Source organism: Triplophysa rosa, linkage group LG10 (assembly GCF_024868665.1).
Source record: "Triplophysa rosa linkage group LG10, Trosa_1v2, whole genome shotgun sequence".
NCBI classification, from domain to species: domain Eukaryota; kingdom Metazoa; phylum Chordata; class Actinopteri; order Cypriniformes; family Nemacheilidae; genus Triplophysa; species Triplophysa rosa.
This window is the reverse complement of record NC_079899.1, coordinates 14020942-14093030: the sequence shown is the minus strand read 5'-3', so window position 1 is coordinate 14093030 and position 72089 is coordinate 14020942. Positions and strand designations below refer to the sequence as shown.

The 72089-nt window shown below is 37.9% G+C and overlaps 2 protein-coding genes across 6 annotated transcripts in view; both read left to right on the top strand.

Moving 5' to 3' along the window:
- Positions 1 to 31180: 31180 nt before the first annotated feature.
- Positions 31181 to 58678, top strand: greb1 (growth regulating estrogen receptor binding 1). Of its 4 annotated transcripts, none has more exons than XM_057344859.1 (32): positions 31181 to 31287; positions 38874 to 39033; positions 39167 to 39271; positions 40597 to 40773; positions 41152 to 41334; positions 42597 to 42719; positions 42842 to 42970; positions 43967 to 44089; positions 45355 to 45477; positions 46697 to 46882; positions 47031 to 47381; positions 47910 to 48038; positions 48128 to 48223; positions 48315 to 48512; positions 48610 to 48790; positions 48868 to 49051; positions 49325 to 49461; positions 50081 to 50429; positions 50529 to 50644; positions 51872 to 52077; positions 52839 to 53305; positions 53396 to 53498; positions 54100 to 54255; positions 54395 to 54534; positions 54798 to 54959; positions 55187 to 55391; positions 55501 to 55663; positions 56681 to 56902; positions 56987 to 57122; positions 57222 to 57422; positions 57666 to 57804; positions 57935 to 58678. In XM_057344859.1, the coding sequence occupies exons 2-32, from the start codon at positions 38877 to 38879 to the stop codon at positions 58096 to 58098; spliced, it is 5511 nt and encodes a 1836-aa protein (XP_057200842.1). In that variant the 5' UTR covers positions 31181 to 31287; positions 38874 to 38876; the 3' UTR covers positions 58099 to 58678. The 4 variants fall into 4 exon arrangements, with proteins under 4 accessions (XP_057200842.1, XP_057200839.1, XP_057200841.1 ...); XM_057344856.1 differs by having other exon boundaries at positions 50505 to 50644; XM_057344858.1 differs by having other exon boundaries at positions 39164 to 39271.
- Positions 58679 to 66221: 7543 nt separating this feature from the next.
- The window catches only part of lpin1a (lipin 1a), a 13821-nt gene continuing 7953 nt past the window's right edge, over positions 66222 to 72089 (top strand). For both annotated transcript variants that reach the window (XM_057343134.1, XM_057343133.1), the window contains exons 1-4: positions 66222 to 66353; positions 68528 to 68728; positions 69036 to 69131; positions 70309 to 70613. In XM_057343134.1, the coding sequence (XP_057199117.1) occupies positions 68537 to 68728; positions 69036 to 69131; positions 70309 to 70613 (593 nt within the window). In that variant the 5' untranslated portion in view covers positions 66222 to 66353; positions 68528 to 68536. The remainder of the gene's footprint in view (positions 66354 to 68527; positions 68729 to 69035; positions 69132 to 70308; positions 70614 to 72089) is intronic.

The following is a 72089-nucleotide window of genomic DNA, read 5'->3' as shown; positions in this document are numbered from 1 at the left end:
CTTTGACACATCACATTGAGAGCAAACTTTTATAGAAAGGGAGAGTAAGAAAGAAAGATTTAATGTATTAAAACTTTGGCATTTTTGCAATGCATAACGGTTGTGGCCTTGACTTGAAAACAGGATCTTCATTTTCAATAAAAACAACACAGGATGAGCAGTACCCTAATGTCAAGTCTCGTAAAAAAAATATATAGTAAAATTGTAACTAAAGCTGTTTTATGTTAAGAAAATAGAAAAACAACCGGTTCTCAGTATCAGGGGTTCTTGTTTTTTTTTAATAAAATTTATATATAACTTTTTATATTAAATAAACAATTAACTTTTTAATATTCACAGAACTTTAATATCATCTAATAATAAAAATAATAATGTTTTTTAGGAAAAGAGAATTTCTACCAATTCTTTTGCTATAGACTATTTTGCAAGATGTAAAAAACACTGGCCCAGAAACACTTCCTAGTTCAGTTTTTTATTTATTCCTTTATTTTTTATTTCACATTTATAATTATGGACTGAAAATGTTTAACATTTCGATTCAGTTCTAAATGTTCTATTGGTTGTACTTTGTTCTGATGTTTGCACAGTATTTAAAAACTGACCTAAAATGGCATATAAAATGTAATTTTTCTTTGTAATAATTAGAAAAGGTTTCTTGAAATCAGAGAATTTAGAAAATGATTTTAAATCGTTTATAACTTTTTAAAAACAGCAGATTTCAATACAGTATAAGCAATAAATGATAACATTCCATTCTACATCAATCAGTTATGACATCCTGCTGTGCGTCTTATCAAATTCACTTGACTTGTGAAGCGCAAACATAGTCTATGCAATATAGCTGCCAATTCCAGTGTGTCAAACGATCTTTTAATTAGTCCTTTTCACTTGTTGAGAGCAATTAAAATGAGGAAGACATCCCGCCAGTCATTCTCTGAATCCCTCACCAAACACAGCGCTGCTCTGGGGGAAGTCATGGCACAGTTGGACAATGCAGATGTCTGTGTCACACCCCAATTAAAGCGTTCTCACACGCTTCAAGTATGACAGTCTTACCAAAACTGCGTGCCTATCGCTTTGTGTCATTTCTATGACATCACTGTGCAATCTACATCGTAGCGCATGCCAAGTCATCCGCTGAAGCCTCATTTGCACAGAGTCAGCATACTGCTGAACAGCTCATAAATAAACTGTGTTGAGTTTTATTGCCAGTCAATTGCTTGTGTTGTTCGTACCAATCCATCTCATTTGAGCTTTAATCCCTATAAAGAGAATATTAGAGGTTTCTGACATGTCTGGTGAGATCTCATACCCCAAGGACTATCAGACAGGCTCTAAGGGTGGTCCAGGAGGTCAAGGTCAAGGACCCTGCCACTAACAAAGTTCACGCCTTGAGCATAGATGGGCGATGGGTGTTTCAAAATAGGCCCACATGTAACAAGTCACTAGTTTGCTCACCAAATGATGTCATCGTTATATGTTCAGGACAAGATTAAATACCTTTTGACTACCATCAAATTTGATCACAACACCTCTACCTCGGTTTTCCCACGGGACTGCTTTGTTTGATGAAAGCGCTGAGCTCTATGTAAAAATACCCCTTAGTCTCGTCGTGCGGCAAGGCGCTTTGGGAGCTGCTAAAATTAAGCGATGTCACTTCTCAATGACACCGGAGCTCAATGAAAGAGTTGGGATGCTTCGGAGCATCTGCTGGAGATATTCAAACACACACACACATATGCACACACATCCAACTGACAGAAACTTCCATTGTCCCTGCTGCCGTGAGACCGTGGGGGACGAGGCCGGTCTAATTAAGTCAATCCGTTGGGAGAGCCGGTGTCATTTCTACTTGGCATCAGCGCCGTGGCGCTGGCAGGATGGTTGGCATTGAGGATCTCGGAGGAGAGATGGAGAGACAGATTTGAGGAGAGAGATAAGTAGGAGACATGTAACTGATTTGGCACGCGCCGAGCGCCTTGGCATGTCTCTGGTTCGACGGCTCCTGTAACTCTCCATCTCCCCGGGCTCCTCAGTGTGTTTGAGTAAGCACTTTGTGTTTCTGCAGCCCATGCCAGCGGAGCAGGTACAACATGTCTTAATTGAGTCAACAGTTTGGCCAACGGGAAGCCTGATGATCCATCAAAGAAGACCATCTATTAAAATGTCAATGATTTAAAAGCAATGGACTTTATTTATGAAACAGTAGAAGAACGAATTGATTTTACAACCTTCGTTGTAAAAGAAACATTGTTTAGTGGAATTAAATTGGTGTTTTATGAAGAGCAAATGAAAATATACTTAAGAACAGAAGCATCCACTTAATGATATTTAAATGGGTTTGCTCACATTGTAAGTTGTGCCAGTGGCTTTTAAAGTGGAAACAAATTCACACTAGCTAAAAAAGAATATGTTCTCAATTTAACCGAGCTATAAGTCATTAACTAGTTAATTCACCTAAAAGGTGTTAAAAATGTGGTTCTATGGTACAGCCATTGCCGAGAGCTCTTGAAGTCTTAAACAGGTGCATGCAGTTATTAAGTTTTGTTTTTAAGTAAAAAGTTATTATAAAAAGGTTAGTTTAACCAAGAAGAAAGAAAATGACGTTCCAAACCCTTAACTTGCTTGTGAAATCAAATATGAAGTTAGAAACAGGCAACCTCAGTCACCATTCACTTTCATTGTATGGAAAAAAATGGAAATAAATGGAAAATGAATTCAATTAGTCCCTGCCTTTTAAAAGAAAGTCATGCGTGTTTAAAACAACACAGGGACGAGTAAAATAAAGACTTTTTATTTGATTTAATTTAATTTATTTATTATATAATGAATATTATATATTATCGCTGTCCTACTGAGACTTCGGATATCCAAATTCGCTGTTTTTCAGAAAATGGAAGAAACACTGTATTTTTTAAATGATTAAATACTGTGTTGTCAAACTTTTTAATTATTTTTATTGGTTAGATATTTGCAAAACCTAGTGACAAACATAAAGGGTGACTGAGAATGATGATTTATGGCAATTTATGGTTGCCATAAAGGACAGCAGTAAAATATATTTGAATTTTTGGTGAAATATCCCTGAAATAACATTCTACAAAGATCTGGTTTGTGACTTCTTTTCTGTTGGACGTGACACATTTGGTTTTTCAAAGTCTAAAAACAAACTTTAATATCCAGTGCCACAATGTGCATGATATCCAACAAGAAGTCAAAGTGATGTATATTCCCCCTGAAAGAGTATTAATAAGGGTGTAAGTAGGCTTGACCCCAGAGTGCACTCATATGGTACCCGATGCGTGGTGAATGAAATGGGAAAGGGAGGGAAGGCTCCTGCCAGCCTGATAACATGAGGGTGTTGGGCAGGGTGAGCAGGGCGCAGGGCCCAGGGGCTAAAGCAGGCCAGCAGCCTGGTGGATCGCACTAGCCCGGGGAAAGAGGGTGGCACGGCCGAGGTGCTGTCCAGCAGGAGATGACAGGACTGGACAGAATGTCACAGCCAGAATGCCTGCCTTCATAGCAGCGATTCTCCTCAATCTGGCAGCTGGCCCGCACAGACACAATGTAAAGAGACAAGCCAGAGATGTTCTCTTTTTCTAAATGTCACATGAACTCGCGGACAGAGAAAGCCGTGGCCTCCGAGTCCTCGTGTCACATTTCGTGAGTTTACGCATACACAAACACTTTTCTGCGTTTTGGGGCTTGTCGTCTCCTTTTTCACGTCCGTGCTGCTATTGTGATGGCAGCGCTACAGGTAGAATATTGCCTTTTCAAGGCTGCTTGCACCGTGGAAGTGGATGATAGCTTAAACTGTTTGTAAACTTGAGAGTTCAGATTAGATAAGGGCAAGGCTGAACTGAGCTAAGAAGACAGGTAGGGCTCAGGGAGCAATGTTTGGAATCAAAGACACAGCTTCATTCTCCAAAACACAGCCAACGATGATTGAAAAATGTGCTTAAATTACACAACAAACAGAAATTATAGAGAGTAAAATGTAGAAGATGTGCCACTTGTAACCTCAAAGGAGTATTTTTAACCTTGCCAGTGCACCAAAATGTACCGTATTTATATTTTTATACACCGATACATTTGCTTTAACATTAAATCCATTTTACTTAAAGTATTAAAAACATGTTTTTTATCTGTCAATCACAAGCAGAATACAGATAAAGAGTGTGGCACAGTTTACACAGATTTTTTGAGGGGGTGGGCACAATTACTTATTTAAGCTGCGGTTGCATGGGCACACAAGTACAGTATACTCGCATCACGCGAACACTGTCGTGACAATGGCGCCTACAGGTTTACATGCTCTCATAAAGCATGTGAAATTTTTTCAAGATCCCAAAGGCTTTCCCTGCCAGTGGCATGAGGTTACACATTTTAATGGAAATGTTTTCCTTGGGTACCACTCTATCCTCATTTCTATTGCAAAGAAATTTGTCTTTGCATCCCAGTGCGTATAAAGTAGTCAATCACTGAGGGAAGGAATGATTAATTTATGGCCCTTTCCTGCCTTTGAATCCAGGGGAGCTATACGAGACTTCCTGGCAGGACGTACTGCTGACCTGGATCTGTTACCGGTATAAGAAAGCTCAACAGGTCTAAGACAAAACGTAATGTAACAGTGTGCTAAACAAGTCATATTTTATTTCTTATTTATTATAATTGCTATGAACAATAATTATTTAGGAGTTTTATGCTGATTATTACAATGGCAAACTAAGTACATTTGCATTAACAGTAGCTGCACATTTAATGGCTCTACACAGAGAGATTTCTAGATGAATATGTACAACATATATATATGCATTTTTTGTGAAAAAATTACAAAAAAAAGTAATTAAAATCTGGAATATATGAAAGTATACATTTAAGCTTAAAATACACCATAGACAAATCTCTATGTTTAATTTTTTTCAATTACAAATACATCTACTTTTGACTAGGGCTGTGCAAAAATATTGATACAGCAAACTATATAAATATTTTTTATGACAGTGTATCACTATACTATCGCAATTTTTTTTTAAATCACATTTTAACTTCATGTACAGTACACACGGCCATTGTCTCAAGCATGTGCGTGCATACTGCTCGAGCTTCCAGAGCCGACACGTAGGTTACAATGGGAATTGTATTGGTTTTAATTGAAACTATAATTGTGTCTACTGGTGATGGATTCTATTGCTGGGATGTAAAAAAAATACCCCAGGTGGTCCACAGCAAGTTGTATTTTCAGCTTTATTTTTACATTTTTATTTTAAAAAGTATTGCAATATTGCAATATGTATTATCAAAATATATTGCAATATATTGTATCATGACATTTCTATTGTGATATGTATCGTATCACAAGGCCCTTGCCAATACACAGCCCTACTTTTGACAGTGCAAGCAAGCAGTACTGTAACATGACTAAAAAGTGTTCGATTGACACTCTCAACCTTGATGTCTTCCTAATTTACAGTGGGAGAAGGTGATTGGAGGGGAAGAAGGTTTAATGAAACACACTTCACAGGACAAGCTAAAAATAGCATTGAGTTTCTGTCATGTTCAGAGGTCAGTGCCAACGTTATAAATATATTATTAATTATGTTGCCTATGGAAATATTGGCACCCTTCTGCAGTCGAGGAAGGAAACAGGCTGATCAATTTACAGTAAAATACAATCAGATACAAAACTCACCTTGAAAGGAGTTTGACGTGTTTCTATGAGGCATTATAAATGTAAAGACACTTAATAATGTACCGCTGTTACAACTACAATTGCTTGAATTTTGCTGTTAGAAACTATGTAAATATATGAAGTAAATGTAGCACAAAATTGTGAATTTCAGTTTAACAAGTCAAATCCTTCACACATGTGTACGAAAAAAACCCTACTATAATAAGTCTCTATTTTCATCAGAATTTAAATTGTCAAATAGTTTAAATATGTCAAGCGCATACTAACGCTACAAGAAATGAAATGAACTGTGATGTTTTTGAACACGCACGTGTCTGCAGTCTTTGTGTTGCACAAGATAAGTTTCAGGGGTATTTTGGGGCATTTGACTGTGTTAGTCACAAGTGTTCTTTTGAGACTAGAGTTTGAGTGACAGAGTAAAGGACTGTTTATTAAAACATTGTGATCGCTCTGGTTGCTACAATCCCAACGCTTCATCTTTACCTGAAGCCTTCAAGGACACAGCAGTGACACAAAAACTCAGCACAAGTTACATGGCTTTAGGCCAGATATCTGCTGTGCTCGGTTTCTCTGTTTGTGTAGATTAAATATGACGTCTCACTCTATTTTCACTCTATTCTCTTTCTCTCTCTGCTCTTTGCACTCTGCTAGATTTTAAAGTTTCCAGTTGTCAAGAAGTGGCCACAGAAAAAAAGCAGAATTTTGTATTTATTCTCCCTGATGGTATTATATGGAGAAACTTCTGTTCTTCTTGAACATAGAAGAAGATTTCTGAGGTCACATATGGTATAAAAATATCTTGATTCAAGCGATTTTGTTATTTTTCTTGATATAATATTCAAAAACACAATCAAACTTTTTTAAAAATGTTTTTATTGGATGCTCTCACATGTAGGTATATCTGTGAAAAACTACCATGTATCAAATGTATATGAAGCGTTTTGGTTCCAATTTTTTTTTTTTGTGCATTCCAATTACTATCAATCAAACTGCACTTGGTATGTTTTGATTCAAGCCATAATAACTCAAAAAATACACCTAACTAACACAATAAAACACAATGAAAACATGATAACATAATAAATAACATGATTTTTGAATTTGTTTAAAAATGGAGTTCTCATTTTGGAACCCAACTCTTCATCTGATTTACAGCAACATTATGCATGAAATGCATTTTTTTATTTTCTTATTTTTTGTTGTATTATTTAGGTCACAGAAATGTAAAATATCTATGAAGGTAAATATCCATCCTACCCTAGGTAGTCACTAATTATTGGTATATGAGTTTCTAATGATGTTAAGAAAAAAAAACTTTCACAATTGTTAACGTTTATATGAACAAAGTTAAGAAGAATTAGAAAACTGACATAGATTCACAGACCTGACATTTCTCTAGGCTCACCAAAGCATTTAGCGCAGAGGTTGCAACACGTTGCATTTCAGAACCTTTAAAATCTAACAATTTCCATTCTTTCCAGGTCTCTCATCTCTTGCACTTCTCTCCCCGTCTCCCTGAAACTTGCTCTACACTCCACACAAGGACGGCTGAAAGTCAGCGAGTCCAGTGTCACATGAAGTCTGTGTTGTGGCAGTTACGCGCAGCGGCCTGTGGCTGTGGCTGCAAGTACAGGCAAAAATAGATTGAATGTGCCGGTGCTGCGTTTGTTCCGTTGCTTTGTGTTTGGTACTTTTTTCCTGCGGTGTTAGACCGGGCTGGGACAAAAGGAGAGACGGAGTGGAAAAAGGTGCGATTTTGACGGATGAATCGTGCTGGCTGAAGGGGAGCCCAAAAGAGAGACTAAATCAACACGGGAGGGAAACGCAGGCGAGTGATTGCTTGCATTATGTTGTAGCTCTGAGCAGAGCAGAGCAGAGGAGACTCATCTCATACCTGAAGTCATCAGGGAGTCTATATGTGCGAAGCTTTTTGTGGTCACATCAGGGGTGCGTTTTATCTCATCTGTGTTTTGTGATAACCTTGCACCGTCTACGCAGAACGCCCTTCATAAGCATGCCTTTATTTGACAAACAAACTTTCTTCTGTGATATATATTGTCACTTTCTGATGAAAATACTTGAAACAATAGTTTGAAAAACATGGCTGGGGCAATGTTATGTCAGGCAACCTAAAAGATTATTTCATGTAGTAGCATCTAAAAAATTGGTTTAATTCATGTAAAAATATTATACATGGCAAAGTCAACCAGACTAGGTAACACTTTACTTTAGGGTTATTAAAGGGTATGATGCATTATAATTGTTCATAATGTGTGTTGTAATACATTAAATGCTGTTATAAAGAATTAAAACCAAATTAAAAATGCTAAGTGTAACAACAAATTGATTTATTCATAAGACATTACAATACATCACAAGGCATAATTGACACTTGGATGTGCAAATAATAATGACTTATAACCAAAAACACACTCTTAAGCAAGAAATAAAGATACTTTAAATCATGTCCTAATAACCTCACTGGAAAGTGGAGCGCTCCGATTTAAATCAACCCTGTTTCTGAAACAGCCCATCAGGTCTAATTCTACATTTTACCAATTTTACCAAATTGTTGTGCTGTCTTCAATATTAAAATAAAACAGGTAATGTAAGGTTCAATACAATGTATGTTTATATTTATTATTTCTATAAGAATATAGAATATAACAAACTACAAAGTATATATTTGTGACCCTGGATCTTATGTAGCACGGGAACATTTTTAGCAAAAGCCAAAAAAACATTGTATGGGTCAAAATTATCGATTTTTCTTTTACGCCAAAAATCATTAGGATATTAAGTATCCTAATGTTGCATGAGGATATTTTGTAAATTTCAAACCGTAAATATATAAAAACTTTATTTTGGGGAATGGATGGCCTGCTACAGTGCCTCTGATTAACAACTTCAAAGGCAATTTTCTCAATTATTTAATTTTTTGCACCCTCAGATTCCAGAGTTTTAAATGGTTGTATCTTCGCCAGATATTGTCCTATCCTAACAACCCATACATCAATAGAAAGCTTAATTATTCAGATTTCAGATGATGTAAAAATCTCAATTTCGAAAAATTGACCCATAAGACTGGTTTTGTTGTCCAGGGTCACATTTATGTTTATGATTTATATTTTGAATATATTATGATTCATATTTGTGTTTTATTTATAATTTTTTCAAAGATACTCAATAAGAAGTAGAGTTCAAATTTGAGCTGAGTTTAATTTTATAATTTCAAGTACATTCATTATTCTTTATTGGGTTTATATTATTTATTGCACATACTTTAAAATTTTAATGAAACATAGTTTACAGTGTAAATAAAGCAACAAGAAAATTTACCTCAAGCATGGCTAGTTTGAAAGCACGGGGATCTTTGACTGCTTTTTATTAGTAGCAGCAGAAATAAAAATGACATTATTCTATAAATTACTTTTTTGAATCCTCAACTTTAAAAAGATGTTGGTCCATTAAACCATGGCAATTAAGTTGCTCAAAACTCCCCCCACATGCCATTAACTGCAATATCTAATTAAAACTAAAAAAGGGAGTCGTCTTTGATTGATTGGATCTCTTTTTACTATTCTGCATTTTAATGTTCATTAATAAACTTTTATTGTTTCGCTAATTATAATACCCCCTTTTAGATAATGACTTTTTGCCTTTTGTTGTAAAGTGCACTCAGCTACATATGGGGATCCTGAAGTAGTCAGAAAAATAAAAATCAACTTTACTACAAAGCATACAAAGTAATTAACGACTTGTTTTTAGTCTATGTTTTCTCTAGATGTAAGAATGATATAAGTCTCATATTTCACATTTAGTTTGATTTGCAAATGAAAAAAATCTTTCTCATGCTTAATCATTCACAGTACAGAAATCTAAGAGCTAGCCAATCACTTTTGCAACTAAATATCAATAATAATCAACTAAGAAGCACTCAAAGTTTATTTATTTTTTTGCCTAGCATGAGCTTTACAGACACCAATATTAGCACATTGTTTGGATTTGACCATCTCTGTTAATAAGACAAACATATTCAGCGGTAAAAATAACCTATTAAAGACGTTTTACAAGAGCAAAGCAGTTGTTCTTTCTGTGTTCATGTACCGCCAATTGATACATTTTTAACTCTCTTAAAACAGCCAATAACCTGTAGGTTATATCACAGTCATGAACCAAAATTATTATAATGTGCTATTATCAATCGGAGATGGACGGAATTAGGGTAAGGGACATTTTTATCCTAGAGCTTTTTACTGGACAAACATGTATTAGTAAGTGCAAGATGAGTCATTAATATTTCTGCTCCATTTCGTCATCAAGCAAAAATCATTTAAAATGTGTCTCTTATGCAGGAAAGGTACTGGAACAAACTAGGAAACTATTAAACTTCTTTAACAGTATAAAAGAGAACCAAAACAATAGAGCCGAGGGCCCAGTGGAAGAGTAGATTGATCAGGGTTTGTAAGGGGGCAGTGATAACCTTGTGTAATGATATGTTGGTGTGCTTGTGATTCCTGTGCTGGCTGTGGCCGCTGTGCATGATGGATCACAACGGCGAGCTGATAGTGCCATTACTCACTGACACGCGCACCTGCCTGACACCCATCCCCTCTGGACACAACAGCCCCCCAGAACCCGGTCCACAGAGACCCTTCACTGCAAATTCTGCACTCCAGCAAATCCCACAAAGTTCCCCTGCTACTTCCATGTACCTCTTTTGTAGGACATTTCCTTTTTCTCTGACGAAATAATGTTTTCTCCTGTTAGTCTTTGCCTTTTTTGACCATCTCTTGTGAGAGAGAGACCTGTGGTAATTATTTAAGGACTTTTTTGTTATTTCTTAAAACAACTTACTATAAATAAAACGCGAGCAGTGATCATTTTTATTATGGGATTTTATAAATATATATTTGGTGGTTACGGTATAGAAAGTGCAAGAGACAATCCAGCTGCTGCAGTGATGGAGAAATTTGCAATAGAAATGTCCCCGTGTGAAGCTGGCGTCTCCAGAAGCTGCCGGCTCTTCTTGAATTCTCCGATTGAATTTTGCTGCTCTCTAAGGGGAGCTCTGATACAGATGCACATCTGCACAACTGTATTACAAAAGCCATCGCTCGCTACCACGGCAACCAAGCCCTCCAGCATGGACCTTCACGGTTCAAATTACACATGGGACAAAACGGAACTACAATTCATAGAATAAACGTTAATATTACAAAAACATTTTTTTAAAGCTGCTTTGTACTGAACCAGTGAGTTTTATGTCATATTTGTATACGAGTAATTTGAATGCATTTTGAAGTGAGTCAGGTTTGTTGTGTTTTTGTCAGTGCCCTGCTCACATGAATTAACCAATTTTATTATAAATTCCTAAAATTCGAAACAAGTTATATATTTAACACAGCGCTTCTGTTTTAGTAATATCTAAATTACTGAAAATTGCTCACAGGTAAATGTGGAGGTATGATGCCCATGACTCTGTGACCCTTTATCAAGAAGTGTCCTTATGACATAATCCCAGCAAGGGGTTCTTACTTCCCTAATGGGGCACCCCACCATGTGCCTTAAGCTTGCAAACGTGTCAACCCTCCAGATAACTGCACCCTTCTATAGCCACCCAAACCGCAGCTGCCCCTAGCCTATCAATCATGATGGGCCAGCATAGAGAACTTGCCTCCCCTGCCAGTAAATGATGGAGGAGGAGAGAACCGGATCTCCATGCATATCGTCTGCTGCATTTGTACCCCTCCAAGAAAAGTGAAGAGCTGAGAGAAGTATAGGAAGAGTGCTGAAAAACATGCTTATGCTTTATCCTCTAATAAAGATGTTTTTGCTTTTTCTAAATCTTATTTTATTTTCTCTTATATCAGCAAACATTTGTATGCAACATAATGTCAATTTTGCAGCAATTTGATCCAACACAGAAACCACAGATTTATGTAGCCAAGTTTCCCTGAAATTATTCATTCTGAGACAGAATCGTTTATCAGGTTTTTTATAAAGCAAATTCTTTTTTCCAGTCAAAAAAATATATACATATTTGTATAATAAAAAAATGAAATATAAAAAGTCTTAGTCAAAACCAGGATTGCCTGTTTCATAGAGGACGATAAATGTATCTTGTGTCAAAAATGAGTTTACAGCATATTTGTTTAAAAAAAATTTAAAGTTGGCACTGACTGCTCTGATCATTTAAAAAAATCATTTGTGAAATATGGCTAATATAATATAAACAAATAACTTAAAAGCTGTAGCGTGAAGAAGTTGATAAAAAACTGTGCTACACTATAAAACTTTGCTGTAGTTTTGCAGCAGGTTTGCCAGTAACTTACTGTAGATTTAATTTACAATTTTGTTTTAAACATAAACTTACCTATTTCTAAAACAAGACTTAATATCTTAGGTCACTTTTCTTGCTATATAAATGTATAGTAATTTAAGAAATGTCTAATATTTTTACCAAAAAACACGACAAAAATGCTTAGGAAGAATGTCTTTTTGCAGTGTTGCTGTGCTGCTGTGCTAATGCCAGTCTCTTCTTGCTCATTTTGAATCTCAAAAGTCAAAGTGTCGAAGTTTAACTCAAATTGAAAACAGTACTAATAGGAAAGTAATTAAGTATACAGTAGGTTACTGGCAAACCTGCTGCAAAACTACAGCAAAGTTTTACAGTGTAGGTAAGGTTGCCCACTTTTGTTTTTATCTTATTTGTAATTTTTTTTTAAACTCTTTAATTATTGCTTTTCAACACAAATTGTGTTCCAACTTTAGGTAAGGGTAACTGTGCAGGCAGCAGGTTGTTATGTAAGGAATAATTGACGACGGGCCGTTCAATTATCGAAAGTTAATGCACACCCCGTGGTGGTAATGCGGCCACGACGCGAAGCAGAGTGGCCGTTACACCTCGGGTGTGCATTAACTTTCGATAATTAAACGGACCGGAGTCAATTATTCCGCTTATACCACGGTTACCACATTACAAGTAATTTTTCAGGTGTTTTATTTCAAGAGATTTGTTATGTTTGCCGCGCTTATAATGCTACTGTGAGTGGGGGACTATTTTCTCATCCGAAGCTGCCGGTAATTCCAAGACGTTATTTTAAAGGCTTGAGAGAGAGCGCGCATGCACATGTGTTTGCAGTAATGACAAAACCCTGTGAAGAAGTAGGCTTGTCAAAATGTATCAATTACTTTGTTGGTTTTTTTTATAGTTATAAGCATGATGTAAAAAAAAACGGAACAAGTATTCAATCTATGTTTATTTATTAATTTAGTATTTCTTTGCATGAGGTGAAAAAAGCAGAACATGTAGGCAATCAATGTTTATTTAGGCTACAAATAAATTCATGTGGTATTTAATTGTTCTGTTTTCTTTTCAATTGTTTATTTATTCTTTTCAGTTTGTTTATTTATTTCTGTTTTATTTGTTAAGGTTAAACTGCACGTTTCCATTAATTGTGAAGTTGGACATAGAAAACGGCAGATCAAACGCAGTGTGCTGATCAGTGATGTTTGTTGCTTCTGATCTGTGATCTGTGGCTTTGTTTTTGGTGTCATCTGAAACGTTATTCCGACAGGATCAAGCTCCATTTCTTTCGTTCCTTTGCTGAAGGTGCCCAGTAGCTTTTTAGGCTTGTTTCGCACTTGTGTCCTGTGACAGACATGATCTGCCTGCTCTCCAGCCCTGCCTCTGACAGCATTTGAACTGTGGTGCTTCTTAGGGGATGGTTTGTGTACCTTTTGGGTAAGCCGACTAACTCGCTAATGCGTGGCAGCATGTTCCCGAGATAGTTCACACCCATCTGTTCATGGGAGTACCAGCACTCTCTCCCGTCAAGCTCTTCCTGTGGGACTCTCAGTGGGTGAAGGTAGAAGGACGTGGCGTCAGGTGGGCACTTTGTGATGTACTTTTTAAAACTTTTAACGGGGCAAAGTGGATTTCTGGGGTTGGAAAACATGAATCCTCTGAAGCAGTCCTTGTTAGGATCAGTGGGATTTTTGTGGTTTTTTTGTTTCTGCGTTATGAGACAAGCAAACATATTCAATGCCATCTTCATCTTTTTTTATGACGAATGAATGCGTTGTTAAGTCTCGATTTCCTTCACGACCTCTCCTTGCCAGGTTCAGTTGTATGTCGAACCAGACTTTTCGAACTAGCCCGGCTGCTGTGTCTGGTGACAGATGCGGAGAGTTGAAAATGAGCTCTATTTCGGCAGTGGTGATGGGAGGATGATGAGAGCTCGAGTCTTTCCCAGCCTTGCGAAACTTTTTGAGGATGGCCTTGAATACGTCGTTGGATGATTTGAATTCCGGTTGTCCAATGATGTTGTATGTGGAAATATCACGGTTCAGACCACCCCTTAAAGCAAGAAAACTTGATACAGAGTATTCCGTGCCAGCCGCAGTTCTCACAGTTGCATAGAAAGCTCGCAGGTGGTTGTTTAAAGCGTTTGCCCCCTCTCTTTCTACCTCTTCAGCAGACATATTTTTTGTTTTAAGCCAATCGTTGAACACATTTACTGCCCAAGCTGTTGTCTTTTTGGTGTTTTCTTCGTGTTTTTCACCTTCAATCTCGTCTAGTTGTTCTTCAGTGACCGTTTTATGACGTTTACTAATGCTGGCTTCCTTTGATGTTCGCTTTCTTTTTTTTCATCTTCTGTACTGTCAAGTTCAGCTTTCGCCCAATTGTCGAAATTTTTGTACTTTCCATAAATATTAAAAGTTATTTCTGGAAAATTTACACTGGAACAATCTTCCATGTTGTTTGTGGTGGACTAAGCTACAGTATAAATCCGTTATAACAGTTAAAACTTGGGGCAGTGATATCGAACTGTAATTCGGTCGACAGATCTGGAACTACTTCATGGGTGTGCGTTTGACTGAAAAATAATGCACACCTGTAGATCCTTCGTCAGCCAATCAGAATCAAGCATTTCACAGCCCCGTGGTATAACGCAAGAATAAACCCCGACAGTGTGGTCAGGACCCAACGCGAATCGTGTAATATTAAACTGTGCCTATCTAAATGAATTTCGGCACTGGGCGTTATTAGTTTTGAGCGGTTTTTATCTGGGAATATCAAACCTTGGAATGTGACGATTGGCCAATCAGAATGAAGTATTCCAGGGTTCCGTGTAATAATATTCAACATAAAAAAAACATAATTCAATAAAACTTTTTGATCATTAGATGGTTCAGAAGAAACCTACATGAAACAACAGTTGGACCAACCGGGCACCTTTTGTTATTTATTTATTTATTTTTGTCTTTTTAGTGTAGTTAGCACAGGTGTCATTATCTTTACATAAATCCACATTTAAAGGTAAAGTCGATTAAGTTTATCAATCCATTACTTACAACTGTCAAGTCAAACGCTCGCTTCAAATCCTGCATACTTTTAAGATAACTACAATAGCCACTGCACATTATTTAACAACCAGAAGTTCTCACTTAACCGAATGTCACTTCTCAGATTCTAAATGTCAAAATATTGTGCACATTTCCTCTTGTTTTCTCACTGGCAGTGTTAAGCCAGCAGCGAGCCAGACAAGAGCAGGATTACGTTTTATTGGGTGAAAGCTGGGAAAATTACTCCGTGAAAAAACGAAAACTGTTGGCAAGCCATCAAAAACTCCTCCAGAAGAATTACCATATTACTCTTCAGCGCCGACTGCCAAGTGAAAAAAGCTCCAGCCGAATACCGTAGGAGTGTTTCGCATGTCTAAAGGCACATGCTACAACTGCTCGTCTCCATCAAACACTTGAATAAGCATGCATTAGTATGCTTGTTTTAATCTTGGATGGCTCCGCGCGATTCCCAGCACCTATTGTGAAAATCTCAAGTGGTGAAATTGAACCGGGTTGCACATATCTGCGGCTGTCACAAATCTGTCTAAGCAGGTTCTGAGATTCTGGAGAGACCCGTTTACCATATTGGCTATTGACTGCTTAAATTACATCTGTCAGTTTAACTAAAATAATACTTGACTTTTTTGATGACTTTGAAAGTACATGTCGGGGGTTGACACTTGCTGTTAATATGAAAATGATATTTATTTTATAAGAAGCTAAAAGGAAGTGACAATTGTCGAGGTGAGAATGATACCCAAAGACTCCGGCTGGAGAATGAAAGTGTGCTTTGATATAAAGACTGTCTGCATTCCCTAGACGTCTTTCATATATTTAGATCAGTCTTTACTCTGCTAGTCTCAGTGTTTGATGCTCTTGGGAAGTGAAATGTTTGTGAATATCTCGCAACAGATGTCTGTTGATGGTATGTTTCGCTGTAACCAGGGCAGGATTAACATAAAGGCTAGGTGGGGCTGAAGCCCCAGGGCCCGCGGAAGGAGGGGGCCCTTGATTGGCTGGAGGAAATGGGAGCTGTACTTACATCATTGATTGACAATTCATATAGGCGGTTGATTATAAAATAACAAGAAACTATTGGAAAATGTTCCTGACTGATATAATTCACCGTCCAATCAAAATCATTTTACAGTTTAAGCCATTATGTCAGGAAACGCCTCTTTGCGTTTGCGAGAATATGAAGTATTCGCTTGGCTCGCTGGTGTTCAAAAAAGTGATAGTGGTGTCCAAAAAGGAGAAATAAAGTTGAAAGGGGAAAACGTGAGGCTAATCTTACAGCTAAAACTCCAAAACTAACTAAGTTCGCTACTTTAGTTCCCTTTTGGACAAAACCCAAGGAAATTCCCAGGTGCAGCGGCAATAAACATTTAGAATAAAACCCACCGTCGCAGATCAATGTGCTTTACATGTTGAAGGTGAGTTAGCAGCAGCAGTAAGTTATTGCTCTTATAACCAACCAGTTAGAAAGCAAGGGTTTTATGAATGTTTACTTTGCCCCTTTAGATGAAAACGACAGTAATAGTCCGGTGAACGGTGAAATATTGGTGCCGGCTCTTACATCAGACAGCACATCTGATCGGTAACAAATGCGAGGGAGAGGAGAACGCTCCTTCTCAAAGTTATATTGTATTAAGTCTCATTTGTGGACATGAAAGACTGAGCCATTTAACACGGAATTCCTGGAATACGACATGTCACGTGGTTAAAAGCATGGATTTTAACGATATCATTAGGGTTTTTTGCTCAGCTAAAGTTATAAAGAATACTTTTTATCGGTAAGTAGATGATAGTTTTTTTCTGTGCTCAGCGCTGGTGCTATGCGTTTTTCCCACGATCAGCGCCGGCGTTCGACCGGGCGCCCAGAGTTGAAAAATGCTCAACTTTGGGCAGAACGCTGCGCCTGCAGCGGGCGTTTTCAGCCGAGCTCCTGCCGTTTTAAGCTGCGTAAATGCGCCTCGGTGGACACAGCCCCTAACGTGTTAACCCATGCGATATATATATTTTTTTTTTAATATTTAACGCAATTAAAGCAGCATCCGTTTGTTTTGTCATCCTTTGTCTAGCGTTACATTATATAATCACGCTCTTATTCATGTAGGCTTTTAAACCACTTAAGCGCGATTTGAAACAGTTGCTTTGACACGTTCAGTGTAGATAGACAGCTTCTAGCTGTGGGACGTGGCAAAACGCAACGGGAAAGCTCTTAAAGGGGCCGCATTCTTAAATCTGCTGCTGTCACTAATGTTAAAGTCCCCGTGAACCGGAAGTTGCGATCGTTTTTACTTCCGTATTTTGACGCATTTCCGAGTAAAAGGGAATTTCATGGCTTTTGTCTTTCTCTGCAATTTGATTGGATGTATAAAAACAGCCGTTGCATTTTGAAATGGAACTCGCAGCCGACTGACAGTTGAAGGGGAGGAGTTAACAGATGCTCCGCCCAAGCCGTCTAACGTACGTCATTTAAGATGGAAAGTCATTACAGGAAGGAAGTGCATTTTCAAATGTTAGCAAAAGATTATGAGGGCACACGAATTTTAAAAAGAGAATGGCTCACATTGATAAACTATTTACAATAAACGCTGCAATATTTCATGAAAAAATAGGCATTGTAATTTTTTATTTCACTGGGATTTTAAAGGAACAATACAGCGTTTTTAGGAGGATCTATTGACGGAAATGCAATATAATATACAAAACTATTTCTTCAGAGGTGTATAAAGACCTTACGTAATGAACCATTATGTTTGTAATACCTTAGAATAAGCTGTTTATATCTACATACAGAGCGGGCCTACATAGATTGAATTCGCCGCCATGTTTTGTACAGCAGCCCTAAACGGACTCTACAACGCGCGTTTCCCTCTTCCTCTCCGCTGCAGTATCGTGGTGAAACGGATCTTGGGAAGATCCGTGATCCGTATGGATCGTGCTCTATGGAACGCATGTGACCCGCGGATTAACTGAAAGTTTATTCATCATTGAGTAAAAGAGTAAAACGCGCTCTCGCTCGCTCTCCAGTTTCAGCTCCAACGCGCTCTCTCTCTCTCTCTCTCTCCAGTATCTGGACGAGTACAATATTAAAGCGGTTCCAGATAAACAATGACGCTCAAAACTGCTCCGTCACACAGCTAATATTACAACAACAACATATCTTGGTATGTTAGTATGTGACTCACATACTGATACGAATCAAAGCAACCTCCTCGCGGGTGATTTTTAGACGATCTTTCTCTCCAACGTCTCTCTCTGCTGGAAAATATCTCCATAGATATCTGTGAGTATATCTGCTAAAAGCCTCAGTACCGCGGGTCTTAACGTGTCTCTGCTGGAAAGTCTTTATAATATTAACACAGGTCCTAGCTCCTGCCTGACTTTTATCCTTCTTTTTAAACTTAAAATTCACAAACTTTTTATTTTATGTAATACATAAATCATAGCTCTTTCTACAGTCTTTCTAATGCCCACAAAATCTCTTCCCTGCGTCAACATGAGAACAACATCTTTTTGTACTGTGGTGGCCACCGTCCTGTTTGGACTGAGCGATTCGTGGCATATCTATAATACAACGCTAGTGGCCGCTGTTAATCAAGAACTGCGCCTTTAATGAAAGAACAAAAGAAAAAATGAATTCAATGTGTTTTGTAGCTTTAATGAGAATTCTTCTATATTTCATTTAGAATTTAGCATTAAAGACTGTAAAGTGTTTGAGAACTTCATTCAATTTCTGTATATTTCCTACCTGTTAGACATGATAGCTCTCAGTTATACTGTTGAATGGCTATAATTAATGTAATTAGATCAAATAATTAGAAAAGTAAATATAAGAAATAAACATTGAGTTAATATTAATGTTTTTAATAGCATTGAAAGTTTAGTAGGTGAACTTGTGCTTATATAAAATAGAAATTAAAAATAAGAATTAACTATAAAATTTAATTACTATAACAGAAAATTTGATAAAATAATTAGAAAAGTAAATATCATAATAATAAAAGCAATAAAATGTAATAAACACTGTAGAAGACACTGTGGCATGGCAATAAAATGTAGGGGGCCCTTGGGTTTGCTATAGCCCTATAGGGCCCAATGTGTTCTTAATCCGGCCCTGGCTGTAACTAATGTATGACGGCAGAGAACGTTCAAAAAGAGTGAATAACGTGACACAAATTGAAGTTTAGTGGCTAATTAGCTTTAAATGGGCCACTTAATTGGTCTCGAACACAATGAGAAAAACATCCACATTTCACTTTGTCTTCATTAACACAGTGGAAAGTGCTCATTTGATTTATAATAATGAAGTTAAATAGCAGATATTTATTTCTTGGCTTTAAACATTTACCGAAGCATTTAACAAGATAAACCGAGGAAACAAACATGTAAATACTGAAATGAAACTGTGCCATGTTGAGCACACACTACTGTGATGAGACTCTATATTCTCATTAAGCAATTAAAAGCCTTACAGAATACACAGCATTCAATCACTCCAAACCTGTCATATGTCTGTTGCCAGATGACAACTCTGGATGTACAAGTACATCCAAAAACAGCACTGGGAGAGGTTTGAGAACAGCGTTGAGAGTGGATCATATAATGGCCTTCTTAAAGATTACACCAGGGGGATTTTGGCCATATGTTTAAGCCTTGTCTTGTCCTACAAAGTTAGTCCGCCCTTCATCATGCTTCATCAAATAGATGTTCGCTATAACATGAAGAATATGGGCTACCACCAGTGAGTGAGAAAACCGAAAGATTACTTCTGGCTGCTTTTAAAGAGGGCCAAATGCTGAACCTATTATGGCACAATTAAAGCTGTAAAGCCGTGAGATTTTCCACCTGGTTATGGGTTCAAGACTCTTCACTAATAGGGCAAATGAGAAGCTCCAGCTTGCGGGCTCGAGCCAGACCCACAGCCGATTAATGTGGTTTATTGAGATCTGTTAAAAGCATTATGTAAAGACAGGAGCAGTAATTCGTCATGTTTAAGAGCAGCAAAATTAAATCATAGCAGAGGGAAATGAGCATAGATAAAGCAAAAATGCTCTTTTAGAGGTTACCTGTTTGCAAGCCGAGTACTTTTGCGTGTCGCGCCCCTCCCCTCCGCGAGCTCCTGGTGGACCACTTTCATTCTCCTTTAAGTGGGTAAATTGGAAATAATTGCCTCAACCGTAAACAGAATTTGATTAAAGGACAAAAGATACCTGGGAGAGCATATGAGAGGGAATAAAATTGGATTTGCGTAACTGCTAAGTGTGGCAGAAGCCGCAAAGCTCACATTCTCATTTCCCCTCACTGGCAGGAGCTCTCAACACTGCTGGATATACAGCAACATTTTCATAGGACACGCTATACACTGTCTATTTACATGTTTTTATTTACCTCATTAATAATATTATTATTATTATTATTGAACTTGAACATATTTGCCCTTCAAAAATGTTCCTTGTGCTGTATTTTATTTGTGCAGTGTAGACAATGCTTTTTAATATGGACACTTCCGATGACAAAAACAACGCTGGCCCAGAAGAACTTCCTGTTTCAACACTGCACAAACGTTTAAACACAATACAACCAACAGAACCATTGCTCCTGTATGACATCGCTTATTGCGCCCTGATCTCTCTGTAAGTCGCTTTGGATAAAAGCGTCTGCTAAATGACTAAATGTAAATGTATAACCGAATCAAATTGTTAAACAAATACAGTATCTTTAAGATTATTATGTACGATTTAAAAATATATATATAAAATAAAAATGAAACCAGAAGTGCTTCTGGATCAGTTTACATCTCGCAAAGTGGTCTTTAATACCATGGAAGATATTTCTAACAAGTATATTCCTAATTTCCCTTTCTGACTACACATTGTTACATCTCTGCATTCAAGATTCTAATGAATTAAGCACAAGCAAATGAAGAGTTTGGTTCCAAAATGAGATAAGATGTTTTCTTATTGTGCATTCCAATTACTATCAATCAAACTGCAGTTGGTTTGTTTTCATTTAAGCCATAATAACTCAAAACATACCGCTAACTAACACAATAAAACACAATAAAACATGATAACATAATAAAAAACATGATTTTTGACTAATTTAAAGAACTCTTCAAATATTAAATGTTATAAAGAATAATATTAGCAAAAAGCACTCAAAAGAATTCGAAAAGTTACCAACCCTACTACAATTCAAAGAAGAAAGTAGTTTGATAATACGGAGTAAAACTGATTCTGTAGTCAGCATAACTGGTTAAAAGTGTTCTGATTAGTAGAAGGACAAAACTAAGGCACATGTGGTGTGTCGTTTTGAAAGCTTGCATATTTTCACAATTTAATTTTACAAGGACAAAAGACAGGAGTTTTGCTACACTCCATAAATTATTACAAAAGACATGATATTAGCAACATGCTCTTAAACAACAGTTTTGTTTTTTCTGAATTGCTTCTGTATTAGAGGTGCTTTGGGAAAAACTACCATTTCATGGTAGATGGGGCCATCTGCTGGTCATATTACACAACAGATTTTCACAGTTCATCTTGATCCAAGTATACCTTTGGTTAAATAGTTTTGTAACATTTAATATAGGCTAGGTAGATTCTGTGCCATGCATATTAAATGTATATTATTAGAGAATTTAGAAAGTAAACTTTCCGTCATGTCACCAAATGATTCAGAAGTAACTTAAGAATGATGCTAATAGTCTTGCTCTACAAAAAGATCCATACAGTAGCTCATTTCACGACTAAGCTTGTATAGCTGTATGTGCTGTTTGTGTGTTCAAACACAACAGCTTTTGTTTGTGAACTAAAAACAAAGAGGAGGTAACTTGGAGGAAAGTGATGAATAGGTGGGCTGGCGCCATCACTCGTACAATGGAAGTGCCAGGGCCGGGTGAAGAAATGTTCAAAGTCATTGTTCCCCTGGAGATGGGTCAGCGTATTGGTCAAAGCCTGATGCGACTCTGTACTTTATCCTCATGTGCACCCAACCACCTCAATCCAGAACCAAGCACTGAGAATTCTTGCATTTATTTAAAGTAAATTCTCTCTCAACTGCAGCGTTTGCACAATGTTTCTAATGCGTCCTCTGATGTTCCCCTGCATAAATAATGCCTTTGGTGTGCCTTTGCCGGAGTGATCATGTGTAAAATATTATTCCGAATCTGATAAATCAGTAGTAGGGTAGAAGTTGGCATTATGCACCCTGTCTGATTGTCCCATTAAGTCATTTACTGTATTTGATAAAGCTATACGTTTGCTTTGGGGACGGAAGTCTGATTTTACATCATTAACAGTGGGAAAAGTAAGTGAGCGATTTTTATTAGAAGGATTTATTGGTCTACCCATTATTCCATGAAGCCTGTTTTGTTACAAAATAAAATGTTACAAATGTTTGGTCAAGTATTTAAAAAAAAGCTGTAACACTGAATTTTTTTTTTCATGTCAAAATAATCTTTAAAAATACCCTCATACATTTTTTATCTTGGATCAAGTACGGATCCTTAAGAAACAAATGCATTTGAGAACCACTCATCCAAAGACACGTTAAAGGCCATGTAATGCATCCTGCTGTTATTATAAAGAATTGAATATACATGTTTAAACAAAATGGTAAATTGTAATACAAAACGTAAACATTTCTGGTCAAAGTCACTTAATTGGTATCCAATCTGAATCTCTTGAACCTACAAGTTAAGAAGTCCAGTTATCGATGACATTTTTCATATGGTTCGACTAACCTTTATAAATGTAGTCTCCCTTTAAAACTTAAACGCGAGGAACAGAAAGAAGCGGGTGTGCGCTTGTGCGAAACTGTCAAAGACACGGCAAGTGCTCCGCGAATCCCAACGCAAGGCACACCTTATTAAACACTGCCTGATAGGGTCAATAGCCCGCTCTCCCAACATCACCCTAGAACAATTTCAATTTTAATAGCTTTTACTATGTATTTCACAGGCAAGCCCTCATTGAAATAGAGCCATCAAAAAGTCCCGCCGACAGATTCAAGCCCGGGAGCTTCGCGTAATTATCCCAGCGGACGCGCGCCTGTATAAGGTAGTTCAACCTCGTTCATCATCTCCAGCAGGCCCTGGACCCTGCCTGCTAATTTCATCCCTAGGATTAGCTTTGCTCACTTGTCTATCTTGCTATATTTCTTGGGGGTGAAATATCGCCTTCCACTTTTAATAAGGCTGAGCGGGGCCACGCACCGTTGCCTGCGCGTGCCGTACGCGCGGAAAAAGGGGCAGAAGGGGAGAAAAACTTTGCTGCGCGCTCTTCTGGGGAGTGACCGGAGAGAAAGAGTGAAGGTGAAAGCGTATGCCTGCGATACCTGCAGGGCAATGCAAGCTGTTTTCTCTCTGAATAGAAAAGAAAAGAGGTGCGCGAGAGCTCCGGGCCGTGCGCGCTGATACACCTCCAGAGAATGCCCGCGTGCGCCGAAATTAGCAGACGCTCGCGAGGCGGAGAATGAGCGTGACATCTTATTAAACTTGTGGATCAAATCCGCGTATCCCTCAGATCATTTCCCATCCGCTCGTCACCTTCACCCTCCACCCCGCGCGCCCTATGCTTAATTACAATGTATTGTGTTTAAAGGGGCAATTAAAGCCATCACACCAATGGCGTGTTGGACTTTAATTACCCATTGACAATAAAGGCAGACTGCTGTGTAGTGTGGCTACAAAGTGCATTTTGAATCAGTTAAAGTGATAGTTCACCCAAAAATGAAAATTCTATCATTTGCTCATGTCATTTCATACCTGTATAAATTACTTTGTTCTGATGAACACAGAGAAAGATATTTGGAAGAATGTGACATCATTGACTGCCATCATGGCCGTACCTACCATTGAGGTCCCCGAGGTCCAAACCTTGGTAGTTTTGTGGTGAAAAACATTGCCTAATAGGACAAACTGTACTATTTAGTACTGCCAATATTGTAGAAAACGCCTAGATAACTGATCTCAGATCTGATCTACCTCAGCTGTCTAATAGCGCTCTTAAGTGTCAATCTGATTGAGTTGGCCAATCAAATGAAAGAAGGCGGGATTTACTATTGACAGAAGTAGAGCTCGAGTTCAGTTTCAACAGCGCAATGTAAGTAGCTAAATGTTTAGTGCTTTATCATAGAATCGTTAGGAGCGTCTAAAAAAAACACGTCTGAAAACACGTGCAAAACGGCGAGTTTGCGCTCTTGACGCACATCAACATTTAAACAACAACCCTGAGTAAATGACAATCTCCAGTAACGTTAATCCAAACTACAAAACGCCGAAAACATATAATTTACGTGTTTAATGTCAATTTGACAAGACAAAAACATTACCAGACCTTCACTAGTTCATGCAAAACTGCGTGGCTTTGACTCAGGTGTGTTTACAAGTTGTGGTTAGCCTATATTAAAACAACTATAAATGATTTGCAAATAATTCAAATGCATCACTTTTAAATGAATCTCGTTCTTTAATTCTTTTTCTATATTATTTTAAGTTGACCTATTTTTTATAAAAACCCAAGTGTCTGCAACTTTGTAATTTGATGTCTTATGTATGTAACTTCACAAAAAGTTAAAGGGATAGTTCATTCAAAAAACTTCACTTTCACTCAAAAGGTCACTCTGGAATTCTGTCATCACTCTCTTACCTTTATGTCATTCCGAACCCAAATGCTCCTTATGAAAGATTGTACGTCAATCTGGTAGTATTTGTATAAAACATATTTAGCAATGACCATAATGACTTGTGTCTTTAGACGAACCAAAACTGACTTTTTAAATTTAACCCTAAAATAGCTGGAACATATTTGCAGACGTTGTGTGCCTGGCAGTCCAAGCCAAAAGCTAGAAAAAAAACTATACCTAATTACATTCCCATCACACTGACATGAGGTATTTCAAAACACTGCTAGCTATTATTCTGTTCCTGCTCACCTTGAAATATTCAAGAGCTAACATATCACTCATTCATCGAGCAGAAAAATTGAAAAGAGAGACTGCGAAATATAATTAACCTTGTTACAGCCAGGTCAAACAACCAATTGTTATTCCTTTCATACGACAGCGCTTTGAGGCAATATTTTCCCAGGGAGACTCATGCCATACTACGTAAATTGAGAAAAAAATGAAAACAAGAAACCTGAATTAATACTACTGTACTGTATCAAATGAAAAGCTTCTTGGCACCTGTGAGATACCCTTAAGCAGTTTAGAGGTAAATCACTATTGAACCAGATCCCTTTAGCTACCCAAGCTTATTGCTTTAGACTTTCATCACAGAAGCCGGCTAACATTTGATACTTCATCATCTACCCGTGGCCTCACCGGAGCCACTGAGTGAACCTTGAACACACTGCTTACAGATACAATATCTCAATTCTAAAATAAAAGCAAGTTAGCAGTTTCTTTTACAATATTGCTCAGATATTTAGATGGTTGAACCACATATTCATTTTCTCTGACAGCGCACTAATTTGGGATCTTAAATGGACCTAGTACACTATATAAAATGTTTTGTCAGCTAACCTGAAAAGAAATTGCTTAATGTGGAAGAATCCAAATGAACGGGTGTTATTTAAGTCAAATTTTGTGTTTAATATGACAATCATCCTGACCATATTAAGCTGAATGCAAAGATATCCTTGAGTAACAAGTGCATGTTATAACTTTTAACATCGTTTTTGACACGCCAGAGAAAATATTGTTATTTTGTTAACTAATATTCTATTCGATTCTTATTTTTATGCATTATAATACAACTATGTCCAATCGATATGTTCTACATGTACAATATTAACAAACCTGGGTAGAGATGAGTGAAAAGAAACAAAAGTCATGAAAATGTATCACGTATATTCATAACGTATGCTTTGCTTTTGTTGCAGCAATATGTCAATGCTATTATTTTAAATGAAGGGATGAATATGCATGTATGAGTTTAAAGATGGTCGGATGCGTGATTACACGGTGTTATTGAACTGTTCCTCTGGTCTTGGTGGCTCCTACTTAATTAAGACTCAGCTGTCATATTGTTCATTATATTTGCAACCCTCTTGTGAGTGAATTGCCTTCGTCCATTAATATTTACAGCCTAATATCTTCAACTCATTTCAGCCAGAGAAGCCACAGCAATCAAATTATATGTCAGATAATTAAAAGAATAGTTATGAATGGTCAGCAAGGTATGGGTCATATTTCATAGATGATTGTGTATTTATTTTACATTTTTCACGGTTTAAACATAGTTTTATGCAAATAAGGCCAGGGCACTTTTAAATTCACAGCGAGGGGCATTATGAGCAACCTGTTTGTAATAAAACATTTTTGCATTCATCATGCATCCACTCAACAACACACAGAAGTACAGGTTAAAAAAAAATATGCATCATTATCCTAGACATAGTATTACCTTCATTTAAATTCAATTCATTAGCTTTTATAAGTAACAATAATGACAAACCTTTTGTTTTAACTCTCTAATTGACGTTAGTGTCATTCAGATTTCTGATAAATACTCTTGATGAAACAAGTGCTGGCATACAAGTTCATCATCATAGATTCTTTCAATTATACAAACGCAATATAACAGCGAGTTTATTTGCACCATTAACAATGTATCTCCCCTGCTATCCCATACAATCTGCCACGCCTTACCTTACATGTTCATTAATTGAATCACGTTTTCCTCCCTGCCTACCACAAAAGGACATTTGCAACTTCAGATTTGCCGAATAATGGGGGGTGATATTTCTATCCAACAATGCCAAGGGCAGACTTTGATAATTGTCTCTTCTGAAGGTTAAAGTTAGATAACCTGCCTTTGGCATTTAATCAGCTACTTGTTAAATACTCTTTGGGTAATAAAATAATGTACATTTTATTGCCTCTCAAATAAGTCTCTTTTAAATTAATTTAATGACTTTTTTAAGGCTTTGCCGACTGCATCTCTACTTAGAACCAGTGTGTATAAGCAATAACGATATGCTTTACAGCTTGCAAAAACTCTACGCTATTCATTAAAATGACTTTGGTAATCGCTGTGTATATTAGATATACCTGTCAAATCAGTAGGCAATTAAACTGATGGTATTCTACTACATGTCTTTTAAGAACTAAAGGATTTTTTATTTCTAAATAAAGAATAGAAATAGAAATTAGTGGTTTCAAATGGATTCCAAAATAAATGTTTGTACGGCCGAAGAGAACATTCAAAATTTTCATTTAATCCGAATTTCTAAATGTATTGGCCATTCCAGTCCAGTGTCTGTTGAATTTCAACACAACCAAACCTCAGGAGTGACAAAGTCATCTAACAGCAATGTGAAAGACTGACAGCATGACAAGACATGAAAACTGTGATAAAAATCGAGGTTATGGCATGACATAACTTTGAACTTTTTGTTTTTACAGCACTACAGCACTAATAGAAATACATAAAGGCTTATGATGGAGATCAGTGTTTAAGGATTTAACAGATTCTGTTTTCATCCCTTTATGTGCATGAAAGGGAAACAATCCTTCCAAGTATTGTACAGGAATTAGATTTTAAAATACTTTTGACTTTAGTTTATCTAAAATATATATTTTTTTGTTATGTATGTCATTACATTTTATTAAAATGATATACTGTTGATGCCTGTATACCATTATGCATTTGCATTATCTGCAGGACGAGTGTACTAGAAGATAAACAATGGCATATTGCAAAATCGGTACAGTATCAAACCGTATAATTAGGGCTGCACAATTAATCGAATTTTAATCATGGTAACGATTTCTGCCTCCCACGATTAATTGAGCATAATCGTGGTGATATTAATGCATTAATAACAAGCACAAAACATTATTATGATAAGATCAGAAATTGCTCATTTTTGGAGCTGAGCGTATGATAGAGCGCTTTAAAATTGAGCGTATAGATGACAGAGCGCTTTGAGGGCTGCACAATTAATCGTAAAACTAATCGGGATTACAATTACGGGTAAAACAATTACATAATCAGCAAAAGCCTCAATTACAGCTGTCCATTTGTCTTAATTTCTGTACGTTTCTGACCATTTGCCTTCATTTCTGTGCGTTTCGGCAGTGTGTTTGGGCACAGCTACAGTGGCGAAACATGAGACCTTAAAATGAAGTGTCTTTTCTTTTTTACCAACAACATAACTCCCGTAATTATTTGTTTTTTACATTATATTATTTAGTTTTGGATGTTTATAGAAAGAATATGGAATGCAGCAGCTTCACAGAAAGTTATAAGACATTTCAAATCTTCAATATGAAATCATACAATAAAAACAATAAAAACTGCAATTACAATATCGAGGTGAATAATTGACAATTATGATTTTTGTCATAATCGTGCAGCCCTAGCAGAAGTTTAGCAGCAGCAGATTATATCATGCATTAACTAGCTTTAAAGTGTCAAGAATATGTGGAACCAAAATTAAAAACTGACAGAATAATCGTAATTATTAATCGTGATTAAAATTTGGAGCTTTATTGTGCGGCCCTATGTCTATGTGTCTATGTCCAAAAAAAAATTTCAACTTCCACAATTTATTTTCTCAAGATTTGTATGGCCTGCCCTTCAGAGTCCAGACATGGTCATGCTTCCTGTCCGTTGACGCCCATATAAATGGCCTTATTATCTCCCCTTGGAGTTGGGAAACCTATGGCCTGGCCCAATGAATCACTAGCAAGCCCTCCTTTGCTGGGCCAGCTCCAGCTCTTGTTTTCTCATTAGGAGCCGGTGCCTGTTAATGCCAAAGTAACAATAACTCAACTAGATTAAAATCCTAAACCTCCAGTTGAGTGACAACATGACCAGCTAATGAGGTGCATTTGGGTACATTGTTGACCGTGCTCTTCATAAAAAAGGGGGTATCTTAAATGCCATGACAACAACGGAATGAGCAAAGTCAAGCAGATGAAGATGAATTCACAGGTTCGGTCCCCGGAAACTTCCGCATTAGTGCGTGACAACCTAAAATGCTCTTGTCATCAATGAGCGTCAGATTCGCCTGCAGGCACTTAGTGGGGGAATAAGAAGCCGTCAGGATGACAGATTGCTAAAGAGTGGGACTTGTGGGAAAAATGAGAATTGAACTTTTGGTGGCAGCAGCAGCACCACCATGATGGGCGACAGTTAGGTGATACGCTCATGTCAATTTAATAATTCTGTCACCAAACGAGTGGAAATAAGGGAATGTATCAGAAGTCATTAACGTTACAGGCCTCAATATTTTTTGAATGCTTATGTTAGATCAACAACATTGTAATAAAACAACTTAAAAACTTGAGGTAAACGGCTTCAATAAATTATTAAGTTAAATCAAATTACCTTTTTGAGGCAATTAAACTTAAACTGACTTAATAAATCGAGTTGTAAAATACAACTAGATTTTTTTTAAATCCGTTCAATATAATTAAGTTAAATCGACTTATAAAGCCAATTTTATTTCACTTAAAAAATTTAACGCAGCAGAAATTAGTGATTTTTTTACAGCGAAAACACAGTTTAGCTAGTTAATTTAACTAGTTTGGCAACCTAAATTGTTAAAATCAAGCAATTTACTTGTACAGACAACATAAAAGCATTCCTAATACTTAGCCCAAAGATTTTTCATTTACTCTGTTATTTTTGGAAAAGTTTGGGGGGGAAAGAATAATCGTTAATAAGCTGGTGAATTTCATTGTGATATTGGGATTATTAACTAATGTGGTTCAGTAAAAATAATAAAAATACTAGAAAAGTGAAGTTAAATCTTCCAACATCTGTAGGACAGCAGCTGACTGTTGATCAGGGGTATTTCATAACAGCAACTTTAATTTGTCAAAGCACTAAATGCTTTTATTTTCTGACATCAGTCCTGATACTTATCTTGGCCATTAATAAATACAGTAAATGCACACAGGCTACCACAAGTACCAGAGGACAAAGCATTTTTTTCTTTATTTGATTTTCGTTTCTACCTCGGTAAAACTACAGTTTATGGCAGCCCCCGCTTATATTGCAATCTTTTAGATGACGCCAACTCTAAATCATCATATTACGATGCCAGATTTCCCATACATTGTGACTGTTATGATTACAACATGTAATCGTTGCTCTAACATGCTCATTGTTTCTGCTTAAATGAATACATCATGTTAGATAACAGCATGACATGTATTATTTTATGGATGATACTTTGACATATTCACCTCAAATTAGTCACAACCGATTACTATTCATTGTAACAAAGCATGTACTTTCTGTAAAGCTGCTTTCAAACGATACAAATAAATGTGAACAGAATTGAACAGGATCAGATCTAAACTAATATGATGTAAACTGATATATCTATAAAAAATAATACATTCATGTAATATAATATATGTTGTGTGGCTCTGTGCTGCGAAAATAATTACATATTTGTTGTTTTAATGATATTTGCAAACCTGTTATCCAAAAACTGTGTTGGAACTCTCAGTGTCCAGCAGATGGCAAACTTGGTGAAGTCACGTTGAACAGCACAAGCAGGAGTTTCAGTTGTACGCCTATACAGTATATGAAAAGACAGTCATGATTTTTCCCATTTCGTCCACAAACTGTTGCAATTCTCTTTATCCAGCAGATGGCGATAAAGATTTGATAGCGACACAAAAATCTTGAGCAGGCGTGCTACTGTTTATAACTGTTGTGTATGTACTTGTGTATTTGTAGCAAACGTGTATAGTTCAAGAGGAACCGCTCAAGTGGGTCACTGTATGCACAATGAATCATTTAACCGTCCAAAGTACTGGCAAACTTACATAACACATTATCATTTTGTTGGAATTTGGGTTGAATATTCACCAGGGACAATTTTAGAATATATCTTAAAAGCATATTGTGAATACAGTATTTATTTAAAAGTAGCTACTTACCTCTTTATACATATATTAAAGACATTTATGAAGACTTAAGAACACGTTTCTACGAACTCAAACTGTTTTTTTCGCAAACACGCTTCTGTGAAATTGGGCGATACCACCTTTAGAAAGGGTGGAGGGGAGGGACCATAAGATCTGTTCCGAGGCTGAGGGGTGTTCGGTTTCTTAAAACAAATCTCACATGCTGCCAGTTTTTCACAACAGGGTCTAACCGCACGCATTCAACCCAGGAGGCGGAATCGCGCATTTTGGAGATATGTAGATATACTGATGCCATAAAATCTCCCCTGGATTATCTGAATTTTTTCACTACATTGAAGGTAAGTTCTTACTCGTCTTTAATGTATTTCTATATATTGCGTTTATGGTTCTTATTGTAATGCAGCTCGATGCATAGTAAACATAGATTGTTGTGACTATATAGGCTACATACCTTGATCTCAGCATGTATACTTTTAAAGTAAAAAAATTATGGATCTATTTCTAAATACATTTTCTTTATATTGAGCCTTAAAAGACTTTTCAATTTAAAGTTTATTAACAGCATTGGTATAATATCCAATCCAACTTTTGTCACAATCTAACTTTTGTCACCGAAAGAAAACAACTTTAAGTCAAAATCTTGCTATCAATGTAAATCTTTTATTTGTAATTTGTAAAGAAAAAAATGACTACTCAAATTACATTTAATTATTTCGATAGCTGGGGCAAATATACAGTATACACGTTTTGGAGATATATTTTTCAGGTAACTTATGCAGTTGACTTGATTCTACTGTTTTAGTTTATACATTAAGGCGATTTATATTACAATACTTACTTAACCTGTTGGCAACAGACTGTTGGTCTTAGCCCAAGAGTGGAGTTTCCCTGTAATGCTTCATTCTGGTCCTAGACTGGTCCTGGTCCTTTATTCCTGACAGCAAACAATCAGTGATTATTTACATTTGATCAAAGATTATATACATTTACTCTAATACAAACTTTTTGCATTGCATCTTTTTGTATTTTAAACAGTGTCCAATACAAGTGCAAGTTATGACTATTAGCTATATATTATATAATATATAATACATTATACTATATTGTAAGAGAGAGAAAGATAAAATGTACACTCTGATTTGGTTTTCCCTCCAATTCCCACAGCAGACAACACGAACAGACACTTTATCTCTTTATTTCCCTCAAGGACAAACATTGGCTGACAGCAGTGCCATTTGCAACGAAATGAATTATAGTCGAAAGTATAGTCTGCATCTTCCAAAGCCTTTTTGCAGGCACCATTTATTGTTCTTGACTTGTTACATATAAATAAGCTAAGTGTATAACTTATACATAATATAAGTGACAGATTTTTCCCTAGTAACTAAAAGTGTAAAATAATCACAGACAGAGCAGTTTTGTGTGAAAGCTGAATTTTAATGAGAATATTTTGTCTGTTAAGACATGTTTTTGTTACTAATTATTACTACTAATTTGTGTATATAATTTGTATCCAATGTAACAGTATATCATAGCAAACATGGCGATACCTAATACATGTATAACACTTAGCTATATCATGATAAGAGTTTAATACAGAATTTATGGTTTTGTCAATGTTTTACATTTTTATTACATAGTTGTTTTCGTGCAGTAATTATCTCTATGAAAGCTGATTGATTGATTGATTGATTGATTGATTGATTGATTGATTGATAAAGTATCATGTTGATCCTGAGTCTTGTTTTTCACAAAAGGACAAACTGTCCTAATTATTAGAAATACGTAACAAGAGCATCAGGTGTTGAACAGAACAAAGGGCATCTTGAATCGCAGGACTGACCACTTACTTCAGCTGTCAAATATGACAGAGATGGCCATGTATCTTGTAAGAAACCATCATAAGAGAGGACAATTTTAGTAAAAACAGCTCGTGCAATCTGACTGTTCACAATGTTCAAGACTAGCGGGTATTTTCACACTTTACGATAGACAAATGTTGATTATGTAAGACTGATGGCATTAGTTGAACTGTATGTGGAGTTATTTACGACGGGTGCCCAGTGTACAGACTAAAGGGGTATTAAACAGGGCTTGGGGGAACAGAAAGTGAAAATAATGCTTCAGATATTTACAACATTGTGGCAAAAAAAAACCCAGTCATGTATGTATCTGTTGTCTAACATTTTATATATTTTATAATATCCACATATTTCGAGACCATAGCAGTATTGTATTAGTAAATTGATTTATCTCAAGCATGTGACATAAACGGACAGCATGGGTTTGTTATTTGCACTGATAAGCTTAATTTCTGGTATACTGACTCCACAGGCCAAAAAGATCTGTGAATGACACCCAGTTGACTGCTATGTGATAGGCTATGCATTACTGTATACTTGAAATGTATATCGTTTCATTCTGTACTTCACTAAAAAGCTTTAATCATGCACGTTTCTAATAAAATCAAGCGAAATATTCCCATCACGTCTTAAGACTGAACAAAAAGAAACCTGTCTGAATGCAACTGGCCGTCCTTGAAATGTGATCTCTCGTAGGGGTGCAGGGGTCAAAGGCTAGAGGTGATGGGAAGAATGGAGCGTTGCTATCTCACTGGCCTTCTCAGCCTCTTTGTGTGCATTCAGCCTCTGGCTGGACCATGCCTGAGCACATCAAAGCACTGCCCAAACATTGTTTGCCAGCCCTGACCTTTGGCCTGTTGCTATGTGCCGAGCTTTACGGAGGAGCGTGTTTGTGTGTGCGCTGGTCGATTGACAGTGGGCAGAGACTCAGCGGAAACCTGCTGTGTCACCCACTCGCTGCTCAATAAGTTTCCTCTCTCTTTTTGGGGGGGGGTCTTCTGCTGCTCGTCTGCTAGGTTTTATTGTATGTGTGAAGCAAGGAATGACAGAAGGCCCAGCCCCCACTTATACACACAGCTCCCAAGGCCGAAATCTTAAAAGCTGACCACCTCCTCTTCATTCCTCTTTAGAGAAAAGTAGTGAAAGTTTCATTCTGGCTTCAGAGGGTCATTTTACAGACAGCGGGAATGACTTTACTGCCAGGCTGTACTGAAAGAACAGAAAATTCAAATAACTTACCCAAACGCCTGCCTGGGATGTGGTTTGGGGCACTGTCATTCTTTGTTTGGCCTCTTACCGGGTTAATCTGCACTCATGTTTTAAAGAAAATGATAGAGCTGCACAATATAATGATTTTTTTTTTAAGTTATGTTTATCAAAGTTTCAAGTTGATGCAGAGCAGTCTGATGTGTGAAAGATGATCAATCAGTAAGAATATGAAAAATGTTTTTAAATATATTTTAATATATAATGTATCGCATATCGTACATCACATTAGTTAGCAAGTTATTGTACATCACATTTTTCTTAGCCCTAGTAAATGATTATAATATTTTTTTAACGTAATGTTGTGGTGGATGTAGGGTTGGGAATCGTTTCAATTTTATCGATTCCGATTCCAATTCTGATTCTGCTTATAGATTTCGATTCTTATCGATTCCCAGTTTCGATTCCACAGTTGAAGTAAAACATTTAGATATCAACCTGTATGGTCATTTAGCCTGCTTATTGAGCACCGTTTTGTGTATATTTACACATAGAAACACACCTTTTCTGATTTATTACAATTTGTATTATCATAGTTGAACTACATCATGGTTAAACTGCAGTTACTATAATGCAACTGGTTAATTTGTGATTCCTGTGCTTTCATGCAAATTCTATAGCTAAACTATGCTTACTATAGTAAAAAATATCGATAATTTTCATAAGGGCTTTTATTGAGATATCAGCAGCAGATCATGCAACGCATGTATTTTTCTGAAAATATGCACACAGGAATTGATAAGAGGAATTCAAATTTTAATCTCAAGTATCCGATTCCTATTCCTTTCGATTCCGATCCGATTCCTAGCCTTTCGATTCCGATTCCAAATTGGAATTGATTTTCGATTCCCAACCCTAGGATTGTTACCACTGTAAAATAATTATTAATTTATCCTGAAGTCTCTTTCAAACACTGTAGCTTTTAGAATTTGTTTTTATATTTAAAGGGACAGTTCACCCAAAAATAAAAATTCAGTCATCATTTACATACCCTCAGATTGTTCCAGAACTGTATAAAATTCTTTGTTCTGTTGAACACGAAAAAAAAACTATTTAGAAGAATGTGGGTAACTAAACAGTTCTGGGTCACCATTCACCATGGTAGTTTTTTCCTACTATGGTAGCCAGTAGTTCCCCAGAACTGTTTGGTTACAAACATTCTTCCAAATATCTTTCTTTGTGTTCAGCAGAACACAGAAATGTATCAGTGTTGCCAACTTGGCGACTTTGACGCTATATTTAGCGACTTTTCAGACCTCTTTAGCGATTTATTTTTCAAAAAGTGACTAGCGACAAATCTAGCTACTTTCTGAATAAGCCTTGGCGACTAAGCGAAACGTTCTGCTTCACTTCTACTGCCCCGCCAGAGGGAGTTTTTGCCTTCCCAGCGCAGCACCGCCTCTCTGTCTACTCTGTACAGTGTGAGCGCCCACCAGAGAGAAGCAGCTGAAGACCGCACTGACGCGTGAATGAGATTTTCAGTTTGCATGTATAAACAGTGTTTCCAAGAACTAATCACTTATTGACCTTGTTTGAGCATTTATGATTACGAAACGTGATGAAACGCCATGACTATGGATGTGTAAACATGAACACAGACGGATTTTAGCTGTTCAATGAAAATTACTGCTGGTGTGTAGTTTTAAGGGGTCGAGTTCACTCACTATTTCATAGTTTTTGTTGTCTGCCAACAGAAACACAAAAATAATTTAGTATAAAAAATAATAGAACTTAAGAACCAATTTATTGTGTATTTGGGTGAATTGTTTTAATATAATACTATATATGACAGCTCAGGGAGTAGAGATATTAAGCAGACCTGAAGCGCTTAGCCTGTCAGATGCTACGTGATGATGTCGCTGATATGCAAATTAGTGCGTAACGTCATGTGGCGACATTTAGCGAATTTTCGGGCAGGGTTGAGCTACTTTCCATTGAAAAGAGTTGGCAACACTGAAATGTATACAGATTTGGAACAACTCGAGGGTGAGTAAATTATGACAGAATGTTCATTTTTGGGTGAACTGTCTCTTTAATTCCACAATACCACAGTTACTGTAGTAACTTCACTGCGTTTTTAGCTAAATAAGGGTTACCGTGACGTTTTTAGAAGGGGGCGCTGACTTTCTATTATCTAAATGTGTATTTTTCATACTTAGCATGAAACCTATGGGACAAATGTGTCTAAGCAATGATATTCTCTAGACATGATTGATTCCTTGAATTGTAGTGTACAGAGATGTAGGTAAGAGAAGAGGGAACATAGTCTTTAAAAAAGAAGGCCATAAACAGACAATAGCCGGGTGATGTTCTCCCGGGAGGAGATCAGGAAAGATGAAAGCCCTCATCACCTCCTGTGGAAGCTCTGTTCAGGAGGAACGTCCTCCCTGCTATCACGTCTTGAGCTTTTATCTCCTCAACTGTCTGCAGAGCATGCCTGCATTAGCATTTGTTTATTTAACTGCCATTTTCTCCTATTCAGAACAAAATGCTAATATGCTATTTATGGTAGTGCCTTTGACTAGCTACAAATGTGCAAAAAGCCAAACAAGTTAAAAAAAACTGGCTGACAGTATTGCAATAAATGCTTTCAGATGGGAGTTTTTGAATTTTGTTTGTTGGCCGAAAGCTTTTTTGGTTGGTCTGGTTGATATGTTTGTGCCGGTTGCTGCTGGTTCTTCTCGGTGTTTTCGGGTGTAAACGTGTCGTGAATTTGCAGCGTGTGGGATGTGAGTTGTTGCTGAGAGAAGGAACATATGGCAGAGAGCATTTAAATGAGAGGAGATTATGTCCAAAAGGGGCTTTGTGACCCAGGTTTGTTCTGCCAGAGAGCGGATCAGTTTGTTGCCTTTCACACATTGTGCACATTACATTTACCAGTGTGCAAAAGCTACAGAGTATTTTATTTATTTATTTATTTACCTAACCAGTGCCTTTGACTTTGCTTTTAAAGGAATAGTTCACCCAAAAATGTTGTCATCATTTAGTCACCCATGCCATTTCAAACCTGTATAATTAACTTTCTTCTGCGGAACACAAAAGAAGATATTTTGAAAAATGTTGGTAACTGAACAACAACGGTACCTATTGACTTCTATTGTATGGACAAAAAAACAATGCAAGTCAATGGGTTTTTGTAAGATTGATTACTTTTTACCACAAATGTCATGGTTAAATGCATCATATACGTATACAAATAGACCATGGTTAATTTGTTGTTACTTTCGATTTACTACAAATAAATTATCGCTACTGTATTTTTGTACGGGTTATTATGATTTGGTTATATTATGATATGATTACAACTACATTACATCCTGCTTCTAAAATACACTAAATTTACATATTTACAGTTAAAAGTCATATTGTTTCTGTCCTTCTACCTCGGACATCCAAATTCATTGTTTTTCAGGAAATGGAAAAAAACACCTCTAAATGATCAAATAATGTGTTGTCAAAGTTGTCACGCACTTTTTAATACTTTTTATTGGTTCGATATTTGCAAAACCCAGTAACAAACATTAAGGGGGATTTATGGTAAAAAAAATCAGCATTATGTTTACATAATGGTTTAGTAAAAAATACCATTTTGTTTAAATGTCATATCCTGATGAATAGAGCGAATCAAAAACACATTATTCATCTTTCATAACTGTTTCATTTTTTCCTGTGAGCTCAGTCTTTCCCTGTTTCCAGCTTTTTGTTTATTGTCAGAGGGAAGTCATTCTCTCGCTCGCTCTCAGTCTGGGTCAGGATGCCCTGACATTTATGAGGTTGCAAATTGGACACCGTGCAAAAATCCACGATTTCTATGAACTTCCTCTGGGGAAGCTGGCTCTCTGCAGATCCTGTTATACAATCACACTAATCACAGAACCATTCGTTTTACACAGCAGATGATTTCAGTCTAGTTCCGTGAAAATCACATTTACTGATCAGAAAGAGCTTGACTGTCAGCTGAGTCACTGACTCGAATCAGATTAAATGAGGCTCTATAGACATATGTGTATAGTGGTCCCATTATTCAAACTGATTATTAAACATAATAAATCATGCTGTTATGATTTCAAAATTTAAAAAGTGTTAAGTGTAGGGGGTAAATTATACAGTTTGTTCAGTATTAGAATCATTATGTCTATAGAAATTATTTTTATACAGATATTTGTCTTCGCACAGTTTGCAAATCCAACTATATTTTGTTGCATCCAGATGCGATACTTATCATAATAAAGTAAAGTGAACTTAAATGAATGTTTAGCCTGGATTCAGTTGCTTGTGGTTTGTTTATTAAGTTGTCATTTTACATTATTTAAAATAAGCAAGTTTCAAAGATCAAATTCCCATGAAAATTTGATATTGTTTTGTATATGGGTAGTTGACAAATATACAGTAGGCTACATGTGTCCTATGGTGTGACTGCAAAAATGTAGGAAACAAACGGTTATTCATATATTATTTTATGTTATTAATATGTATATTTATAATATAAAATAGCATAAGAGAGATTTATCTTCATTGTGAGTTTTTTTTTTTTGCCAAATTTTTGCTGTCACACCACAGGACACATTTATGATTTATTTGTCAACTACCCATATTGCATTTTTAGGACTTGTTTAATATTCTGCCAAACTGTGATTTTTAAAAGTCTAATAATAGTAAAGGACTTGAACAATTATGCATTAAGCAGAATCATTAAGGTCAGAATTCATAAAAAAAGTGTGAACCCTGTATGACAAGGCCTTCACACTGGAATCTGTGCTTATGAATCCTAACACATCCTCCCTTTTATATTAAAGGTCATGGGGAATTCACACACGGGCCACCTTCAGAGCACTCGGTTTGAGGAAATGCTGCATAACTCCATAGAGGCGTCACTGCGCTCCAACACAGTAGTGCCTAGACCTGTGTTCTCTCGGCTGTACCTGGAAGCAGAACAAAGGCCTTATTCCAATGATGGTGAGCGTCTATGTATACTTCTGTGGTAATACATCAGGTGTTATGTAATATGTTTACTAAAAATCACCCGGTGAAAAATTCAGGATGTTGCTACACATTAGTTCCCTAGCATGAAAGTGAATTTTCTCAGCAGGTCGATTAGATGAGGAAGATGATGAAGAGGATGGTTCCGATTCAAACAGCCCTCCAATACCATATCAAATGAAGCCACCGCCAGAGGGATCTTGTACCACTGATGGTGAGATGATGTAAATCTGATAGAGATTCACCAATGTGACATTTCTAGCCTGATGATAGCTTATGGTGGCGAAGGCAAATATAATTATATACTTATTATAGAAACCAATATGTCATTATAATTTATGAAATTGAGAATAATAATCTAATTTATTATGTTTTGCAAATAATATATCACCACATCTAGTGACAGAACAGCATTTAATACCGTTTCAGATCAATAGTTGTAAACATAGCAGTAAGTCAGTAAATTGAGTCATCGATAAATGATCAGAACATTTATAGGGCTCTATCGTACACTCGGCGCAATTAAACTCTGAGTTTTTTGCTAATCTCAGCCCGACGCAGTTTTCATTTTCACGTCCTGTGCCACGTTGTTTAAATAGCAAATGTATTTGCACACCCATTTTTGCGCCCATGGGCGTGCTGGTCTGAAAACGAGGTGTGTTCAGGCGCATTGTTGGCACGTTGCTATTTTGAGGTGAAATAGACTGCGCCACTGACCAACTGAAACCTGGTCTAAAGTAAATGACGCAATATGTTTTTGGTTATTTAGGGGCTGTGTCCACCGAGGCGCTTTTACCCGGCTGAAAACGCCAGGTTCTGCCCCAAGTTGAGCATTTTTCAGCTCAGGGCATCCGGTCGAACGCCGGCGCTGAGCGTGGCTTAAAACGTCAACTGATGGCTTTTTTTAAAAGCGCTACGTTTCCGTTGAAAACAATTGAAAAAACACGTCGGCCGCAGGCGTAAACGCCTCGGTGGACACAGCCCCATAGGCGGGTGCACAGCGCTCGTACATTTTTCTTAATACACACAGAGGGACACGCAGCAGCACACAAACATGCCAAATATGAAAAATAAATGGATTACAATGTAAAAGATTATTATTGTGTACATAAAGATAACAAATTCGGCTTGTCCTGTAGATGGTCTGCTCGCGGACCTTAACCTCAGCACGAGCAGATGCGTTTCCTCTCTGGCGAAGCGTCCAGTCTTTGCTCTTGCAAATTCCGCCGTCTAAATAGCAAATCCACCATGGCGTGAAAGCAACTGGCTTTTAAAGGGAATGAGAGATGAGACTTTGATTGGTTTACTGCACGTTTTGCCCAAAATACACCCATGACTCATTAAGAGAATAGGGAGAACCCTTTTAGACCATGCGCCTGGCGCGCTGACCGTTTTTCCCATCCTTAAACTAGCAGAAGTGGATTCGGACATGAACTAAGTGCACTTGCGCCCTGCGCTTTAGACCATGTGCTTAGATCGTTAAAATAGAGCCCATAGAGTCACTGTATAGACAAACTTGACCAGATCTCTGCCATTCAGGATTCTGTCAGGCAGGAAAAGACTTGCGGTTGTCATCCATGGCCACTGAGTCCTTAGAAGTCCCTCCTGGGTTCCTGTTCGTCGGAGCGAAATCTCCCAGTGTTCCCGATCACATTCTGGTGTGTGCAGTGGACCTGCGTTTCCTTCCAGATGAATGCGGACGTAATGCACTTTTAGGTAAGACGCTCTGAACCTCACGCTCCTGCATTTAAATACCCTGCATTACAAGAAATGGGAAAGCCCTGAGCACGTAGCCAGTACCTGGGTCAGGGTACCCCAACCTCGCGGGACCACATTTTCATTTGTCAGAGAGACCTTCTTAGATCTTTAATTTTGGTTGCTATGGCCCCCACATCGAATCACCACCCTCATCCCCGGTAATGGTTGGTGGCTATGGAAACTGAGCGCTCAGCTGGGTACGGTCTAAAATGTGTGTTCATTTCAGATAACAGATCACGGTTTACAAGGCACGTAGACAGCATCTGTGTACTCAAAGACTTCGACGAAAGAAAGCAGATGTTCATGTGATGTCTGGCCTGCTTTTTCTTTTCATAGGTTTCTCTGGAAACTGCATTGGCTGTGGCGAGAAGGGTTTCCGATACTTCACCGAATTCGCCAACCACATCAACCTGAAGCTTACTACCCAGCCCAAAAAGCAGAAGTACTTGAAGTACCACCTGCTCCGGAACGCACAGGGCTTATTGGTCAAGGGACCGGCAATCTGCTGGAAAGGGATAGGTAGGATCTTCATGAATGGTCATGTTCTGTTCAACTTATAGTATTTGGGATCCTTTTGTAGTTGATTAGTGACTTAGATGGGTGGTTATTGGCCTGACACAGGCGGTGACAGGCACTAGGTTGACTTGACCCTATTTATCCTCCTCATGCACTGGGCCAGTCTGATCCATTCATTGGACAGACCAGGCCTTGCCTTCCCAAGGTCCAGATGGCCAGCACACCTAGTTTAGTTCACTGCTGCCATGGTGAAATGTCAACATTGTGTTCAAGAGCATGTGTGCATATTTAATTGACGTTCCAGCTGGATGTTTTAAACAAAAGCATTTTTAAATCGAACCTAAATGACTATTATCTGTGACCCTGAGATGAAGTTTAGTCAGCTAAATAATGGAAAATAATAGATATACAGCTGTAGAAAAACTTTCACAGACAACTCCAAAGTTATTTTCAGTTTCTTTGAATTTACGATTTATAGGCAAAGATATTAATATTAACAAGATGCATCACGCAACGCTCAAATAGCCACCCTAGCGAAGCTTTGCGCATGCATAGTATCTAAAGCAACATGGAAATAATTTTTTTAAGCGCAATTTGATTATAGAAAAGAAACGTTATGGTACAGTTTACATCATTTTTAAATGTTGTTTTTCAATATGTCGTGTAATTGGGATTTTAGCTGGCGATTGTAGAAATATCAGTATTCCCCATTCACGTCTTGTTTGAATTACCTAACAACTGCCCGGAGGCGCGTTGCAAACATGGCCGCCGAGTGGCACGACTTCCCTAAACGAACTTCGTTATAGGTACGTGTTTAAGTAAAATCATTTTTTGTTTAATAATGCGAACTGGTGACAGCATTTCTCCCAAATTGCGAATGAACATGTTGTTTTTATTTGCAGAAAATTAAAACAGGACAAACTGGACAAAATAACAAAAAATTTGTTGGCAGATCTTAAATACTGCAAAGAAAACAATAATAATTTTTTTCACGGCTGTAAGTAAAGAACAATAATAATTCAACCTAAAAAAGAGTTATCAGAGACACAACTACTATTATTATTGGACCGGAAATGTGAGTTAAACTTTTTTATTTTATTATGCAGATGAGCAGTGATTAAACCCATAGAACGTATTTGATTGACCAATCAGAATCAAGAATTTCAGAGAGGCATGTCATAAATTTATTCAATATGTCATCCTGTACTATGCTTCATGTTAGAACAAGATTTTCTTAAAATGGCTGTTACTCATGTTTTTTGCAGATGGCAGAATGAGACATTCTGTGTCTAACATAGCTGCTGGACCAGATGAGCAATCGGGCAATGGACCAACTGACCTGCTTCCTAATTCAAGTCACACAACCTTAAGCACAATTAATCACACAGGTACTACTCAAACACAAGTGTTCGGACATATGTGATGTTCAGATATGTGTTACATATTTACCCTTTCAGTCAAGGTGTATATTTTAAACATTTTAAACTTTGGTTCTGTCATTGCCACGCAGATCTGAATACTCATCTCCACATATCTGAGGGTTCACCTCCCTTAACCAATGGCAGTCATGTTCCTGGACCACAGCAGCACGTGTCACAAACTGGAGTAGTGGCCAATGGGCCTGGAAGGCCAGCAATAGGTATCTCGAAATACATTCATGATGGCGGATTAGGAGAGATAAATGTCAATAATATATAACAGTCCATTTAAGTGTATACTGTTTTATCCAATTGTGTTTATGTATTTTTAAGCTTTTTAGAGTATCACACACCGTTAGGAACATGCTAATATCATACTCATTTAATATGCCTGCCGTGTGGATTATAGGATCGTAAATCAATAATCGATCATTTTGTGGGTTTTGCCTTAGGAGGTTGCTACCTTTAAAGTAAGTAGAAAGTAAGGCAGTCGCCAAGTTTTGGAACAGAACTAGTGTTTATATTTGAGTCAAAAAAGGGAAACTTTTATTTTAAAAGGCAGTCCCACAACTAATCCCTCTTGTAGACTTCACACCTTCAATAAAAGACAGCCCCCCCCCCTGAAATGTTTAGATGCTTTTAAGAGCCATCTGTATTGTCTAAGCCCTTTCCTATTCTTTTGTTGTTGGAGTCTGTCATTATTCAGCACGTGGGGTTGTAAAAGATCCCGTCTTTTATTTCAGCACTCTCTGACTATCACCTCTATAAAGTGCTGCTGTAAAGTCTCTCTCTCTCACTGTTTTTTTTTGTATCTCGTCCCTGCTCTCTCTCTCTCAGTCTCTCTCTCTCTGTCTGTCTGTGTTGTAAAACGTGAGACTTCCTTCCTGATGCTTTGGTTTTCATTAGGATTTAACACATCCCTTCTCTTCTGCTTCTCGGTGCATATAAAGTGACACGTGTGCTCGCATTTACAATCTGGTTAATGCGCAACATCACAGTTACTTCCTGTGACACCAAAAGCTTCTTGAAAGCAAGTGAATTAGAAAAGAATAACTGGAGACATTTGTTAAGAAAAAACTGTGATCTTTGCTTAGATTGTTTTTAGAGCTTTAATGGTTTGATAGAAAATAAACAGAGAGCTAGGTGGTTGCTAGGGTGTTCTGCTTGGTTGCTAGGGCGTTGAAAGATGGTTATTGACCATGTCATTTTTATTTGAGGCTCCATGTCAAATTCTGGGCCCCCCAAAAAGAGACATAAGGGATGGTCCCCAGAATCTTCAGCTCCAACAGACGTCACCCCCAGACCTGTTCCCAACAGCACGACCAACGGAACTAAATCAGGTATACATAATCACATCTCTATGATTGTAACATCACATTAATAAAAATACTAAATTGTCCCTTTTCAGTACAAAAATGGATGTTTATTTTTCATCAGATCAGAACAGAGTGTTCTTAGGAGAGCAATGAGAGTAAACATTTTTAAATAAAGCAATATTACATAAATAAAAGATCGACACAAGTTGTATTTTGGTCTTGTGCCTTAGTGATGATATTGAGGATTGTTTATGTACCTGGGGCCTCATTTATCAACAGAGCGTAGAAAAGGTTCTATATTTGGTTCTACGAATGAAATTTAGAATGTGTCTTAAGTGCAAAAAAATCTATATTTATCAAACGTGCGTACACGGTTCTAACGCACACCAGTGAGTAATCATTGTTGATAAATCCCACATGTTCTTAAGCGCCATGCTCGTTCACGTTCATGGTCATTGCATTCGGAAACCCCCCCAATGAACCATATATGGTCCCTTTATAAATCACGTGAATGGACTCTGTGCTCTCACTAAACAGATCACAGCAGTCTTTGAAAACGCATTCTTTGCGCAATGCATGTTTTACTCAATTCGTTTTTTATTGTTAATTACATAATTATTTATAGGAGATTTATTTTGCATAAATTAAAATGTTCAGAAAAGAAATTTGCATTTCTTTTTTTGGTGAAATTGCAATGTCATTATGATTTGGTAAAGCGATGTAGTAATAGAAAAGCAATAACATTAAAAAATATATATATAATTTTTGTAATAATGATTAATATGCAAACCTGTTTTTGTTCTTTTTCAGTTTGTTTGAATGTTTTTTCTTTTATTTATTTTTTCATATGTTGTTCTGTTAAGGGTGTCTTTTACACTGTGTGTTCAAAAAAAGGTTCCAAATCATCCAGCAATGTGAGATCAGCCATGACACTGTAACTACATTTCAAATGATTTCCCATCTGTCTTTTGTAGCTTCTCACACCAATTATACAAATGTCTAGCTTGAATTATGAATTGAGTATTTACAAATAAAGGACACAGGAAACACACGGTGGCACTTTCTTTTTGCAGTATCACTGTTCTACCACTACATTTTATGCATAAGCATGCTCAGAGGTGTGCTTATATTTACACACAATTCTACGTATAAGGACAAGTTGGTAGATCCCACACTTTGCGTGAAACTATTCTTACGCACTATGCATTGCACACTGTTGATAAATGAGGCCCCTGGACCTTTTGAATGAGTGTTTATCAAGTGATGGATGTACCGTTGTTTGTCTTTAGCTGACAGCGGTGCATCAGGGTGTTTGTCTCTGGGGTCCTCGCCACCCCTCGCACCTGGAGAACATGTTACAGTGCCTGATCACCTGCTTCAGACCTGTGGACTGCGGCCTGTCATTTTTAAAGGTGAAAACCTGATTACAATGAGGCTAGTTTGGAGTGCTAGGTCAAATCCATGGCCAATGAATGCATTCCTTGTATGTTATTTATATTACTTCAATATTAAAGAATAAGGTCGTTTTTTTTATTCACAAAAAAATGAAAGCAGCCTGTGCCACGTCTCACTCAGAACTCCAAACAATGTCTAAATATTTAGTGTTAGTTTATTATAAATAGCTTATCAGTGTTGGTCATTTTCTTTTTCAAATTCATGTGCCCTCATAATCTTGAAGCAAAATCTAAAAAATGCACTTCCGCCCTCTAGTGGCTATCCACCTCTAATGACCTCAGTTAGACGGTTTGGGCAAAACATCTGTTAACTCCTCCCTTCCAAGTGAGCCAGTGAGAGAGAGAGTCGTGACAACGGAAGTTCATAAATTTCCTGGAGCCTTCAGATAGTTCTAGGAAGTTGTGCTTTTTCTTTTCTTTTCGTTCTTTATTTCTTTCATTTCTTTTATTCTTTAAAAGACTTGCGTCTTTAAATGTGTTAAAAGTTCATTCATTCATTTAAGTTCAGCTACTTCCGGGAACTATTGAAAAGCTCCTTGAACCGCCATTGCTGTGAAAAAACTGTTCCACTGGAGTCAGCGGAGTTGAAGCGACTATCTATCTTAACGGCTCTGAGTCTGCTGCCAGTTCCATTTCGTAATACAACGGCTGTTTTTATACATCCAATTTGCAATGGAAAACAAGCCAAGCCCACTGTTTTTCGCATTCGACGTTCCATTTCACTCGAAAATGCGTCAGAATCCGGAAGTCAAAACGATCGCAACTTCCGGTTTACAGGGACTTTATTTAAGAATAAAGCTTGTGCTCAAATAAAAAAAGGGTAATTTACACGCCCCAAAGTGCAAACAAATCATAGTGGAAACAAGAACACTATGTATTACTGTAAATCTTTTTTGTTATGCATAAAATTGAAAAGTGACCAGAATTGCATTCATTTATATTGGATTGATCATAGCTCGACCATTTTAGTTTTAAAAATGTAAAATCTAACAGACATCCAAATTAGCTTCATTTTTATATATGGCAGTTTCTCTTCACGCAATCTTGATGCCAATCTCAAAATGTCACAGTTTTCTGTGTTTTTACGGGCATCACGTGACACACTATCTAACAGCAGTTCCCACCACTTTATCCTGTGCCAGCTGTTCACATGAACTGTGGGTGTGTTTGTCTGCAGGGCACGGGACACTGCCACAGTTAAGTGGGAATCTCGGGGATGTGCTGGTGAGCGGACTGCTGCAGAAATGCTACCGCAGTTCCCAGAACCTCCCACGCATCTACGAGCAGTACGGCACCGCTCCCATTCAGCCCATCTCCACTGAGATGCAGATACTGTTGACTGTCTACTATCTGGTTCAGCTCGGTGAGAAGAGCAGTGCATCTATAAACCATCATCAGAGCAAGGCTGTTGAACTGTTTATCCTGAAGTGCCATCAATTCAGACTTGTGAATAAATTCACAATATAAAGTTTGTCCTGTATGTGTAACTTTATTGCGATAACTTACCACAGCTCCTGACCAGGCTCCTCAAATGGAAGACCTGGAGCAGATCTTCATGCGCTCCTGGCGCGAGTCACACCTGACAGAGATCCGGCAGTACCAGCAGACCCATCCACAGTTCCCTCCTCCTCTTCCCTGCTTAGCTCAGCCACTCACCCCCTCTCAGCTCCCCTGGCTGGCCAAACTAGCCACCAGCTCATGCGGGGAAGGAGTCCTGGTGCTGGACACAGCGCCCTCTCTGGTGGAAGCGTTGGAGGACACCTTTCACAGACTGGTGGAGGGCAGACTGAATCGGACCCATTATGTGGTGATCATCTGCATGAACAGGAGCCAGGAGATAGAGTCATGTGTGGTGGTCACAGGTATGTGGGTCACTTTATTTCCAGAGGTATTTATTAAGATAATATAGATTTGTGTTTGGAGTTTACAGGGTATTAACGCATGACACATTTTTACACAAAACGATACATAACATATGTTTTTTTAAACGATACGTATTTGAAAAAATAGAAAGTCAGAGTCTTTTTATTGTTATTTATACAAGTGCTGTGTACAGGTACAGGAAAAACTTTTTTGAATATGTCTATGGAAAATAGGCACACTAATACAATACAATAAAATGTACATTTACTGCTATGTACATGAAGAAAATATACATATGTATAGAAATTACAAAGTGTACAAAAAAATCATACACCAAGTAAATAACAAGACAACAAGTCAAAAACGGGACAAGTTGCAGGAGTGAAATTACTTTTGACATTATAAAGTGTCCAATATTGTTAATGATATTACACATTAATGTTTTTATATTTATTTAATATCATTATGATGATCTTGTGGCTCAGAAATGGCAGTGAATTGGACTTTTATTATCTGTTTTTACACAGGAAAGCACCAGACGCGTGCTCTCTCCGAGAGCCTTCTCTCTCCAAATGATTGTTCGAGAGAGATCGCCCACGAGTTGTCTTCTGGAAGCGTGGCAGAGCTCGCATTCTATTTCAGCTCTCTGGGTCCGGGTAAGCCTTTTTTCAGGTTTGCTTCATGAATGTCACCTCAGTGGTTTAAATGCATAGGTGTTTAAATATATCTACATCCTATTTGTCAGATGGAGATGTGGAGACTTTGCTGGAGAAAGCCAGTCCTGAGAGCTCTGCGTGCGGTCTAGAACCGTCCAGAGACAGCCCTAAACCCACATGTGCCGGTAAACCTTGTTTTTGTGTGTATCCTAACACCTTTTTTAAACAAATACCTTTAGCATTACGTGTAAACAGTTCAGTTATGTTTTTAAACAGAGTACTGCGTCGAGTGGCACGAGATTCGGCCCATTCAGCTGGCTGTAGCGCGAAAGCTTCTCTCTCACGTTTGTGCCATTGCGGATTCCAGCACACAGAACCTGGATCTCGGTTCCTTTGACAAGGTTGAGTTCTTGATCTGCGTTCCACCCTCAGAGGTCACCTTTCATCAAGTGGTCCTTCACCTGTGGAACTCAGGTAGAGCACCACCACACATTACCCATAAGTCTCTACTAAATATATACAGGCAATAGTGCCAACCTCAGATATCCTCTTCTTGATGGTGTATTTTCAGGAGTGTTGCGGGAGTTAGGGCTGGACCAAGACTGCTTGTCTCTGAAGGACGCTGAGCAGTACGTGGTAAAGTTGAACCAGAGCGCAGTGGGAAAGATCAACAGCCTCATTCAGAAATCTAAGATGTACCCTTATACTCTCTTCATACTGGTGCATGATCACGCACACTCCGACATCAGCAGGTATGAGACCTCACCCTTTACCCCGTGTGGCTGTTGGTGGAACTGCAGTTTAATTCATTTTTTTATTTATATCACAGTGGACAGTACAGTGGAGGAGATTCCCGTTTAGGACTAGTGGACAGTTTGCTCAACTGCAGGCAGATTCGAGACGCTCCCAACATCGTGACTCTCCACGTCACCTCATTTCCCTTTGCCTTTCAGACTCAGTACACGCGCATCAGTCCTTACAATGAGATCCACTGGCCCTCTGCCTTCAATAACGTAAGAATACCAAATATATACTACTTTATATAAAGCAGTGACACAAGCTTCTAGTCAGTCTTACCCATGGGAAAGCTTCAACGCATTGTCAATACCAAATTCAACCGAGCATATTTTGTGTTTTGCCAAACGCTGTTTTATGTTCCAAAATCTCTGTATTTAGTCACATCAACTGTATTAATAATATGTAAAACATGGTTGTTTCAGCTTTTTAAATGTTTTTTAATTACAATTACACACACAAATAAATATAATCTGTAATTGTTCACCTAGGATGTAGATCTCTATAACGAGAAGACAAAGTATTTTGGTGTATCAGAGCTGTTAGAGACCACCCGCTCTGGCAGTGGTCTTCCTCTGCTTCGATACGACAGCTCATTTGAGAGCATGGCTGCTGCTCTAGAGGAAAGGTATGTTATTCTTTATTTTATTTATATTTTATTTACTCCATATACTGTTATAGTCAAAGGGGATGTACAGCTTTGAAAAAAATGAAATCTTTAATTTTATGAATCGAATATATTATTAAAGATGTATTAAAAAACGTTGTATTCATGTTGCATAAAAGTGCTTGGAGTATAAACTAAAGCTCACCTTTGAGAAGAATTTAAGGAGGCTTGGGAAAATATTACACACAAAACATGTACAAAGCTTACATGGCCCAGGAGAATGACTACATACTGTATTTATAAAATATTATAAGGATCAACAAATATGAATAACTAATAAAATTGTAGTCTGTGTATGGTTTCAATGCAGTTTTTGCATATTCGAATAAAACCCATATTCCATGATATGTTGTAGTTTGCCATTATGTCAAACAATTTTATCAACGGATTCCTTAAAAGATTAGCGTTTTGTCTATGCTGTACCGAACACCTCATATACTGATGGTTAAACCTCACCTGAGGGGGAATTAAAAGCAAATATCTTACAAATATGACATCACTTTGGACCATTACTGTATGTGTATATGTTTTAGCAACTTGTGTAGACTTCCACAAAAAATCTAATCGATTATCTCCTTAGATTCCCGAAGCTTCAAAGTGCCGTGATTCGCACGCACGTTCTGATCCAGCATTACTCACTGGCCCTGATGGCCACAGCGGGTGGTCAGACCTTACAGGCTCTGCAGAAGCACATCTCGGTGGAGACTCTGGAGATGATCCAGTGCCTCCTCACCACGACCCAGCGGTGTACCAGCCGTCACGGGCACATGCTCCTCCTGAGGATCCCCTCACCCGCCCTCGCTGCCCTCGCTCACCAGCGCCTCTGCCACGTCCGCAACAGACTCGGTCTCCACAAGCAGTTTGAGATTATCCTGGGAGATCCGGCGGCTGCTCTTACTGTAGAAAAACACTTCCTGGACCAGCTTAGGGTATGTACCCTAACTTGTATACATGTTATGTCAGTTCCTTTGATTACAAATCAAATATAGCGTTGTTCTTGATAGCGTTTCATACTGGTATATCTGCAGGCCTGGTTGAAGATCTTGGATCCGGACTGGGCTCCACGCACATACCTAGAGCTTGAGGCTCTACCCTGTATCCTTATTTTAACTGGCTTGGATCCACTCGGGGAATCTCTACCCAGGTAAACCAGGCGAACGTAACAGAATTTTTGTGCCTATGGCTATGATCATTTATTCACCCTTATGTCATTTCAAACCTGTATGACCTTCTTTCTTCTGCAGAACACAAAAGAAGATATTTTGAAGAATGTTGGGAACATAAAACCATCGGTTCCTATTGACTTATCCTTGGTTTTGTGTACATGCAGGAGAAGTCAAGGGGAACGGTTTTTGGTTACCAACATTCTTTTCTTTTAAAATGAATACTTTTCTTAAAATAATCTTGCCAAAATGTTGATGCCCGTTTGTATAACTAATAATTCGGTGACTTTGTAATGAAGTCAGCATAACCTCAGAAACAAAAATTATAAATACAAAATGATTATAATCTTGTCATTCGGTCCAATTTTCTACTAGCATATTCTCAAAAAGTCATAATAAAATACACATTTATAAAACATCACAATCACAAAACAAATGTGACTGAGGCAAATATATAACAAATTTTTTCATAATTAACATCAAGTAAACAGTGCTTTTATAAACGCCCTGTCTGGTTAAATAGATATTTTTAATTTATATCTATTTTATATATTTATTTTAACAAAATGGCAGATTTTCATTATTGATCTACCACATGATGTTTTGGATCACCACACGTCTCCGACATTTAGCTGTTGATTTTTATCAGTGTTAAAGGAGTAGTTCACCTTCAAAATGACAATTCTGTCATCATTTACACGCTCTCTTGTCTTCTGCAGAACACAAAAGAAGATATTTTGAAAAATGTTGGTAACAGAACAGCACTGCCCCCTATTCACTTCTATTGTAACCAGTGCAATGAATGGGGGGCTGTTAACAACATTTTTAAGGTGAACTTTTTAATTATTCAGCGCATGAGAGAGTTGTCTGAATGATTCAGACTGAATCACAAACCAATTCAGATCGATTTTCTAACCCATTTGCAGATCCATGAAGACCACTGACTCGAAACGAATAATTCCTATGAATTCGACTCTTTTTCCAAATCTAAACAGCTGACAAAAAAACTGTATCCATGGCATTATTTTTAAAATGTTGAAAATGATCAAATGCTATGACGTAGCAAGTGACAGCATTAACACTACAATTTCTGATACAAAAAATGAGCAGTACCCTTGCTACACAAATACAAACTAACCCTAACAACACTACTTGCCAGCAGTGTTCTCTATAACTCACCCAACACCTGTGTTTTACTTTGTCTCCAGATCTCTAAAATACTGTGACTTGCGTGTGATCAGCTGCTGGTCTCTGCAGCGCACGGCTCTGGAGCAGGAGCTGGGGCTCGCCGCATACCTACTGAAGGCAAAAGCAGACGCTCCGCACGGGTCTCATATGCCCAGCGACCTGTCTGAGAGTGACCCTGAAAAACTCAGCAGCACTGACAATGAGGAAGAAGAGGTTGTGGTGGATGGTCAGTATTGCAAACATGAAATGCAGAGCAATATTCATTAAAATGGTATATGCCAATTAATATAGATAGACTACAAACAACTGATGGACACTTCCTGACCCAAATTATGTTTTCTTCGGATATTTTATAAAGCCAGAAAGAAAGATTCTAACACAAGTCTTCAGCAAAGCAGTTGGGTGGATTCTCTCTTAAGACTCTTAACATCTCATCATTGTCTTTGAGCACTGCGTGTGAAATAGAGCAAATGAAGACGAATCATAACAATAGACTTCTGTGTCCAGAACTGTTTCTTCACTCACAGACATAATTCAAATCATATTTGACCTCAATTAAAATTGACTGATTGACCAATCAAAACCTTTATATTGTTTGTAAAGGTGATGTGTGTATGTTTTTAGTATTAAACTATACTCTTCCATATTAACATGCAGAGACAAGCCTTTCATTTTTAGGTTAATTTTGCACTGGCTTAACCAATTTTCACACTGGATAAAATAAAATCCTGCCTATCAAAAGTTTGTATTTTTTTTACAAATTTAAGTTGCTGTATCTCTTTAACATGTAAAAATCGGTTCCAAGAATGTCTCATGAACAACAAAAAATGTGGGTGGAAATTTCACTTTAATGACAATAAATACATTCATCAGAAACGAGTCTTGGCATTGTGAGTGATTTTGGATGTGATTTATTTTTATTTGTATCATATAGTTTGTATGGGAATCTCTTACAATGACCTTACACCTCTTTCTGGCGGTCTATAGTAAACAGCGCTAGCCTGGGTAACGCTTCCCCAACTGCCACCCAGCGCCCCCCATCCGACTGGACTCCTCTGGACCCAGAAAAACAACCCAACCAGAGGCGGCAGTCCAAATCCACCTCCTCTGGCTCCTCATCCTCTTGGGCCTCCCCTCTACGGCAGTGCTGCTCCTGGGCTCGCAACCTCAGCCGCCCGCCCGTGGTCCTGCTCCCTAAAGCTGTCTATGACCTCATCACCACTGTGGACTCCAGCGGGCTGCCCAAGTCCACCTCCTTCCTCCCTCTCTCCTCTGTAGAGTGGGTCAGCTCCTTCAGACCCCTCCTCAGCAAGATGATGACCTGCACCGAGCAGTCGCTGTATTATCGTCAATGGACCGTCCCAAAGCCTGACCACATGGACAGCAGTAACCGGGCAGAAGGACGCAGCGATAACTTCCACCCACGGAGATTGCTTCTTAGCGGCCCACCACAGGTAAATAAGGATTCTGAGAAACTAAATATTGAGTATTAATGTCAATATTTGAGTAGTGAATAAAACGTTTTTTTGTGTGTGTGTGGTCAGGTGGGGAAGACTGGTGCATATCTGCAGTTCCTGGGTATTCTTTCTCGCATGTTAATCAGACTTATGGAGGTGGACATTTATGATGAGGAAGATATAAACTGCAGTAAGTATATACTATTAATCACGATTAATCGATTCCAAAATAAATGTTTGTGTTTATATAATATATGTACAGTATGTGTGGCATGTATATTTATATGTATATATAAATACACAAACATACATGTGTAAAACAAATATTTACATAAATATATATACAGTATAATATAATTTGTATTATGTATAAATATATAATACACATATTTCTTAAATATTTGTCTATTTATATATCTTAAATATTTATTTTATTTGTGTATGTATACACACATACATACACGCATATATTTATATTATATAAACACAAACATTTATTTTGGTATCGATTAATTGTGATTAATCAATTTTTCAGCACTACTTTATTTTATACCAGGACACAGTATACACATTTAAATGTTACATTGACATTAAATGAAAAACGAATGTTTTAAATTTATTCACTTTGTCTGGCTGATAAATCAAATCAACATACTTGTAATATAAACATTTGTACATAAGGGTTTTATTTACATTTTTACGCATAACTCTGTTTTACATTTTTATATTGATGATAATATAATAAGTAATGACAAATTAAATAAATGAATGTTGTTATGTGTTTTCCCAAGATTGCGAAACAGATTTGGTACGATACCATCAGCCTGTTGCATCATGGCCCAACACAGAAGCTGTTAGTAGGATGCCCTTTGATTACATCATTCATGACCCAAAATACGACGACATCAGCACAATCTACTCACCAGACTTCAGTCCAAATGCAGATGGTGAGAATGTCCGAAATATTACATACGTATTTATATATTATTGTGGTTAATTCGGGCCCCTACTGTAGTGTTTATAGTGGAATTTAGGGACATAAGATTAATATTCCTGAAAATGTGTTTTTTCTCTTTACTGCTTTAGATGGAAAGTCCAGACGGCAGGATGATGTGTATCTACGCAGGCGTACAACACGAATAAAACTCTCCAAATATGCAGCATACAACACTTACCATCATTGTGAACAGTGTCATCAGTACATGGGTTTTACTAAACAGTACCAGGTCATTCTTTATGACATTTTTACAATAATTAACTGTATGACTGTATGTTTTCTGTAAAACTTTATTCTGACACATTTTAAATCTCATGCATAGAGTAAATGTATTGTACCCTATAAGGGTGTATTTTACAATAATGACCAGTTTGACTTTGCATTATCCATTATATTTTCATTTGGCTTTTGACAGGATAAACTTTTAAAATAACAAGAAAAACATATTCATTTGTGTGTTATTATTAAGATGTTGTTTGTCTGTGTTTCCAGTTGTACGAATCCACCCTGCATACGTTTACCTTCTCGCACCTTCTATTGGGAGAGGAAATTCAGCTTTACTTCATCATTCCCAAATCCAAAGAGCATCACTTCTCCTTCAGCCAATCAGGAGGACAGTTAGAGAGCATGAGACTGCCCCTTACTTCTGATTGGGTACAGACAACCATCAAATAATGCAAGAAAGTTGTCAAATGTGCCAGCGGGGCCACAAATACATGAAAATTTTCTTACGTTTTATTATATCATAATAATTACAATCTATTAATATTTCAGCATATATTAATATTGTATTTATTCACATTCATTTGTTGATTTTATGTGAAAACATAGAAAAGTTTTAGTAAAGGAGTGAAATTCAGGTTGAGTTAAATTTTTTACAGAATCCTGACACCATCAAAAGCCCTATATTCACACCCACCACTGGACGCCATGAGCACGGCCTGTTTAATCTCTATCATGCCATGGAAGGAGCTGCCCACCTGCACATCCTAGTCATTAAAGAGTATGAGATGGCCGTCTATAAGAAATATTGGCCCAACCATATAATACTCGTCCTTCCGACCATCTTCAATGGAGCTGGAATAGGTAATGTCACAATGTCTTGTCACAGTATGTCAGTTTACAAAATATAATCCGAGTAATGTTGATCTTTTGACCTATGAGATCTTAACTTTATGTCTGGGTTTTGTCTCAGGAGCAGCTCATTTCCTGATTAAAGAGCTCTCTTTTCATAACCTGGAGCTGGAGCGGAGCAGAAGAGGGGAGCACGGCAGCCGTCCACAGGACGTCTGGCCTTTTATCATTCTCGCAGATGATTCGTGTGTCATGTGGAACAGTGTTGATGTTGACCCGAAAAGGTGCTTAATTAAAAATCTCAAATTAAATATTGAAGTCAATATTTTGCTTAACTAAAAGGGGTCATATGGCGCGAATACGTGTTTTTCTGTGTCTTTGGTGTGTTATAATGTTATAAGTTGCCCACGCATGTATTAGACACATAAAATTGCTAAAATTAAAGTGTCGGAACAAAAGATGCATTCTATCTAAAAGCGAATGCTCACCCAGACCTGCCTGAAACACCTCGTGTAACCACACCCCCACAAATCTACGTCAGTAGTTCATGGTATGAGTTGACTAAGACCGCCCAAATGTATACGCAAGTAAGGTGGGCGTACCTGTCAGTACAATTGCTTTGGAACCTGATGTTCCAAATATGGTAAGAGATGTTACATTTCAGTCACACGCTTGCAGTATTCGACCAATCACTACGCACTGGTGAACTGGCCAATCATAGCACACCTCGCTTTTCAGAGCCATGAGCTTTGTAAAAAATCTGCGTTTCAGAGAGGCGGGGCAAAGAGGAGATACAAACATGCACGGTATGTGGAATACAGCGTTTTTTAACCTTAAATGGTGTATACACCTTGCATTACATCTAAAACAAACAATAATATTATTTTTAGCCGTGTCATATGACCCCTTTAAAGATACAGTTCACCCAAAAATTCTATCATTTACTCACCCTCAAGTTGTTCCAAATCTGTATACATTTCTTTGTTCTGATGAACACAGAGAAGGATATTCGAGGAACCGTTCTTGGCCCCCATTGACTACCATAGTAGAAAAAATTGCTTTGTAAATTCATTTTTTGTTGAACACAAAAGAAGATATTTTGAAGAATGTAGGACAGCAAACAGTTCTTGGGGCACTTTTGACTACCATTGTAATTCTTCCTACTATGGAAGTCAACGATGGCCAGGAACTGTTTGGTTATAAGCATTCTTCTAAATATCTTTCTCTGTGTTCATCAGAACAAAGAAATGTACACAGATTTGTTTTGTAGTTTTTAAACTTTATCTTTGTATTTTTTTCAGTGGTACTACAGGGGCAGAAAGAAATGTATCCTTGAAACAGGTTCTTCAGCACATGGAATCATCTCCAGACATCACTCGATACGGCTTATGTGGGATGAGGAAGTGGTCCAGCTGTGGGGGTGAAGCCGGGCATCAGAAAGAGCCGTTCTCACGGGGACACCTACATGACTTTTTGCTGCTCAACGTGGACCTCACTCAGAATGTCCAGTACAACCAGAACCGGTGAGTTCTTAATACTTCAAAATATTAGTTTAAAATCCACAAATCTGTCCAAATGTTCATTTTTGGTCACTCTATTCACAATAGTTTCGCATGTGACGATGTGGACTTCAACCTACGAGCCCACAGTGCAGGACTCCTCATCTGCAGGTTCAACAACTTTAGTGTGATGAAGAAGCAGATCGCCATTGGTGGATATGGTACCTTCATCATCAAGACTAAAGTAGGTTTTTATAAATAGTCCCCAAAAAAAACAGTTTACTGTATGCATTTATAATATACAGCCCCTACTCTAATGCAAACACTAATGAATTCGCTATAGATGACGGATGTACCCACCACAATCCAGCCATCTCAGTACATCTGTGCCCCAGACAGCAAGCATCTGTTTCTGGCCACACCAGCTCAGCTGTTGCTGGAGAAATACCTTCAGCACACCAGTCATCGGTTATTCCCGCTCAGTGCCCGAAACTACAGTCACCCGGTTCTCTCTGTTGACTGCTACCTGAACCTCGGTCCAGAGGTACATCAACATCTCAGTCCAAATTCAGGAAATGTGAATACCTGAATATCTAATAGTGGTACATTATATGGTAATACTATGGTCCTTATTTAAATAGCAGGGTACTGAATGATAACCATATGATATACCATTGTATTAAAATATATAATGTTAGTCGGTATGTTGTGACTATCACGGTGATCCATTGAACCATTCACACTAAAGCATATCATCTTTTTGTGTGGGTTTGTTTGGTGTGTCTAGGTGACGGTTTGTTTTGTTAGCTCCAGGCCTCACTCCATTAACATTAGCACTACTGGACTGCTCTTCAGTGGCCTGCTCTTGTATTTCTGTGATTCCTTTGTAACGCCCGGATTTCTCAAGAAGTTCCAGTTTCTGAAAGGTAAACTTCAGAGAGATGCCTCGTATGGACAGTATACTCTGTGAATATACAGTATAAGTCATACTGTTTATTTACACTTTTGATTCAATTGATTCAGTGTTTCACAAGTATTTGCTCTTTGCTGTTCCAGGGGCAACTCTGTGTGTGATCTGTCCCAACCGGAGCTCTCTGCGTCAGACTGTAGTTCGGCTGGAGCTGGAGGACAAGTGGAGGTTTCGTCTCAGCGATGAGTTTCAAACGGCCAATGCCAAAGAGGACCAGCCTCTCTTTTTCCTCACAGGAAAACACATATGACTCTCAGAGGCCAAAGACGCATAACTATCTTGTTTGTATATAGCATTTGCTTTGTATATAATGCACAATGTATGCTGTAAATTTGCTTTTCGTTGTTGTTTTTTGTGTGTGTTGGTTTTATTACCTTAAAACCAGTGTTTACCTACGTCTTTATAGTTGTTTAAAATGTATTTATTTACAGTGACCTTTTTATGTTTTTATCTTTCTGTTTTATTCTTTGGCGTTTGTTGTTTTTGTCCTAACTGGAAATGTTATCATCAGCTTGATAGAGGATTGTGAAGTGTTAAAAGAGCAGATTCAGAAGTATTTTGTGGAAAAGAGTATTTTTGTAGCTGTGTTTGGTGTGTTGTGTGTGAATGAGGACGTAAATTCATTAAAGTACTTATCTCATACATTTCAAATCTGTACCGTTGTATGAACACTAGATGGCAGCACAATTACATTTTTATTATCAAGAAAAATTATACAACATCAGCTTATAAGATGTTTCTTTTGTGAAAGAAAAAGTGGCCTTTCATTAAACCGTATTTGAAAATGTACCGTTATTATGTGTGTTGTGGGGAGTAAATAAATCATTTAAACCTGCAAATTAGGTTTGGTTTATCCAATTTATGTCAATCTTATCAAATACGTTTATGCAGTTGGTAGACGTAAGTATATTTCACCTAATGTTTTTACATTTCATATATATTACTATGATCGTAAAAATGTAAATTTGTACAAACAGGCAAATTTAAAACATTTTTTAAAAAGTTTCAAGGACAGTACGACTCTGTGCTGCTCCAATATTAGTTGACATATGTAGAAGGATGGATGTAGGCCTATTACCTGCTGCTAGACAAGAAATGTTATGTAACAATATGTCTACCATCATTATGTCACCGAGTATGTTTTTACAGTAATCAGAACATAATTTGTCCTGGGGTTGAGGTCACAAACAAACATCAGGGGCCTCATTTTTAAAACGTGCGTACGCACAGATTTGATCGTAAAGTTTGCGTACGTAAAAATCCACGCCAACGTTAGCGTCACGTCTGGGTCTGAGCAGACGTACGCACTTCTGCTTGTCCGAGTGCTGCGAGTCTTTGGAAATATAAGTCATTCCTGCCGCTTATATTGACCTGGATTTGGTCAATATAGATTTGGACGTTGACGGGTGCTCTTTCATATGCCAATGACATTATTAGACATCATTAAAAGGCGGAGATCTGAAACTGTTCAGCTGTTTTGCTATTTATAGATTTCACATCTGATGGAGAGGCGTACACGCGTTTTCTGTGCGTGCGTACGTTCGTTCTATGAATCACACGTACGCACTTTGAGAAATGATCGTAAAATCACATTTAGGACGGTTTCTACACTACATTTTATAAATGAGGCCCCAGGTATATGAGATAAGGAATACTTGGATTAAAGTCATCAGAATGGTTTATTATAGGCCTTTTTCATGAGCTTGAGCACAAAAACTACGAAGTCTATAAATGCAGGAAAAATGTCTGAATTAAGATTTAATAAATGACATTAAACAATTGAGCACTTGCACTAATATCAGTTTTTTTATGTGTGTGGATATCTGCCAACCAAATGTGTGTATCTGAATATAAGCATTTCCACTTTCATCATACAACTATTACACAATTTGCTCATCTCTCTCATGCACACACGCACTTATTAGACTGCGAGGAGATAATCCGCGGAAGGTGTTATCATGTGAATTTGGGGTATGTGGATATGGTGAGCAGAGCTGGATTGGGACGTTAAATTGGCCCTGGCATTTTTGACCAGCTTCGGCCCTCCACCATTTTTGTCGACGGGGGAGGGGGTGCGAGTGGTAGGTTATGCTGCTGTCATTGCCTTTCCTGCATACATGTCCGATTCGCAATTGCATTCGCGTTCCTTGTATATGCGCCCGATTAACGCTTCTAATCCGTCCATCTCTCCGGGCCCATGCGTCCGTTTCGGCCCAAAAAGTACATCGGCCCACTGGGAAAATGCCCGGTATGCCCGATTACCAATCCAGCCCTGATGGTGAGTCGTGTTGCAAGTGTACATTCTGAGAGTTTCTTTTAGGGAAAGGGTCAGTCTGACAGAAACACATAGACGCATCGGCCCCTCCTTATGTGGCATGATCTGACGGCTCCCTGGAACTAACGTATACATTAGCATCAGCTTGTTTGGTTGTTTGTGCAAGTGTATAAGGATATGGGTGGGGAAACGGAGGGGTGTTGGAGAGGTATTTGTGTATACATATGTTACCACATTGGATAGTTCACCCAAAAAGAAAAATTGGACATTGCTTATTGTTTTGAAACACAAAATAAGAGTTTCTAAGAAATTCCTGGTCTTGTGTCCATGGACGTCAAGTGGAGCCAATGTCGTTTGGTTACCAGCATTCTTCAAAATGTCTTCTTTTGTCTTCGGCAGAAGAAAGAGAGTCAAACAGGTTTGGAATGACATGAGGGTGGGTAGAGGATGAAAGGATGTTCATTTTTGGCTGAACCATGCCTTTAACAATAAAAAGATATACCTTTCAAAAGAAAAGCCATGGTATTATTTACTTTGCTTTTGCAGAGAACAACTTTTGGACCCCACATACAGTATATACACACATATACATATAGATATTGTGAGAAGACTGTAGTTATATTCTTGTTGCATTCAGGGAGGGTCTGTCCGCTAGAGGTACTTGAGGCCAGGCCCTCTCATGTTTCTCCTGTGGACACCATTCCAAGAACACACTTGGTAAAATTAGTACAAAAACACCATCAAGTCCAGTATATAGTTCACTGTCAGCATGGTCACTCAGTCATAACACAAGCGATTTGCAAGGACTAGTATTAGCTTTATAGAAAAAGGCTTATATCATATGAGTGAGCGTTCTGCTCCAGACGGATAATGGAAGCATGATAGCAGAGGATCAAGTGGAAGAATATGATGAGATATTCAACTCGAATGAGACAAGTTGGACATGGGTAATTCACTTTCATCTGCTCTTCTATTTAGTATAGTTGACTAACGCCCTTGAAATGTGACTTGATGTACTTGAGACAAATTAATTGTTTTATTGTGAGCTTTTAATGTACATTTTCTACGCAGCTTTTGGAGGTTCCTTCTCATTCTCAGACTTTCTTTCATATTTTGCATATTATTGGGTGATAATATATGTTTAAATGGTTATGTACAAATGATATTAAAAAACGAATTACCAAGAGAATTTTATAAATATTATTATATAAAAAGCGGTACAGTAGGCTATATGCATATAACATCCATGCAACAGTTTGACTAAATGTTCTAATAGACTTGAATTGGTCATATCAATTTAATATTTATTATATCATTATGACAGTAATGCATTAGTCTGCGAAATATGAGGATCGTTTGGCGTCTGGCGTACAAAGTGTCAAATGTCCATGTGATTTGAGTCGCTGGCGTGACTGGGGGAAGAGTCATTTGGTGGGGACACCGTGAGCTTGTCTTAACTGTTTCTAGAGTCTGTTTTCTCATGTGTTCTGTGACCTGCAACCAAAGAGCATGCACTGCGTCAGGTTACACAGACATTTCCAAATAGACAAACTGGGTTTGTGGTGTCAATGTGTGCTAATATGGCACCTGCACAATGTTTGAGCTGGTATATGTATATATGTACAGTATGTGTGTGTATATGTGTATCACCATCTTATTTAAAAGGTAAGCTAGTGATTTTAACAAAAGGTCAAACAATAGCTTGTCAAATTATATGGTTCCATTATGAAGTGACTGGAGGTCGTGTGCTGTCAGGTGTTGTGTAATCAGTGCTGCGGTCACTCATGATTCATTTATACTTTAGAAGTGAAGCCATTGCTCAGTACACTTAGCATTGTATGTTGTGGGGGTCATTTGACCATTTGTGGGCAAATTTGTTACGGTCTGTTCTGAAGTGAAGTACAATATTTTGGTTGAGCTCAGAATGCCCAAATGTAAATCTGTGGAATTAATCATCAGTTAAAGGGATAGTTCACCCAGAAATTAAAATTTTTTTATAATTTACTCACCATTATGTCATTCCAAACCGGTATAACTTTCTTTCATCTGCAGAACACAAAAGATGTTATGGAGAATTTGGCCCCCATTGACTTCTATTGTATGGACACAAAACCGCAGAGACATTTCTCGTGTGTTCCGCAGAAGAAAGAGACATACACATGTTCTGAACAACACGAGGGTAAATAAATAATGACAGATGGGTTTAAGTTGATGGGTGAACTATCCCTTTAAGGTCAAAGTCCTAATCCTAAAAGTAATGTAATTATTTCCGGCATTTACTTAGGTTGATTGATGGCAAATAATTTAAAATATGGGCAGTACTTAAAGCAACTGATGTTGTTAAACTGATGTAAATGCACGTATATTGAATACTGCTGCAGTTTTGTTTGTGCTGAGATGGGAGAAACTGTTCTGCTGTTTTTTTAAGAACAAGGTCTTAAACTTGATTGAAGGATGATCTGCTCGCCAAGCTTGTTCTTCAGTTTCCAGACCGCTGGTTCTGTACTCTGTGGATATATCCCAATGGTGCATTTGCTGTGGTCTTGCAATAGGCATACACCCATCAGGTGCACTGGACCGGTGTTTGCACCTGCTTTTCACTATTTAAATATCTCAATACCCCATAAAATCACTTCACAACTACATTTTTTCATGTGTTGACATATTTCCTAAATATGAAATTGTGGATATGGTGTTGAACAAATCAAAGGCATCACTGGACCTTTAAACCACCCCTTGACAAGCATTAAAGTAGTAAGTCACAGCTGTGATAAACTAAAGGCTATTGGCTGTTTATACAATCTGAACAACCCTTTCGAAGCACTACAGTGGCTGACACAGTACAAAGATGTCGTCACGTTTTCGCTTCATTGCCGAAGGAGATAATGTATTTACGAAACGTGCTCTGTAGAGCAGTTTGTCCGTTTAGGGCTACTGTAGAAACAACATGGTGAATTCCATGTAAGGGGATGTATATAGAAATAGCTCATTCTAAGGTAATAACAACATAACACTTCATTGTGTAAGGTCTTTATACGCCCCTGAAGACATAGTTCAAGGTCAAGATCCAGGTCAAGTTTAATTATATCGCCTTTTAAAACAACTTAAATGCTGACCAAAGTAATGCACAACATACAAGACAAAACATCCTCATGCAATATAATTTAAATACATATAAAATATATCGAAAGAAAACAAAATGAAAATTAATCAAATTAAAACAAAACCATGCAAAATAAACAAAATTAATTATGTATTATAATTATATAATAATATAAATATGATCAAATTAAGCATATGCTTTAAGAAAAGAGAAGATTTAAAAGTGGATAGAGCTTGGGACCAAGAACTGAGAAAGCCCTGTCACCTTCGGATTTAATTCGAGATTTTGGAACATTAAATAAAAGATCTTAGCGTTCTCTCAGGAGAGTAGGAATGGAGAAGGTCTGAAATATAAGTAGGTGCAAGACCATGAAGTGATTTAAATACAAATACTAAAACCTTAAAATCAACTCTGAATTGAACAGCTAACCAATGAATTGATGCTAAAACAGGTGTAATATGTTCTCTCTTTTTTGTCCCTGTCAAAAAACGAGCTGCAGCATTCTGTACCAGTTGTAAGTGCGAGAGCGAGGACTGATTTATTCCAGCGTATAGAACGTTACAATAGTCCAATCTGGTTGAGATGAAAGCATGAATAACGGTCTGTATATTATATTGCATTTCTGTCAATAGATCCTTCAAAAAATGACACATTGGACATTTAACAACACACTGAGCAAACAAATGACCCAGATGACAATTCAGAGGACAAGTAGTGGACGGACACTTTTGCTATCCCACGATATTTTGAGATCTGAAAGCCATCAGATTCAAAACATTAGCAGAACATTGTGAGCCAGGTGTCTCTTTTTAAATGTTACTGGTACCAAGAAAGTTGTTTATCGTGGGATAAACTGTAGCTTATTATTAAACAACACCCAGGTAATTCCTTAAAGCAGTTATTGTATGTACAGCACATCTTGTTCAAGTTCTTAAACAAATTCATTACTTAGCCATGTCCTTAAAATCTAATTTTCTTTAATTTAATATTTAATTTTGCTACACAATGGCACACCTCACAGTTCTTTTTACGTACTGTATCACATTTGTAAACAGGTTCACACACTTTGATGTCCGTGTTACATAATCAGTCTCTTTGCATTTTCACCCATGTTAACAACCCCAATTTGTCACACAAACTGAGCAGGATCTCGTTTTTCTTCTTATGGTACACACTGTCCTGGTACATCAAAAATACAGTGAGTGATGAGTGAAAAACAGGCCCCACCTCTCTGAAGAGTCTCTGTCACTCTTCTATCCTACAATAGTAAGGTCAGCCGTTTAATCAACACATGACCCACATGCCTTCTGTAACAGCCCCCTCTGCTCTCTGATTGGTGGAGAAAAACCATCCCTGGTGACTCCCCCTTACGTGGGGTGAGTGTTTTCTTGGGAATGTATTTCCACGAGTCACATGCTTGGCTTACTGACTGAAATGTAAAGAGCCCTATAGAGGCTATATGGGCTTTCGGGTAGATAAGATCATATTTACAGCTGAAAGCACATGTGATCTTTTTTTGCCAAAGCAGATTATTATAGATGAAATGGCAAACAATAAATGAAAAAATCACGCAATAATCACAAAACAAAACCTGGGTGATACAGATGTTTTACAGCTACGTAACAAAGGCATAAATACATTTAAATATTTGAATGTCAATGAGCTTTTAATGCTTTCATGGAGAAGTGGGTAAACTCCATAGTCCCCAGACTTTCTAAACTACATTGTCTAGTTCCTAGAAACTCACCGGTGTATCTGGAATGTACTCTTGTGCTGATTTATCCTGTGGAGAAATCAACAAATCATGATGAAATCATGATGTTGTGTAACCAGAGAGCTGGCCAGTTCTTGCAAAGAGTTTCATTCTGGCAGATTCTCTATAAGTTGTCCATTGCCTGAATAGTGCCACACAGAAACACTCACTCCTACCCATATAACCCCCCCCCCTCCCAGCTGTACGCCTTTGTCTTTTTGTTACTCTTTTCTGAGAAATGGTTGCAGTTTCCCAAAGCATATAGAAGCACAAAAATTCCTCTTTATGGACACTGGGGTTACCGGAGTGCACGCTACAATAAATCTAATATACATCATCCAAGTTAGATCTGAACACAAAGAAATAATAGTTTTAAGGTCTTTTTAATTGCTGAATTTAAGTTTTTGTAAACATACTATGCAAATACCTTGGTATATAAAGGTTTCATGGCGCTGTTATTAAATAGGCCTACCATTAATAATAAACACTCACTTGTTATTAATGCTATTAAATGGTAATGGTACAAAACGGTATTAAATAGTAAGCACACACTTTATTCGGCAGGTTTTACAGACTGAGTCATTCAAAATGTCTCAGTAACTCAAAACCCCAACATTTCAACTCTATGTGATGATGGAAGAAAAATAACTACTGAACCAACACTTACATATTTTCCCCAACAGTCCTGCAAAAGTTACAGCCACAGTCACAGAAATGCTTTTCTAAACATTTTCACCGGCAGTTGGGTTGGCAGCTTTCCCTGCCACGTGAGCATAGGGATCTTGTTTGTGTATGCGCGCGCGCTCGCAGCTACAGTACATGCATTGAGTGCCCCTTTTCATTTCATGACCGTTTTAGAAAACTATTAATAAAAAACAATATTACGCAGACCAATACATATTGTTTTTAGTTAATGCAATGAATAAATCATCCTCAACGTGAAAAAAACCGATGCATTGTCATTATAAAGCGAACAGAAAGCATTTTCAGACCTTAAACGTGAACAAAAAAACCTGATGAAATGTGTAAAATAATCATACTGACATAATGCGTGCTGTTCGCGTTACATAAACAAAGTGTTTGATTGGTCAAGTGGGTCCCAACGTCAGGATCCGCAGCCCTGAAAGACGCGAGTCACGCGACGCTAGCAGTGAACGCGAAGGGTTAACTGTGATGTCATGTGCAGAGGCAGGGACTGCCACTCACTGCAAGCAGTTTCCACCCTGCTTTATAAACATCAACACATACAAGCAGCGAACACACTGGGTGGGTTAAACGGGACAGGCAAAATTACACGAGTGAAGATCAGCTGTGTGTGGGGATATTAATGCTCTTCAATGGCTATGACATCGTAACGCGTCTGCCGCATCGCACGTATGTATAACGAAGAATTCCATCGCTCTGTGGCCTCACATTGTTATCCTGTTTATTTTCATTTTCAGACAAAAGTGCATTCGTGTAGATAATCTCTATTTAATGCACGGCGGATAGTTTACAATTTAATTCATTGGAGGGATCACAACCATAGTGTAATGGTATGTGACCTGCGGCGCGGTTTCTGCAACAAAATGCATTTTACCTGCATTATCACATACAAAATATTCAGAGACATCTGTTGACCTATTTGCTTGCACATTTTATATTCTTAACGCGAGTTTCATTTAACATTTACCTTTACGTCATTATTGCAGAAAACAGGCTAAACTATTCTAAGCTATCTACTTGCATTCGTCACGTTTACTATGCATTATGAGGTGAAAAGATTATCAGTGTATAAGAGAGAATGACCTTATTTGGACGGTGACCTCCCTGGCTGATTTTGAATGACTTTTGGTTACAATGAACCTTTAACTGTTTTTTTGTGTGTGTACAGCATGGCCAAATTATGCATTAGATGTCATGACACTCTAGTAAAGCACATGATGCATCACTGTACATTTTGATGCATGTGCTATTACTGACACCAGTGTGCAACAGCAGAACCAGTTGAATCATGTCAGTTGCGTGTGAAAATGTATGGCCTATACATTACAATTTTGAAAGGTAATTTAAACATTTTTAAACAGCCCCTGCAGGCTTACATCTAGGAGACAAGTTATTGCGCTGCATGTTAGGTTGCCCTTAGAACATACATAAAAAAACGTTTGCCTGTTCTGTCTCTAATTTACACAAGTTCCTGCATGCATATTTTAATGTACATGAATATCATGCAAAATGTTTTTTTTAAAGCTCAGACACAATTACAGTGGCAATTATCAGGTTATTTTGAGATTATGGGTTGTGTGCTATACAGAGAGGTTTTGACTCTGTGGGTTGGGAGCACGAGTCTGACATTATTAAGCACTTGGCAATGCTGTGGAAACATAATTTTTTATGTGAGTAGGAGTTAATGGGGTTTAATGATATTCATTTTACCTTTCACCTAAATGCCAAAAAGATATTTGCTTGAGTTGTGCAAGAGAGCGTGTGTGTTTTGCTCTACAGGTTTTTCTTTTACGTTAAACCCTATGTTGCGCAATATTTGTTTACTGTACAGTAAAGATACTGTACTGAGTATTTTATTTTAATCAGCTATGGTAACATGTTGCCATGTTTTTATATATTTGTGGGGATTTTCCGTAGACATAATGACTTTTATACTGTACAAACTGTATACTCTATCCCCTAACCATCACAAAATAAAACAAAGATTTAAAAAATTGCATGATTATTAAAAGACAAAACCCTTTTGGGAAAAGAAGAGTCAGACAAGACGCTAATCTCTCACAGAGCACTGTTGATTTGAAATAGTTATGTACACCTTGCGTTCACCCCAGTCACCCTACAATCTACTTCAATACTTTCTTGGCGTTCTTGTTGACCAGCATTTAAAATTTGATGAACAGATTTCTGCCGTCATTGGCTCGAGTTTCCGCCTACTATCAAAAACTTCCTTAACCCCAAAGCTTTAGAAATGGCTGTCCATGCATTGTGACATCCCGGCTAGATTACTGCAACTCCTTATATTGCGGCATTTCTAAATCCCAGATTGCACGTCTGCAGCTTGTTCGAAACGCCGCGGCCAGGCTTCTTGTTGGGTGTCGTAAATTTGAGCACATCGCCCCTAGTCTTAGAGCCCTACATTGGTTACCAGTCCGTCAGAGAATTGATTTCAAAATTCTCCTGTTTGTATATAAATCCTTGAATAATCTTGCTCCTGCCTACCTCGCCCGATTACTCCATAGTTACACCCCGTCTAGATGTCTACGGTCTGGCGACCAGGCTTTACTGGTTGTCCCCCATGTTAGGCTAAAACGGAGAGGGTAGCGTGCGTTTGCTGTGGTTGGTCCCCGTCTCTGGAACTCTCTCCCCTTAGAGATTAGAATGGCCCCCTGTGTGTCTGTTTTTAAGTCTCTGCTAAAAACCTATTTGTTTTCTTTAGCCTTCTGTGTGCTTTGCTTGGTGTTCTTCTGTAAAGCACTTCGGTCAGTCAAGTGGCTGTTGTAAATGTGCTATTCAAATAAAATGAACTTGAACTTTCTAACAGTTTCTATTTCTATAAATTTCAGAGTCAGACCATGAACTACGTGGGTCAGCTTGCCGGCCAGGTGTTTGTGCAGGTGAAGGAGCTATACAGAGGCCTGAACCCTGCCACCCTGTCCGGCTGTATTGATGTCATTGTGGTGCGTCAGTCTGATGGCTCTCTGCAGTGCTCCCCTTTCCACGTCCGGTTTGGCAAGATGGGCGTGCTGCGCTCCCGGGAGAAAGTGGTAAGTACTAGCGCAGGCATGTTTTAGAATGACAGAGTATAAGATATTTTTGAATCTGCCAAATGCATAAATGTAAATGAATCATACCAATTCACTTATTCTTTTGGTGTGTTCAAATAGTAATTCACCTTAAAGGGGTTAAATATCTTTGGAAGGACCTATTTCTCAAATTAAGAAAATCCCATCTAACGTCAGCATTGTTATATAATAGCCATGGAAATAAAAATAGACATTTAAGTGAAAATGCTTGAGGAGGAATAAGGCCACTGTCTGACTCTAAAGATTCATATGGTCCCTCTCTCCTCAGGTTGACATTGAGATAAATGGCGAGCCGGTCAGTTTACAAATGAAACTGGGTGAGAATGGCGAGGCATTCTTTGTTAAAGAAACAGAAAGTAATGAGGTGAGTAGTGCACCCTGTTCCAAACAATAAATCCCGTAGTGTTGTTTTTAGCAGACGAGGGTCATTGTTCACTGAGAAATGTAACGCGAGGTGTCGAAGTTCCCTCATGAGTACCATACCATGAAATTTGAACTTGTTTACTGGAAACAATCTCACAGCGCACATTCTGTTACCCGAGCTATAATTCTTTGCTCTGGAACCCTCTTGGCTAGACCCACGACTAGCCCGACAGAAAAAGCTGACCAAAGCAAAGCACAAGACAAAAGCCGACTGCAGAGATAAGAAATGCAGTGTCCTCATAATGTCGTTGTCCTCTGGCTAAGTCCTCCAAACGTTCCTCATTATGTTTTGACCACAGATGGCTACTTGCTAATCACAGGCACGGATGCCTGAGATGGATATCTGCTGAGGTACACTGCGTTCGGGAATTGCTAGAATCATTGCCCCGGTCAGCGGTCATGTGAAACGTTCTGGCACTTGAAAGATTGTGACAGTGTCTGTAAGAGAGTTACTCTCGCCCGGGCTCTCTCTTACAAACCAGACCTCACCAGAACTCAAATGCAAGAAACCGTGGTGTTGTCATATAAGCAGTTCACACAAGACCTTGAAATAATGTGTCTTTCTTTGAAATCTATTATTGTGACCACTAGTAAACCTTTGATGGTCACTCCTATTGACTATAATCAGCAAATCTATTTTTGTTCTGGTTATGATACTTATGACAGTTACTGTTAATAGTCGTCGCTTGTCTTGAGGGAGAGATAATTGTCTCATGAACACAGAGCGTTGGCAGGCAACCCTGACATAAAGGGCTGAACATTATAACAGTGATCAGATATCTGTGTGGCTCTTGTTGCTCATTATATCACAGCTTTAGGGCAGCTGAGCGCTGCTTTACACGTGCATGTGTTTGGATGGAATGAAAGATGCAGGGATCTGTCACGTGGCATTGAGGTCATAGTGTTGTGCAGCTGACACAGTCAAACCAAATCTACGGTTCTGATGTTCAAGTCACTTGAATTTGTAAGTGTTCATTTAGTGAAGTGTTAATATAGTCTTTGCGATTTTAGGATTTGATAAAAGAATCTTCATAAAATAATGAATCTAGATTTTGTTTTCTCAAAACTATCAAAACTCTAAATCATATTTCATGCCGTTGTTTCTGCTCTCTGCACAGGAGATGGTGCCATCCCACTTGGCTACCTCACCTATAATTTCAGAAGGCTCTGCCTTGATGCAGGCCCAAATGGGAAAAGGCACGTGCCGACGACTGTCTGAGTCTGGATCCGGAACCTCCATTCAAACCCTGGGTCCCGGACAGGCCTCTGGTGACAGTTCAATGATGAAGAAAAGGAGAAAGAGGAGAAGGAAATCTAAAATGGACAGCATGAAGCGAGAGGATAATGGGGAATTCTCAGAAGATGATGACATGTTTCAGATAGACTTGAGCTCTGAAGATGAGACAAAGAATACAGGAAGCAGGTCTGAACAAACATAATTTCCCTTTAGCCCAACATAGTGTACAACTGCAGTCTATACTGTAGCTTATGTTCATATTTAAATCCATTTTCGTTTTAGTAAAAATGTATAATATTACAAATGTAGGGCAAACTGGTATTGCCAAGATTTCACATTGACGCAGGAAGATGTTCTCCACTTAAAGGGATAGTTTACCCAAAAATAAAGAAAAAAGCATTACTTTGCTTTTTATGGAACTAAAAGGTTGGAATGGAAGTGTATTGTTATATACAGTATATCTATATGCGATGAAAGTAAATAGGGACCGAAGCTGTCACTAACCTTCTGTGTAACAACATTTTTTGTATTCCACAAAACAAAGAAAGTCATGCATTCAAAACAACATGATGCTAGTAACAATGACAGAATTGTTAAAATATGTATAAACCATCACTTTAATTCTTTCACAACTGCAATCACAGCAGTAAATATAAGTGATCATTTGTTTGCTGCAAGTTGTGTGATGGAATGGTTTCAGTTGCAGGGGTCTTGTGATTGGTGCTGTGTCTGTTTACTAGCTTTCTGAATGAGCTCTGAAATACAGAGAGAGAGAAAGAGAGGCAGAGTGGAGAAAAAAGGTTGACGGCCCTATTGCTGAAGTAAACAATTGGCTGAAACAGCCCCTCCAACGTTTTTCCATGAAATCCATGGAACCAGGCCAAGATCCGCCTCATGGGGAGTCCTTTGTAATGCTGGACGGTCTAACATTACCCCCACATATCCAAGGAAGAACATTTTGATTTGAAATATAAACCGGTTTCACAACGAACGGACACACACTTTTCCGTGAAAGTTCTGTTTTTATCTGGATAAGCTAAAAGGTCAAAGGTCCCTCCTTGAGTGCACCACATGTGCTGTATTACTAAGAATGTGTTTCCCAGATACCAGTAAAAAAACTTTTAAAAATGGCAGTAAAGGCTGTTGGGAAAACAGAAGGCCAGCTGGGAGTGAATGTCAACTGAAGAATGCGTTGTTCTGCAAAACAGCAGTTTGAAAAGGAATTCAGAGACTTGCACTTTAGAAATCCCACAATGTCCCAAACAGTTCTGGGCCACCATTCACTACCATAGTAGGAAAAATTGCTTTATAAATGACTTTGATCTGTTAAACACAAAAGAAGATATTTTGAAGAATGTTGGACAGCAAACAGTTCTGGGGCACTTTTGACTACCATTGTCATTTGTCCTAGTATGGTAGTCAACGGTGGCCGAAAACTGTTTGGTTACAAGCATTCTTCCAAATATCTTTCTCCGTGTTCACCAAAACAAAGACATTTATACAGATTTGAAACAACTCGAGGATGAGTAAATGATGACAGAATTTAAATATTTGGGTAAACTGTCCCTTTAAGACTATCCCTGCCTATATTTATATATGTTTGTATATGTACTCAGTGTTGGGTGTAACTAGTTACTAAGTAATTAGTTACTGTAATTTAAT

Excerpts from the sequence above, each read along its gene's own strand:
- greb1 (XM_057344855.1), top strand. The coding sequence starts at position 38,877 with ATGGGGAATTCACACACGGGCCACCTTCAGAGCACTCGGTTTGAGGAA. Across the intron at positions 46,883-47,030 it reads CTACTATCTGGTTCAGCTCG|CTCCTGACCAGGCTCCTCAA; the intron begins GTGAGAAGAGCA and ends AACTTACCACAG. Across the intron at positions 54,256-54,394 it reads CTTCAGTCCAAATGCAGATG|ATGGAAAGTCCAGACGGCAG; the intron begins GTGAGAATGTCC and ends TTACTGCTTTAG.